Here is a 72,089-nt window from a genome sequence, read left to right as displayed (position 1 = left end):
AAGCTTTCCCCTGGCTCTTTGAGGGATGAATCTTTTTTCTTCTTTTTTTAATGTAATTGTTGTGTTTTGTTTTTCCTACCATAATTCCCACTTCAAGGATTCACTAAGGCCACCCAACCAAGCATAACCTCCATGCCCAGGAATTTCTTTCATCTGTATTTCCCATTGCAGAAGCATGCTCTAATAAAGTGGAGCCAGCTCTTCAGGAAGCTGAGACCAATGTTTACTGCGCATGACTAAGTGAGAGGAAATCCTGTTGCGTTTTGGATGACCAGCTTGAATGTGTTCACCTTAGTTACTGAAAGATACTAAACAACATAAAACCATATCAACTCTTTCAGGTATGATTCTATGGCACACAAAAGCACAGGTCCAGAGAGATACAGGACAGGATTTGTCTGTATCTCAAACACATTTGAAATGTCAAACACATTCCAGTCTCAAGAAAAGTTCAAGTTAGTGTACCAGGGCTGAAGTGGCAATTTTTACTTTTCCTCTCTGTTAGCAAACCAGGCTCTTTTTGCTTGCTTAAGTCTCTGGCATATATATATATATATTTTTTTTTCCAAATATATTCCAAATATATTTGTTGAATGAAGGAACTCTAATCTTGATTAAACTGGCTGAGAGCTCCATATTTTTAAAAATGGTCCATGAATTTTGCCTTATTAATTATGATCATTGCTTGATACTCCAAACAATGATTAGAAGAGAGTAGTAGCAGAATGAAAAATCTTTGTATGTGTCTCTCTTCTTGGTTTTAGGATTATTTTTTTCTCTTTTATTTTAAGACTTGGAATTAATCATAAGATAGATGAGCAAAGCCTAAACAATAAATGGGCATATTAACTTTTTAAATGTTCATTAATTTATTTTTGAGAGAGAGTGTGAGTGGGGGAGGGGCAGAGAGAGAGAGAGAGAGAGAGAGAGAGAGAGAGAGGGAAAGATAATCCAAAACAGGCTCCGCACTGTCAGGGCAGAGCCTGACATGGGGCTTGAAGTCACGAACTATGAGATCATGACCTAAGCCGAAGTCGGACACTTAACTGAGCCACCCAGGCAACCCAAACGAACATATTAATTTTAAAAGAGTTTAAGCAAGCCAATTTTCATTGAAATTTGCCTGACACGAGTCAATCATAACTGCTTATAAGTGAAGAAATAATATACATCATATATGTGCCCTTCATGGTTGATATACATAAATGAATTCTCAAATGAATTAAGGCTATCCACAGTATTTCAGAATATCTGGAAAAATGTTCCGCTTTGGGATCTGATCATTTCCTCCATCTCTTCAGATGGTATTCATTTTTCATTCCTCATTCCATACAGTCTTCTGATGAGACTTCCCAACTGGACAAGTCCATAGAATTTTTTTTCCATTTTTTATACATTAATAGCCCTTACAGACTAGATATTAGTCTCTAATAGTTTTGTGGTTATCAATCTTCTTTTGCCAATATAATTCAAATTTCTCAAGACCACAGTAAAATCAGCATACTTATACCCTACACAGGATGGAACATAAAATAAGCCCTTGATGAAAACTAATTGACTGAAAAAAATCACCAAAAGTCCATCTCCTTTCCTTCATTTCCAAACTAAATGTGACATTTACAATGAATATGGTAAAAATCGTTGTGGCTTAAAATTATTTGTTCCACCTTAAAACCACCTCCATATATTTCTAGCATGACTCTTCTCATTGTTGATTCAATGATGCACAGATGGTGAATCCTCTCTCCATGTCTTGTGCCTTGCTATGATTATCCTGCTTCCTCCAGTGCCCAATCTACCAGCAAATGACAACAATAATACCTTAACACTTCTAACAACTGTATTCTTTTTTCCAATGCTATCTTTTTTTTAATTTTCTTTTTTTTAACGTTTATTTATTTTTGAGACAGAGAGAGACAGAGCATGAACAGGGGAGGGGCAGAGAGAGAGGGAGACACAGAATCTGAAACAGGCTCCAGGCTCTGAGCTGTCAGCACAAGCCCGATGCTGGGCTCGAACTCACGGACCGTGAGATCATGACCTGAGCCGAAGTCGGACGCTTAACGGACCAAGCCACCCAGGCGCCCCACCAATGCTATCTTTGTACAAACACCTCTAATATTTGCCTAGCAAAGAGTGAACCTATTAAGAATAAGTTCAATAAAGTATATTTTAAAATATAAAAATACAGGAGCACCTGGGTGGCTCAGTTGGTTAAGCATCTAACTCTTGATTTTGACTTAGATCATGATCTCAAGATTGGTGGGATCTAGCCCTGCTTCAGTCTCTGCACTGACAAAGCGGAGCCTGCTTGGGATTCTATTACTCCCTCTCTCTCTGCCCCTTCCTAACTCACGTGCACACTCTCTCTCTCACAAAATAAAGAAGCATTTTTTTTAAACTTAAAAAAATATTTATATAAATACAAATAGAACCCTATTATAACATATCTCATGACTAGATTCAGATCATATTGCAAACGACATCCCTGGAAACAGCAAAATCACAGAGAATAAAATTATTAAAGACAGGAATTTGCACTGTAAATTGCCTATTTCATAAAAGATAGTAAAGTTTTCAGAATAATGTAACACTGGGGTTACCAAAGCCTTGATCTTGAAGACATTAGTAAGAGTGTCTTGAAAATGTGATATTCACATAAGACTGGGACATGTTGAACTTAAATCCCTCTCCCGTGAATTTATTTGGGGTTGAAGGCTCTAAAGTACATGGGAAAAGGAAACTCCTTTGAATATGTTGCAACTATAGAATAAAGTTTCAAATCTATTCAAGCACAAAGGAATATTTATATGGAAAACCGATTAACTAGTAGAGGTGTTTTGAGGGACATTGGGGAAATGCTGAGGTAGTTAAAATGGATTTGTACTGGAAATCAAGAAGGCTAATTTCTAGTCTTAGACAGGTAGCTCCAGGGCTTAGGGAATCACACAATTACTGCAAAGCAGACACGTGCATTCTGTTCCAATTAAAATAGATCTTTAAATGCATTTCATCCATGAATTAAAAAATATAGTACTGATATTTCTCTTTGGATTCTCTGAGTTTCAATAAGAGCAACCCCAATTCAAATACATGTCCTAAGGCTTAAGGTTACACAATAGTGTAACCGGTCCAGGCCACACTTTTTTTTTTTTTTTCCCTTGTCTCTACTGGGTGTCCTACTTTTACTTCAATGGGTAGAATTCCCCTCATTGTCTCAAAATGCTTTCTCCAGCTACTTGGCTGCATTCATCTGTATTCTGCAAATGTGGGAGAGTATTTTTTCCCCAAATTTTCAGCAAATTCTGAGCTTTACTCCAATTAGACTCAGCGTTATATACTCCATGAACTAATCACATTGGCCAGACTTTGAAATGCACCAATAGGGTTTATCCTAGGTCATGTGCTCCTACCCCTGCAAGCAGGAAGGGGCTTAGTTTCCCTCAAGCTATAAGGATCTCTAGTGGCAAATGGGGATCTCGAAAAATACAAAATAAGACACGGGGATGCATTCAGCAACAAAAATTATCCTGTTCATTAGAGAAGAATGCAGAAAGGATCAAAATTATAAATTTATAAAATGATAAAAGCTTAAAAAGAGAAGAGTAGTAAATGAAAATAAGTGATCTGAACTGAATCTTTAAAAATACACATGTTATGTGAATAAGAGACATTGTTATTTGAGCATATCTTTTTAAAATGTAATCCTCACTTTGTTAGTGAATCAAACCATTCTTTTATAGCAAACTAATCTGTGTTTTCGGTAAGACATCCAAATGCCTACAGAAACTGGACAGTTGCTGATTTTCATCGAAAATTTAATTAGGAACACAATTTCAGAGAGTGAATGACACAAAAACCAAATGAGATGACAAGTTTTCCGCAACTTTTTTTCACATGCTTAAGAAAATACACTTTTGATTTTACCAATGAAATTTTAGTGCATTTACTCAGATTTTGAAAACCCATTGTTTATATTATATTATATTAATTATATATATTATATTATATTATATTATATTATATTATATTATATTATATTATATCATATTAATTGTATTATATTAGATGTACAAACTTCTGAAATGAGAAATGTTAGCTCTTAACAGTGACGGACTAAATTTTAATAAGTAGAAAATTTTTAGCTTTGAATTCAAAGAGCCCAAAACATTTATGTATTCATTGGTACTATATCGAAAACAACAAAGAATGTTTAAGTCATACATTATGTGTTCTTTAAGACAAAACAAAAATGATAAAGAATGCTTACTGACATAATTTGTTATACTTGCATGAAGAGTTCAACATGAGATTCAGCACATTATGAACTGCTCTGGTAATACATATCTCTAAAACCCAGAAAAGACCATGTCCTACCCCTTGGCTTATGAGCAAGGTACAAGCCTAGAGATAGTCCCATGTTGGGTTTGGTAGGTCTGGTTTAAACCCTGTATGTTTTTGTTTTTGTTTTTGTTTCTTGTTTTAAAGCACCCTAGGAAACTTCTACAAGCGCCTGCAGCTTGTAGCTATCCCTGATGGAGGTACTGGCATGGTGATGCTGGCAGTGGGTGAGACCCACCACCTCCCTCCCTGTGTGCGAGGCTCCCAGCACCCTGGTTCTCTAAGGATACGCAGTCCTTCTTCACCCCTGGGCAGTGAGCTCCTCTTTATGGAAGAAGGTGCAGCACCTACAGGTTATCTCAGCACTGCTTTCTTTGAGCACTCCTCATTCTGGGCTCCAGAGAAAGGGTCACCAGCCCAGCCCTGACAATTTTTGACAAGTAAGCCACAGTGACTCAGGAGGAAGAGTCTGACAGGGTCACTCATGAATGTCCTTCAGGAGAGGGAGTGTTCTGGCAGCTGGCTCTGCTGCTTCCTTGCTAGTTCCCTGGGGGGCCAGGTGTTCCCCTCAGCCTCAGCCCCGAGGTCACCATCTGAACACAAGGGACTGAAGTGCGACCACAAACCACCTCACTTCTCCCCCTGGGTTAGATCTCACAGATGTGGCAAAAAGAAGGCCTTCAGCTGGGCCTGGACCACAGGCCTGATAAGCTGTGCAGGTCTGGTCACTGGAGAGCCCTTCGCTCTCCCTCACCTGCGGCCACTTTTGTTTTCATCCTCTCCCCACCCTCCCTATCCTTGCAGAATCAGGCTTTACAAAATAGCTAAGATTCTGGGGCACCTGGGTGCCTCAGTCCATTAAGCATCCGACTCTTGATTTCAGATCAGGTCATGATCTCAGGATTGGTGACATCAAGCCCCACATTAGGCTCTGTGCTGGCAGTGCAGAGCCTGCTTGGGATTCTCTCTGTGCTTCTCTCCCTGCCCCTCCCTGACTTGCGCGCTCTCTCTCTCTCTCTCTCTCTCTCTCTCTTTCTCCCTCAAAATAAAAAAACTGTAAAAAGCACTAAAAAAAAAAAAAAAAAAAAAAAACAGCTAACTCCTTCACTTCAAAGGTAAACACTCCATCTTTGACAAAGACGATGAGTGTTAGTGTCGATCTTAAGTAAAGTGCTGTGCACATTTGGCATTGAGCTCCCAACTTGCAATCAGAACAGGTTTGTGGCCCTCTTATTTGGAAATTATCAAGTTACCACTGCATCACATCTTATACCAACACAATGTATTTTTTTAAAACTGTTGCTTGAGATTTCCTTTTGTCAATCTAGATCCAAAGAATACTGAGAAATTCTTTGTTCTAAATGATCCAGTCCTATTTCTTCTTTGATCTCTGTTCTATTCTAGTGTAAGACTCAGTCATATGCTGGTAAAGGCTTCTTCTGGACTAAAGCATCTTGGTAACACCTGTCAAACAGAGGACCTTTATATTCTGTTAACTGCAAAGGGTATGGGCTTGTTTTCGGCTTACTATATTTACAGTGACGGGGGTGAGTGTGACATTTAACCAACAACAGTGCTGAGCACTGTGCTAAGTTTAAGTGTAACGAGCTTAGAGAAGAAATGAGAATGTGATTTTTAAGGTGTGTGCACCATGAGGTGACCATGCTGCAAAGTGAAATTATGGCAAACAATATAAACAGTACAAATGTTAAACTGTGCAGTATGGGGGAGCTACAGGCTATAACAGTCATGGAAAGCTCTATACGATTTAAAAAAAAGGCCGGCTTTATTTATATCATTACACACACCTGCAACCTGATGATTTCCTTGCTATTGTCTTTTCTTGGCCCCTCTACCTCTTATTCCTATTTTGTATTGTTACATAATTTACAAAGTGACAGACACACAGAAGACCCTCAACTAATGATTATAGCATGAGTATTGAAGATGAGTATCAGGTATGTCCCTTAGAGGGTTAGATGTTTTCTTACCAACAAAATGGTTGTGTGTTTCCTCACCTCTCCAAAAACCAATGAGCCAGAGTGACAATTCTCACATCTCATTCTGCACTCCAGGATTGTTTGTAACATATTCCATCCATCCTTCCCCAAACTTGAGTGCAATATCAGTAATAAACATTATAAGCACCAATGATTAATTATGCAGGTGGAAGAAACATTATATGCTTAGAAAAAATTCAGTTCAACTTAAGATAGAAATTCTTTCTTAATAAAATAACCTTTGGAAATATTTCACTATTTGGAAGATTCTGGTCAACATTACATGCAGATCCTGCTCTACTTTGGCATGACAAAAACAATACAAAGATATTTGTTCAACAGGAAAAAAAAAAGATATACATGTTTTCCTAGTTGCTACTGTGATGGAAATGTGTCTGGAATTCTTCTCTGTGTACTAACATGAACATATTTCAATGTTACCCAGATCGTGTGATCCTTCGTCATTGTGATAAGCCCATCCTATTTGCACATATGAACAATGGTTTTAAAAAATGACTAATATAAAGCGATGGAAAATGAAGTAGACAATAACACAACAGGTGAAGTAGTCATTTAAATTTCCCAGAATAGTTCTCAGTGATTTGTCCATCATTCACTGTTCTTTATGGTTTAAGTAAAATAATACAGTAAATGTCTTCCTCACCCCCAAAATCAATTTTCCTTTACAAACACATTTTACTGTAAAAAGAGCAATAGTTCATGGTGTGTGAATAATAAAAAAAAATTGCTATCATCTCCATGCTTCCTTCTGTTTTTCTTGTACATATGGATATGAGAAGAGTCTGTAAGCAAATCAGAGTAGGCTAAAATTATCACGTATCATAATTTTGTGGGAGCACTATTTGGCTCTTAGATTTAGATTTCACAACAATAAGCAGATATTGTAGGTGACACAGGCATTATCTACACCTCTTTAGCACAGTTATGCTCTTATTGAACTTGGTTCTTCGTGTTATCAGGCTTTCAAAATCTTATTTCATGTTTTAATGAATACTTCAAACTCTGGGTTTATAAACATTTGCTTTATAGGAAGAAAATGGCTTTTAGTTTCTCCTTCTAAACCCAGTTGTCAAAATTGTACACATATCAAAATTATTCAGTTTGAGAATGAAATATCCAATTGAGAGCTATACTCCTGTTTTGTTCTTACATCACCTTTTGTGGTATTTCTAGGAATTGGGTTGCATTGCTTAACAGTATTAAACAAAAGTGACTATAAAAATAGGAAACAATTGTACGTTTTCTTACATACAGAGATCGACTTCTTCCTCTTGTTACTTGTGAGGTTTTTCCTGAATAATCTTCATAGCTCCAACCAGTTGAACTTTCAACATTTGCTGATATCTTAGAAGCTGCTTTGTGTAGAGATTTTCCCCTAAACTACAATATATATATATATATATATATATATAATTTTATATATAGTATATATATATGTATATATATATATATATATATAGTATTAGAAAAAACACTTTTTTAAAGTTTATTTATGAGAGGGAAATAAAGTTTATTTTGAGAGGGGGGAAATGGGTAGGGAGAGGGAGCGAGGCAGAATCCCAAGCAGGCTCCATGCTATCAGTGCAGAGCCTGATGCAGGGGTCCATCATCGAGATAGATCATGCATGACCTGAGCCAAAATCAAGAGCTGAATGTTTAACCAACTGAGCCACCCAGGTGCCCCAAAAGAACACTTTGTTTTACAGATTTGGCTGAGGTGTTCCATTGGGTGGTTAAAAGTTTAGACAAAAGTTAGTCATCAGTGACCAAGTTTCTTGCAGATTTTGATTCTACTATGTCTACCTTTATGCAGAAAGTTTTGTAAATTTTAACCCCAGCTATTAAAATAGAAATCTAGAAACTTCCTAGGACAAACATAAAGTCTGCAAGTAATTTCAAATTCTATATTTTATATGGAAACTCAATTACCACCAGAAATATGGTGGCAAAGATGTTGTTACTATCCCCATTTCACATGTAAGAACACTGAAACTCAGAGAAAAACCAGACCAATCCACAACACTATTAACTTGGAGGTCTGGGAAACAATCTGAAGGTTTTTTTTTGTTTTTTTTTTTTTAATTTCAAGTTTTCAACCATTTTCCCTCCAACAATAGGCCTTTGCAGAAGCCAATTTACTTGTGTAAGATACTTTTCTTACAACACGTTAAATCTCAATTTAATATTGAACTCAATTGGTTCATCACTTTATTTAACACAATGTTAGTGTCTATGAATATGTGCTACATTATATCCACATTCTACAAAACACATGCACAGGGAATAATTAATTAATGAGGGAAACTTTTAAATATAAGTATAAGTACAACTGCAAAAACACTTTTAAGTGTTGGAGTCTTGCTTACAGGCCATGAGGGTCTTTAGTCATTAAGATATTGAGTGTCATACTAATGCTTTTATATGAAAACATCCTTAGACATAACCCAATAAAAATCAGGCAGGCTTTCTCTGATCTCTTCAGTCTTTAATGATGCATTTCTGCTCTGAGTTTGAGGTTAAGGCATAATTCAACAGCTAATTAGATGTGGTCTTTGATCTCTCACTTGTGTTTCATAACTGTCTCATCTCCCTGACTAGATTTTAAGTTCTTTGGGAGAAGATATCCCCACAATCTCTTCTTTTGAATCCTGGAGATTACTTAACATCCAACCTTGTACACATCAGGAGATGAGTACAAATATTTATTTTTTATCAGATCATAATAAAAACGTTTCTTTAGTGATCTTTTTAAGTTACCAGAAACAGATGATAAAGTATGAGCTTTTAAAATCATGTTCCTTGGTTTCTACTCTTCTGTCATTCAATCTGCAGCTTACTATATGATGTAAACATACATGGTCTGTCTATGATAAAACATTTTATACAAAAAGTCTTATCAGCCTGGGCCTATAACTTAATATAAATTAGTTTTTCCTACTTGCATGAGAAATCGGGCTTATAATGAGAATGCATATCCAGTGTACCTGCAAAGAAAATTCTTTGATATGCTGTAGAGCAAATAGGAACTGCAATTTCATTTAGAAGTTTGCAAGTGGCTTATGTTCAAAGAGAATAAGCCAGAAAAGGTGAGCCTGATTTTCCTTCACTGCTGACTGCTAAACTGAATCAAGTAAGATCCTTTCCATTTCAAGTTATGGAACACACAACTCAAACTGCTTTAATACACTGGTTTATCCACATTGCTGAAAAGTCCAGAAGTAGAGTCAGTTTCAAGTATTTGATTAGGACTCCTCCTCTTCCTTTCCCCTGCAATTCTCTCGGCTCTGTCCTATTCTAATACAGAATTTATTCTCAAGCAGGCTTCTATCACTATAGCAAAATTACCGTGGACTTTTAGGCATGATATATGCATCACCACAATGTTTTCTCCATCAAATATAATAAAGTTAAACTGATTACATTATGTTTCAGTTAATACCTGGGCATGAGAAAATACCACGGGAGTATTTCATCGGTGATGGAATTATCTGTGATTAATTTTTACATATTAAAAATCAATCCTAAACTGATGCCCACTTCAATTCCTACCACGAGTCATAAGAACAATGCTGGGGAGAAAAATCACAATGAATTCTGTAAGAAACAGAATTGATTGTTTCCTTATAAAGGTCCTACTTTTAGTTTCATATAGGTTATTATTAACCTCACCCATAATTATATTTTGAATACCAAAGAATAACTCAGAGGCATGAGCACACTGGACGTCAGGCTTCAATTGTGAAGTGTTCATGATAACGTTGGCACGATCTCCCTAAAAACTGGGACCTCATCAATAATAGGAACATTTTGAGAATTCAATTAGTGTAGTGGTGCTTGGGTGGTGCAGCCAATTGAGCCTCTGACTCTTGATCTGGGCTCAGGTCATGATCTCACAGTTTGTGAGTTCAAGCCCCACATCGGGCTCTGTGCTGATGGTGTGGAGCCTGCTTGGGATTCTCTCTCTCCTCTCAGTCTCTCCCCTACTTGTGTTCTCTCTCTCTCTCTCTCTCTCTCTCTCTCTCTCTCTTCTCAAAATAAATAAATAAACTCAAAACAATAAAACAAAAAAAGAATTCAATTACATGTAAATATACCTAGAAAAAAATCCTTAAGTGAATATTTATTTTTGAATTAACTAATACATCTTTGCATTAATGTTATGAATCAAGAAATGTTATCCCCACTGTACACGTGAAGAATCAGTGGTCGAGTGTTGACTGAGTGATTTGTTGAAGTTTGTACAGCTAAACGTGAGAACAGAAGAGCACAAAAAGACATTCTAAACCTAAGTCTCTTGCTAATCTATTATATTGGACATAGGAGCCTGCATAAAAAAGCAGGATCTAAACTACACACTCTAAAATATTTAAGGTTATGAAGATAGAGCAAGAATATAAAAATAATAAATACATAATGAATCACTTGTATAGCACTGTTCTTAGATCATATATTAAACTTCATTATGCAGTTTTCCACTTAGGAGCAAGGAAATAAAGAAAGATAAATATCAGCCCCTCGATTTAATAGAAGCCTGAGGAGTGAGGAAGGGGGGAAAAAGGCAAAAGAAGATCCCTGTCTCTATTTGCGATCAGGATTTTTCATGGTGGAGATCTCTTCAGTTGCTCTGTCTGGCTACAGATGTATGTACAAAAGGAAATAGATATAAATCAAAGCAAGGAAAGTAGCCTTCTGACAAACTTCTTTCACGTTTAGGAAACCCACATATCTCAGTTCGTGGAAAATGTTGCAGTTTCTCTATACTTCCTGAAGCACAGATTCCTGCTTCCACAGCCTCCATTCTACCCAACTCTCACTGTCTCCTTCAATTTCTCCCTCTTCAATGAATTAATTCCAGAAGCAAACATGCTTTTCTTCTTCACATTGAAAACTAAATTATGGTTCTCTCCTCATTACCCTCCAGCTACTGACTCCTTTCTTTGTTCCATCCAATGCTTGTCTGTGGTCACTGATTTTTAATTTTATTGCACCTGTTTGAACCCTTGCATACAAAACCACTGTCCTCCAGTGTTCCACTGACACTATAAAAACCAAGGTCAGCAATTTTTCTAAGTTGCTGATTCCAATGTTCCATTTTCAGTTATCCTAGTTAACCTAGAAGCAGCATTTGACAAATTTCATTATTCATCCTTGAAACGCATCCTTGGCTTCTTGGACATTGTTCCCTTTTGATTTTTCCTTTCTCATGCTCTTCCTTCACTTCTCAGAAAATTAGGTATTTTCTAATTGCCCCAACCCCTGTATGTTGATGTGAACTTGGGCCCACTTCACAAATACTTCCATTTTTTTTCCTATACTTATTCTCTAGGTGATCTCATCTAGCCCCTTAACTTTAAATATCATCTATATGCTAATGACTTCAACATTTATATCTAGAGCCAGAGACTTATTCCTGAATTTCAAGCACATAAATTCAGCTGCTAACATCAATCCTTAGATGTCTAAATTTCTGATCTCCTCACCTCCCTACACCTGCCCTTCCCATATTCCATCCCTAAGTCAATAAATGGGAACTTCATTCTTTGGCAGTCCCATCCAGCAGCAAACCCTGGCAGTCCCATAGTCTAAATTGAGCCAGTAACGGTTTTGAATGTCATTACAAATATAGATATAGATATAGATATAGATATAGATATAGATATAGATATATAGATACATATATAGAGAGATACATATATATATACACATATATATAGATATATATATGTATCTCTCTATATATGTATATATATAAATAATGTGGTCCTTTAGCTCCATAAAGTTTGTGCTTAAATGTCACGTTTGAGTGAAGCTTTCTTTCCTTTACATAAGACAATTATTACATCTGAAAACTGAAAGATTTTTTTTTTCCATTTAGTATAGATTTCTCTTGACTAGAATGTAAATTCAATGAGGAAATTTTTTTCCCTATTTTATCCCTTCTCTATCCTAGTGCCACAATAATGTCTGGCATATGGTAGTTTGTCAACAAGTATTTTTGAATCAATATATGATTATTTATCTTCAATGTCATTTGATACTTAATCAAATACTCCTTTAGAAGCTTTTTAATTTTTTTTTTGGAAATTTGTTGTGAGAAGTTCCTTGTAAATTGCTGACTCTGTAATTCTGCAGCTCAGAATACAAAACAACGAACAGAATAGATGCTCTATTAATGTATGAAGAAGGTAGGAGAGAAATGGAATTGAGGAGGAAAGTAAGGATAGGAAGAAATTATTCTGAAATAGGAAATAGGTCATTTCTTATTGCTTAAAGCCACTACAATATTAGTTATTTGTTGTCACAGAATAACCCAAATTATCCTGACTGATACATCACTTTAAAATTTTCATAGCCCTTTTATGTAAATGGTCATTGTGATCATGATTAGTACATTGAGGGTAATATGACTATACTATTTATTATCTAAACTGGGATACTTTGGGGTCCTCAGAGTACTAAAATAATTACAGTTACATATTTTTTTGAAATATTTATTTTTTGACTGAAAATGTGTTATGTTGGTAGGCTTATGTAATAGTTCTGCTTAAAAATTATCTTCAGAAATAGTTATTTCCAAAAAATAAAATATCAGCAAATATAAAGACAAAAACATCAAAATAAATGGTATATTAACATCTCATCATATAACATTAAAATTTAAAAACAACAGAATAATTACACTTGGCACATAATCATGAAGTTTAATTATTTTCTTAGCTTTGTCTCTTTAATACTATATTTTTTAAATGAATTTTTTTCAATATGGTCTTAATATATTTTCATTTTCATAAAATTATCTTAAATCTACTTCAAAATTGAAACTTAGGTTTAAAGATTTTGAAATTGTCATCAAATTTCAGTTGGCTTCTGTGTTAGTTCAGTTCCTTCTAGAAGATCCCAATATGGATTTATATTATACCTTAAAAATTATGGAGGATAAAGGAAAGAAAGACCAAGACTTGGTAGGAAAAGTCTCAAGACCCCAAGCTGGTCTGACATCTGTGATATCAGGAAGATACTATAGAAAGAGCTGAGGGCTGGGAAAATGTAGCCTAAGCTGCTATGGCGTCTATAAGCAAAAATTAGTCTTTGTATAGAAAGGACCCAGCTCCAGCGCCTCCATCATGCTCGGTTATTGGCTGATGTCTTAGTCTCCTCAGACTTCTTTATTTTTTAATGTTTTTATTTATTTTTTGATTGAGAGAGAGAGAGAAAGAGAGAGAGAGAGAGAGAGAGACAGTGAGCTAACAGGGGAGGGGCAAAGAGAGCAGGACAGAGAGAATCCCAAGTAGGTTCCACACAGTTCTCAACACAGAGACCAGTTTGGGGCTGGAACCCACAAACCATCGGATCATGACCTGAGCTGAAATGGAGTTGGACACTTAACTGACTGAGCCACCCAGGCACCCCATTCTGCTCAGACTTCTATAACCGAGTACCACATACTGGTCAGCTTAAACAATACAAATTTATTTCTCATAGTTCTGGAGGCTGAGAAGTCCAAGATCAATATGCTGGCCAATTGGATTCCTGGTAAGAGCTCTCTTTTCCGCTTGCACATGGCCACCATCTTGCTGTGTTCTCAAATGGCAGAAGGAGAGAGAGAAAGCAAGTTCCCTGGTGTCTCTTCTAAGGACACTACTTCTTTTTTTTATTATTTTTAATGTTTATTTTTGAGATGGAGAGAGAGACACACAAACAGAGTGCAAGTCGTTGGGGGTGGGGTGCAGAGAAAGAAGGAGACACAGAATCCGAAGCAGGCTCCAGGCTGTCAGCACAGAGCCTGATGTGGGGCTCAAACTCACAAACCACTAGATCATGACCCAAGCCAAAGTCAGACGCTCAACCAACTGAGCCACCCAGGCGTCCTTAAGGACACTACTTCTAAGGACACCATCCTTTTGACCTCATTTAACTCCTCCTTAGAGCTCCTATCTTGAAATACAGTCACATTGGAGATTAGTGCTTCAATATATGAATTTGGGGATACAATTCAGTCCGTTACAGCTGGGCTGATCTCAGAAGAAATATACTTCATCATGAATGCCACAGCAGATCTTCAGGTGGCAGCTGGAGGATATAAGACAACTACTCTCCTTGCAGCAATTTCTCTGAAAAAAAAAAAAAAAATATGAGCAGCCACAACTCCTCTTTTGGTAAATCTTTCCATGGAAAGCCAATATACTCAATGGAAAATACTCTAAATTCAATTTTTATATTAAAACGTATAAATATTTTACACCTAAAATACCCACAGTTAATATTATTTGTCTCCATTAAAAATAACTTTCTTTGGAGCATTTGAGTGGCTCAGTTGGTTAAGAGTCTGTCTCTTGATTCCATCTCAAGTTATGATCTCATGGTTCATGGGTCCGAGTCCTGTGTTGGGCTCTACACTGACAGCGCAGAGCCTGCTTGAGATTTTCTCTCCCTCTCTCTCTCAAAATAAATAAGTAAGTAAACTTAAAAAATAAAAGTACCTTTCTTTGACTAATATATTATAAAAGATAAAAAATAATTTATTTGATGAGTTTATCAAAATTAGATATGCAAAATCATAGGCATTTCCAATTTTATTCCATAATGATGAAGAAAGAAATGTACACAATTAAAAATAAGACTTCCATCAAAGATATTTTCCATAGGTTAAGATATCCAAAGTACATTTATGGAATTACAAAAATAAATCTCATACATAATTTCAGTTACCAATTAATTTTTGGTTTTTACCTTGATATTTTAACAATATTCTTCAATGTCTTTTTATTTGCAAGTTTTGTTTTAACAATTGCACAGTGCCTGACTCATTGAATGATTAAAGACCTTCAACTGATTTTAACCAAAATGCAAAACAAATTTAAAAGACATATTAAAATGTTCAGTATCATTGCAGGACACTGAAGGTATAAAATCTTGTAAGTTCCACTTAAAAGTTCCTCTAATAGTCAAACATCTTTAAAATCTAATTGGTGGGGCGCCTGGGTGGCGCAGTCGGTTAAGCGTCTGACTTCAGCCAGGTCACGATCTCGTGGTCCGGGAGTTCAAGCCCCGCGTCGGGCTCTGGGCTGATGGCTCGGAGCCTGGAGCCTGTTTCTGATTCTGTGTCTCCCTCTCTCTCTGCCCCTCCCCCGTTCATGCTCTGTCTCTCTCTGTCCCAAAAATAAATAAACGTTGAAAAAAAAATTAAAATTTAAAAATCTAATTGGTGATAAGCAGCAAAGAAAGCACATGCTTTCATGCAGATATATTATTTTGTTTCAACATCATCCATGTTTCAAAAAATGTGCATTTCTGTTACTCTGTATGTGTAGTACTCTAATATTTGTGAGTTTTGACAACCACACCATCTATTTTGATTGGTAGTATATCACAGCTTGTTTGGAGACAATTATGAATTATATGTACAGATCAATCAATTCAAAGTACACTTATGCTCCATAGAATTCTTAATTCATTAAAGACACTGATCTTTGCCATAACTTCTTCAAGCAAAAAAAAAAAAAAAAAAAAAAAGGATTTTTACTATCACTGTTAAAGCAAAAAAAAAAAAAAAAAGTAACAGAACTTACAATAGTATTTGAAATAGTAATGGAGGCTTCACCTTCAATAGAATGAAATCTGAATATCTTTTCTTTGATTGGATAGAAAATTAAATCATTGTGTTTAATTAACTGATATTTTGTTCCAAGCATGTAATGACACTGATATAAAATGGATAGTATTTAGTTTTTTGAGAAACTAAATTCTTCTAGTAATGTAGCAAATATATTCATACATATCAACCCAACTTGTTATATGTGTATAAGAAACTTGTGAATTACCAAATTTAACTTAGAAGAACAGTTTCTGATCAAAATAAAAGGCCATGTTTTCCATACTGATGTAAAAATAATTTATGGGATTAAATCTTCTTTGGGCACTGTCTTCTTTAACTTTTGAACTCAGAACTATTGCTTCCTCATTATATTTGTTTCTTTTGAATTGCACGTGGTCAGCAACATCCCTATGATCCCCATGGTATAGATGGTAAAGAGCAACATATTTTATGCAAGTTCCATGTTTAACATTCCTTGTGTTGTGTAAGTTGAGCGTTGCTATATTCACTGCCTTTATATTTCATCAAAAATATTTTTATTTCTATTTAACTCATTACTGCTGAAAAGATCATTGCAAAATTTGAAAAGAAATTGTTACCAAGAATACAATAAATAGTTGTTGATCTACACCACACAATATGTGGCAAAAATAGCTTTAGCAAGAGAGTTCGGACTATTCTCCATGGCAAAACAGCTTGGTCCCTATTTCTTGCACATATGTCATGAGTACTGAAGCTATGATTTTCCACGTTTACCACTGTGCCCATTAATTGGCAGCATTCCGGCATCAGTCAAGCCAAGCATGGACCACAGCACAATTGGCTGGTGCAGTGGCAAAAAGGCAGGAACACCAGATCAAATACCTCCCCTACTACCACCCAGACAAGGAGTTAGCTGACTATCTGCTTGTGTCTGAATTCATTTCACTCGGGAGTATATTACATGCAGTCCTGAACAGGAGGTATTGGTTATATTACATCTGGAAAGAAGTCAGGAAAAGAGAGGGAGGTATCTCAGTTTTGTTTTCTTTGGTTTTTCACATGTAACCACACATTGAAATGAGTTCTCTCTTCAAAACACATGCATTCCACACAAGCACTGGATGACACCACAGCAGAAGCTGGAAGGACAAACTGGAAGGTGCCCAAATTTGTCCTGTTTAATACTTTACAGCAAATAGTAATAATCCTTCTTTAAAATAGGAAGGAGTTAGAATAAGGGCCAGGTATGAGGCCTAAACCAAACGACGTAGGCCTTTTACCTTAGATTACTGTGGTAGTAATTGTTTTAGGCTACCCTTTATTTTCACCTTTTTTTATTCATCCTCTGATAACAAATCCAACCCATCTCTTGAATCACATGTGTAAGCGTGGGACCCAGGCCTACCCAATCACAATACCCAGGAATGATGATGTGATCCAGGCTGAGGCAACCAGTCAAGTGTGAAACTTCCAACTATTGTTATTGCCAAAAACTGTCCCTCTCCCCAGTGTCATGAGGCTGATGACCCTCTTCCTAACCACATGAAAGGAACAAAGCTGAGTGGTGAAGGTAGAGACAGAGACAAAAAAGGGATTGAGCAAATTGACAATACTGAGCCCTGGGTTCACTCTTGACTGACCCCAGCTCTATGGCAATTCTCAGGGAAGAGAAAGAGTCATACACAATTTGCTTTTTTTTTTTAATTTTTTTTTTTTTACTTAAAAGTAACACATAAATACAAATGTATATCTATCATTCCTGATTCTCAAGTAAAGATACTAAAAAATGGACACATGCCCATCTGGTTAAGGGGAGAAAAAAAAGATTCTAGCATACATCCTTTGTAACCTGAATTGATGCAAAGGGATCACTGCTTTCTACTTCATACAATTTATAAAACTACATGCATAAAACTAAAAGAAATAGGTCAGTTCTTATAATAAAAATATAAATTCTGGGGTGCCTGGGTGGCTCAGTCGGTTGAGGGTCTGACTTTGGCTCAGGTCATGATCTCATGGTCCATGAGTTTGAGCCCCACGTCAGGCTCCGGGCTGACAGCTCAGAGCCTGGAACCTGTTGCAGATTCTGTGTCTCCTCTGCCCCTCCCCCCTCATGCTCTGTCTCTTTCTCTCTGTCAAAAATAAACATTAAAATTTTTTTAAATAAATAAATAAATAAATTCGCCAAATTAAAATTACTTTAAAATAAGATAATAGCTTTATGATAAAACACTAATATTTTAAATCTTATTAATCCTTGAATGTCTTTCTACAACCTTCTTAAAATAAATGTGCTTCGAATATATTACCTATTACATTACACCTCTTCCAGTCTAGCACATTGTTGCTATTAGAGAAGTAACAAAGTCAAATCTTTAGCAAAATGACTTGCTTATGACTAGTCATACTACTTTGAAATTCTAGCCTATCCTAGGTCTTTCTGTTACACTAGTTGATCTTTTCTCATCTCCCAGATTCAGTGCTATAACAAAGAGTAGTGAGCCCCAGTAGTTATGAATTATGAGTGAATAAGTAAAACTCTCTCATTAACAATTGTTCAATGGATCCTATCATTTTAACTAGGCTGCATTAGATTATAATTAATGTCAAGGGATTTTTTTTTGTTTAAGTTTATTTATTTTGAGAGAGAGAGAAAGTGAGCAGAGAAGGGGCAGAGAGAGAGGGAGAGAGAATCCCAAGCAGGCTCCGTGCTGTCAGCGCAGAGCTCAACGTGGGGCTCCATCTCATGAAGCATGAGATCATGACCTGAGCCGATATTAGGAGTCAGATGCTTAAACAACTGAGGCACCCAGGTGCCCCAGGAATTCTTGACAGAGAAAACAAATCACTGAGGCCATCTGGAAGAGACTGCTCACATATGAATAAGGTCTGTTCCTTTACTGTGACAATGGTGGGAATCTCTGGGGGTTCATTATATGGCTAAAACTTTGGAAACTTTTAACACATTTTTAAACCAGTATTTCCCCATTTTCCATCCTCCCAATCAGTATTATAGTCTTTGAGTTACCGCGCACCACCAGTAATGGGAAAACTTCCCAAAAAAAGTGAAACATGGTTAAGGATGCATCCCTGGTTCATCATACATAGATCATGTGCTGCCTGATTGTTTCATCTCACAGAGCAGCTTAGCTCACTCAATGGTGATGGCACCAGTATGCCATCGTGACAAGGATCATGAGGCCATATCTAATCTCAAAAGGAAGTGTGCCATGAGTGAATGGAAATGTTACTCTGGAAAAAGGATGAAGGGAATAATAAGATGACTGCTATGTACTCTCCCTGTGGGACTCACTTTTTCTGCCATGTTTCCACATGTGTAATTCTGATCTAGGGTGTTTCAGCATACTGAGATAGGGGGAGACACTCATAAAGCCAAGGCTTAATTAACCTATTGATTCCTCAGAATTGAAAGCCTAACACTTGCTGGAAATGTGTACTTGTCAAATGTTGGATTAGTACCAGACATCATTCCATTGGGTGTTTTCCGAAAATGAGATGTAGGAATGGATTTCGGACTGGCTGAATCCTGGATTGGTTAAGGGATATTTTTAGTACTTTTTGTAGATATTTCAAAGTACCTAAATCACTTCATTTAATTCGCATACTTTTATGTCATTGGTAAATGGCAAATTGGATTTGAACCCAATTCTATCAGGCTCCAAATCTGCTTGACTCTTTTCTCTATACTGGGTTCAAATTCAATGATGTAAGAGTCCCAAAACCATATAATGTTAGAGGAAGGAAGATAATGTAAATATGCAATGTTGGCTTCATAGACGATAGAGACAGGACTACAAAAAATATTTAATTTTCCTTCTCACTCAACAATAAGGAAAACAATAGCACTAGTGCTCTGCTAAATAGCAAATGACATTTAGCCTCAGTATGAGGACGCAATAGGAAATGGTGGATACTGTGGTAAACTGCAGCCAATAATCAGGATGTTTAAAAAAGATTCACTGTAATAAAATTTTATTTTTTTTCAAGAAAAGTCAATTATTCAAATATGAAATAAAATCTCCCAGTTCTAATTAAGAATAAAATATAAATACTGTGTAGGCCAACACTGTCTGAGTCAAACAAAATACATCTGCGGACCATCTGGGACCCTCCAACTGCCAGTTTGCAACCTCTGAAAGGAAAACACACTCAGTACAGCACTTAGATTTGTGAAGTGCTATACACATAACGAGAAGCCAAGAGAGGCTGGGATGGGAGAAGCCAGTGAAATGTTTCCAAAAAAATTTATTTCTCTTCTTCCTCTTCCAGTTATTCAACAGACAGATATAAAGCATTTATGTCAACGTCTTTTATTTATTTTTATTTATTTATTTATTTATTTATTTATTTATTTATTTATTATTTATTTATTAAGAATGTGAGGGGGGCGCCTGGGTGGCGCAGTCGGTTAAGCGTCCGACTTCAGCCAGGTCACGATCTCGCGGTCGTGAGTTCGAGCCCCGCATCGGGCTCTGGGCTGATGGCTCAGAGCCTGGAGCCTGTTTCTGATTCTGTGTCTCCCTCTCTCTCTGCCCCTCCCCCCGTTCATGCTCTGTCTCTCTCTGTCCCCCAAAAAATAAACGTTGAAAAAAAAAATTAAAAAAAAAAAAGAATGTGAGGGAGGGAGGGGCAGAGAGAGAGGGAGAGAGAGAATCTCAAGCAGGCTCTGTGCAGTCAGCAAACAGCCCAAATGGGGGGAGGGGGCATCTCGATCTCATGAATCGGGAGCTCATCACCTGAGCTGAAATCAGGAATCAGACACTTAGCTGACTGAGCCCCTCAGATGCCTCTGACACTAATATCTTTTAAAGGGGAGTCCTGGAGTCCTGTTCAAGATATTTTGTTGAATAAATTAGGAATATATGTGCTCCATTTATACATATTTTTTAAATGTGTACTCCATGCTAAAAAGTAAAGCTAAAGACACAGTGTAGGAGCAAGATTATTCAATGCTATAAAATTTTTAGCAGTGTTATGTTAATTTTTTTTAAATTTTTATTTATTTTTGTGAGAGAGAGAGGCAGACTGCAAGTGGTGGAGGGAAACAGAATCTGAAGCAGGCTCCAGGCTCTGAGCTGTTAGCACAGAGCCCGATCCAGGGCTCAAATCCACGAACTGTGAGATGATGACCTGAGCCGAACTCAGATGGCTTAATCGACTGAGCCACCCAGGCACTTCAGCAGTGTTATTTTAAATACAGCAAATTTGTAGAAATGATCTATACAACTTAATATTTCCAAGTGGACTTTAAAAGACCTGAGTGTCTTTCTTAGACTGATTGTACTAGATAGATTTATGTACATAGAGGTAAAGTAACTAAATTTAAACACATGCACACACATGTGCACAGAGATATACACATACACTTACACACACACATGGTAAGGTTTCCCTCCAGTGAATTCTAAAGCATTCATTTATTCTCACTTTCATATGGCACCACAAATATGCTACTTTTGACATTATTACATTCTGTTGATGCCTGACTATTGCCACAACTCACTTGAGTCTCTATGATAACAATAATTCAATCCAAGTCTGACTGATTCCAATAGTTATTTAACTACATGACATTGCCTCATTTACTTTTGCATCTCTTGATATAAATCTATGCATGACACATAGTAGACACTCAGTAACTATCAAAAGACTGAATAAACACATAATTACATAAATGTATGCCTCAGTGTGGAGCAAACAGGAAGATTCTATCAGTGTGAGAGGCACTATAATACAGTTGAGTGAATATAGACTTGGGGATAGATTTCTAAAATTTTAAAGTTATGAATACCAGTCTGCTTACCTATGAACTAAATGAACTCAGACAATTTACCTATCTTTTGTGAATATCTTCATAAGACTATGGTGAGGAGACCATGGAAAATGCCACATTTCAGGATGTTCTTTCTCTTTGCCTCTCCTTCTCTGTTAGTCTTTTTCTTCTAGACAATGTTATTTGTTATTAGCCAATGCCTGTAATTTTATTCATGAGCTGACATTGTGAATTACTGCCAAGCCTGGTAAAGTAGTCATCTCTGTTGACTGTAAACTAGAAACATGTGGTATTAACTGGGCTAAAATGGAATGTGCAAAACCTAATCACCAAACCCCTTCATTCCCACAATCTTGCCCCTTATAATGTTCTCCCTTTAATCAAATTTATAATGTAATCTGAAAGTCTTTAGATTCAAAATTCCAAGCAGCATCTATAGAATTCAGGTCGTATATACAGCCCTAAGTCCAGAGAATAGAAAAGGCTAAGAGACATTTACCTCTCTAGAAGGGAATTGTTCATATATATCCATCATGGAAATGGGTAGGGAACAAAAATGAGATTTCTAAACTTTGAAAAATTTATATAGTCCCAGGTCTCTGATCTCTGAATCCCTAGGGCCTCTGGAATGGGTCAAGGATCATCCTGCAAGCATTATTATAGATCAATGGACTTGTGTTCCATGGAGCTGGAACATGATGTGGTTCATTGTGGTTCACGATAAATGTGTTAGATGAAAAGAAAGAGGGAAGCGAAGAGGGAGTCAAGGAAGGATAAAGAGAGTAACTGAAGGAAGAAGGAGGGGGTAAAATAAGAAAGAAAGAAAATGTACTTATATTAATTGGTTGGATTAACCAGTACATAATATACCTTTTATAAATATTGTGTTATAATGTGTCTGAGAAGAAACTTTATTTAATATACAAGATATGATACTATCTTCTAAAGCACTTAATATCAAGATACAAATGTAAATAGGATCATGGCACAACAAAAATAAAATCACAAAAATGATTTTCCCTATTGTCCACAGTCTGTGTTTTAAGCACGAGGTAGTAGCCCCTGTGCTACGAGTCTTTGAATTTATATGCTGCCAATAATATTCATTGTAATTCTGGGCTCCAAATAATAGGTAAATGTGGGTCACAGAGTTTCATTTTTTTGAGAAAACATTTACTTTATGGTTGAAAAGTCTCCTAGGTTTAGTAAGAAATGAAGCAAACCCATATCTTGGCTCTGAATTATTTGAAAAAAAAATGTGCTTACAATCTCAAAATGGCAGAACTCTGTGACAGTGTGGAAATAAGTCAAAGAGTGCATTTCTTTTTCCTGTGAAGACAGCAAATATGTAAGGTTCACTGGTTTCAAGTTCGCTTTTATGAAAATAATATCTCAGTGCTGCTTCAGGGTTATAGTATTTAAAAGATATACTGTATGTGCAAACTGAGAGCCTGTGAGGCTTTTCAAAACATGTGTCTAAAACAGAGCTGTTTAGTTTGACGGAGCTTCAAATGCCAAGAGACTGTGTTGAATGCAAAATCAAGTTCTGAAAGTGAAGAGCAGAAAGGTAATTGGACGAGCTTGAATCCTGACAAAGTTCAGTACTGCCTTGTCTCAAGATGGCAATCAACTCATCTCAGACTCCTCTCAAGATTTTTTAAGTGGTGTTCTGGGACTTTCCCCAAAGAACCCTTTGGTGCAATACTTAAATCTGAATGGTAGATCCTTGTGTACTTTTTTTTTAATTATATGTCATCGTGTAACATATGACATCAATGAAATAATTGAATTCTCAAATTCTAGGAGACAGAAAACATGTTGACTTCCATTAAATACATTGATTTGTGTATTTTGATAATACTCATCTATATGCTTATTGGTTAAAGCCAAATAGAAAACGTAAAAATACACTAATCATACTCTAACCACATTTTGAATGGAGTTCAGAAAACAGAGACCCTTACTGTATTCTTCTCTCCTCTAATTCCAGCGCCTACCCCTGAGTTGGGAAAAGGTTCTATTTTAATTTATATTTAGTTTATGGAAAATGAATCAACATTTTAAAGAATCATAATTAAGTAATATCACAAACATATAAAAATCCAGGAAAACTGGATTAACATTCACAGGCATATAGGTAGTATGTAAAAAATGTGTTAAGTCTCGGGTGCCTGGGTTGTAGAGTCAGCTATGCTTCTGACTTTTGATTTAAGCTCAGGTCAGAGCCTGCTTGGAATTCTCTCTCCCTCTCTCTCTCTGCCCCTCCTTCTGCTTGTGCTTGCTCTCTCTCAAAATAAATAAATAAACTTTTTCTTTTTAACGTGTTAAAACTGACTCTGAAATGTGACACAAAGGACCGCCCAGCAACCACATTTCCACATTCAATCTCTGCATTTCCAGTCTGACTTCTAAACACAGAACTACCTGACCAAGAAGTATAAAGATGTTAATGTCACTTTATATTTAAGCCTTAAATTTGCTCTGTTAGCCAAAATCAGGGTAATAAAATTTCCATATGAAAAAAAGGACAGGCCATGTTGCTCTATTTAGAGGTGCCTATACTGGGAGCCATTCTCAAACTTTTCTTTTCTCCCATCAGGTTCACACTCTCTCACTGGGCTGTAAGGATACGATTCCCTAGCTCACTTACCATATAGTCCCAGGTCTCTGCTCTCTAATGCCTGTTATCTCCTGAGTCACCCCTAAGAAATATAGATCATGAACCCACACCCCGTTAAACTGAAACATGATCTGGTTCATTGTAGTACATAATAAGTGTATTGGAAGGAAAATAGAAGGAAGGGAAAGGAGAAAGAGAGAAGGAATGAAATATACTTATGTAAATTGGTTCATGCAATTACTAGAAAGCACGCTTCCTGTAATGTTGTGTTTTAAAATAGCTGGTAAGGAATTTAACTTTATACATAAGTAATGTACTATCCTATAAGAGTTTAAGATTAAAACTAAGAGAGATAGATAAATAGATAAATTGATGATATAGCTATAGATACAGATGATATATACATAGATAGATAGATAGATAGATATAAATACAGGTATAGATAGAGATGATATATAGATAGATATAGATATAAATATAGATATAGATATAGATAGATACAGATATATAGATGATATATATAGATATAGATGATATAAATAGATATAGATATAGATGATACAGATATAGATAGATAAAATAGGTATATACACTTTCCCATCTCTTCTGTTTACTACCCATGAAACCTTGGACAGCTTAATGTCTCTGAATGTTAGCATCCTCATAAAGCTAATAAATGTAAGCATACACATCACAAATAATTGTTGAGGGAATTAAGGAAATTCAAATATGTGAAAGAGATTCGCTGGCACATCATGGACACTCATCTTCCTGAATCTCCATAATACCGAGAATCCAACACTTTGTTTTATTCTACATCCCTAAATTTTCCCTTTATGACTTTATATAGAGACCAATTTTAATCTCAAGTCTCTGAAGCCCAATTACAAGGGGATAAAAGAAGAGGATTTTGGCTTGAAATGCAATCAAAGCTTTTAAATTACATTATAAATGGTAAAACAGTAGCAAAACCCACTCTGGCCATAGGTATCTAATCATCCTTAGAGATAACTAGATTTACCCGAGAAGTTTATCTGGTTCAATAAGGCAATTTTTCTCTGACTAAATGTAAGGAATTACATCCATTAGTAAATAATATGGGAAAAGAAAAACAATTTAGGTTGAACTGCCTGATTGCTGGAGCTATGCTCATCTTTCAATTCTCCAATTTGGTCCACTTTACAGTGCACCCCCCTTTTCTGTGGCTTATTTCCCAGCAAATGAAAGGGAAGCAGATTCTTCCCAATGTTTTCTTTTTTGGAGGCACTGCCAAAGATCAAATATTCTAATTACTTTTTTTTTTAAGTTTATTTATTTACTTTAAGAGAGTGAGAGAAAGAGCAAGCTGGAGAGGGGCAGAGAGAGAGAGAGAGAGAGAGAGAATCCCAAGCAGGCTCCACACTGCCAGCACTGAGACTGATGCAGGGCTTGAACTCACTAACAGTAAGATCATGACCTGAGCCAAAATCTAGAGCCAGATGCTTAATCCACTGACCCACTCAGGGGCCCCTCAAACTTGCTAATTCCTTTTGCAAGCTGCAATTACTATCAGCTTCTCTTCAGTTTCCCATTCCTATGTAGTCTGCTTCTATAGAAGTTTAGAATTTCTTACTTGGTCAGCTGTGAGTGGTTTTGAAGAATATTTTCTTCATATTCATCGTATAAAATGTTTTTTAAAGAAACACATTAAAATTATATTTAGGGTGTATAGGAGTATTTCTTCACCTAAATCTGTTTCAGAGTAACTCTCCTGTATATTAGGTCTTGTAAAAATTTAAAGAAAATGAGCAGAGACACAGGCACTGGTGAAGTTCAGACTTAAATATTGGAAACAGGAGTTGACAGCACAAGACATCAGTCCTAGGACAGCCCAACACTTAATGAACTATTGGCACTGATGTGCAAATAAGATTTCCAGTTTCACAATTCGAACAACAAACAAAACATTGGAAAGCCAAGATGACCCAACACCATTAGCTATCACTTTCTCTTGCTGTGGTCAAATAAAAGTATAGCAGTTTGGGAGGCTCACTATGGAGTTTGAGGTCTTAGGTATTCATTACAGCTTCACCAATCTGGCTTAGTGAAGCTGAGAAACTTTGGTCAAGTGACTTGATTCAAAACCTTAAGTACTTATCTGAAAAATTATGTTTATAATAGTAACTTATAAAATTGTTGTAAATATCATATTCAATAAAGGTGTAAAGTTTTTGAACAGTGCCTTTAAAACATTCAATAAATGTTTAAATTTTAAATGGGTCAGTAAATTAGAATGTCTCTTGATGAATAAGGTTAAAGTTATATCACCATTTCTAAGATGATGGTATATCTACTACTCCAACTGGAGAGTTTATGTGGAGAGTTTATATCCCTGATCCAGAGTACCATCAATCATAGCAAATGTTTGACAAGTATTCTGAAATCCTTTTTTTCTGCTCCATGGCAGAACTAGCCTATACTGGTTTCTTTGTGCAAGGTGATATGGATCAAACTGTGTTCTTCTGAAATTCATTATGTTGAAAACTTAACCCCCCAGTGCGTCAGAATGTGATCTTACTTTAAAATAGGGCCATGCAGATGTAATTAATTTAGGTGAGGTCATATTGGAGCATGCTGGGTCTTTAATTCAATATGACTGTCTTCTTAATGAAGGTACAAATTTGGACACAGGCACATAACACCAGGAGAATGCCATGGAAGATGCAGGCAGAGGTCAGGATGATGTCATCCACAAGCAAAGGAACACCACAGATTGCCAGCGAAATCACCAGAAGTGAGGCAAGGCATGGAAAAGATTCTCCCACACAGTTCCTAGAAGGAATGAACCCTGCTGATACCTCCATCTTGGACTTTTAGCCTCCACATCTGTGAGACAACAAATTAATGGTGTTTAAGCCACCCAGTGTGTGGTGTTCTGTCAGCAGTCCTACCAAATAAATACACAGGGTAAGACTTCCACCCTGATTATAAACAACTTATGTTGGTCTAGAATTATTCTGCTTTTAAAAATAAATGTCATACAGAGAAAGACAGATACCATATGTTTTCACTCTTATGTGGATCCTGAAAAACTTAACAGAAGACCAGGGGGAGGGGAAGGGGAAAAAAAAGAGGGAGAGAGCCAAACCATAAGAGACTCTTAAAAACTGAGAACAAACTGAGGGTTGATGGGGAGTGGGAGGGTCGGGTGGGTGGTTGATGGGCATTGAGGAGGGCACCTGTTGGAAGGAGCACTGGGTGTTGTATGGAAATCAATTTGACAATAAATTTCATGTTAAAAAAAAAGAAAAGAAATGAAAATAAAAATAAATGTCATATATATGTTCAGTTTCGTTTTTAAAAGACTTTAGAAAGCATATGTATCATCCAGCGTCCCAACTGGAAAGAGTTAACAGTCTCAGCTGAGAATTTTTAATAAAGAAGCTATCTATTGAGGTATGGGTGAGGCTAAAGAAACCCATGAGATGTTGAGACCCACAGGAGGAAGCAATAGCAAGAAGCTGATATCATCCCCTTCTGCCTGAAAGAGAAAGAGAAGAAAATAGAGTCAGTAAGCCTTGTTGAGCGCTGTAGCCATAAAATAAAGGCTACTACTAGACAGAAGCGACCATCTTAAGGAGCACAGCATGGTCAAAATTACACTGAACAGAAACCCAGAGATAGGGAAAAACACTCTGATCTATAGGAGTCTTCTGTTAGCTGATGCCAGCTAGAAACCACAGGGCAAAGAGGTTCAGGTGATGTAGTCCACAGGAGTCAGCCTTCCAGGGCACACAGCAAGACAGATAAGGGCAGAGACTGGACCCGAGGGCAAATGGAGACTAATGGGAACCAGGGTCCATTATGGCAGCTTTTAACTATAAGTAACACATTGCCTGCCTAAAGGTGGCTTATGCAAACGTAATTATTTTTCTCATTAAAAAAATGTCATTAGACATAGAAATTTCAGAACCCATTCAGCAGCTCAATAATATTAGGGCACTAGTTAAACTTCTTCAAGAGTCTCCTGATTTTCTCTCATGATCAAAGAAGACTATTGTATTTCCAAACATTACACGTGTAAGTTTAAAGCCAAGATGAAAAGGGTCAGATAGCTTTATCTTTATATTTCTCTTTTACTACATATGGTAATTTTTCCCAGAAAATTTGCCCTTATATCTTGTTGGCTAGAAGTGGGTCACACAGCCACCACTAATCCAATCACTAGCAGAGAGAAATGGAATCATCATCATTGTCTTTAATTATGCATGTCTTGGGTCAGGTGCCTCTTTTTTTTTTTTTTTTAAGGGCTAGGACACCTATATAATAACAGCAAAACTGAGTTGAGCAAAACAGAAGGTGGCTCCTCAGAAAAGGCAACCATCATGCTCCCTAATTTGAAAATCCTTGGGGCCAAAGCCTCACTGAACCCACTCAGGAATGACATACTTCCCAATTCTACAATTTCTTTCCCATAGTGCTGACACTGTTTGGGCTCAGTTTTAACTGAGCCTTTACCATGGTGGCAAGGTCAACAAAACCCACTCTAGTTCTGTCTTTGTGACCAATGACCTTAGGGATCATGGAGCTTTTCCCTGCCTCTCTTTACCTGAGCTTGCTCATTACTGAGTTGAGACATAGTAGGACTTCAAGATATCATTGGCACTTTTGACATTATCATTGTTATACATAGACAAGTTGGAAAGTATGGAGTTGAGACAGCTTTTCATAATAAGAGTAGAGACTTAGCTCAAGAATTAATGTTTTTTTTAAATCAGTATTAGTGATAATAAGAAAATAGTTCTGAAATAAGTCAGAAAGCCTGTGGAGTATTACTCCGCAATCAAAAATAATGAAATTTTGCCATTCATTACTACATGGATGGAACTGGAGGGTATTATGCTAAGTGAAATTAGTCAGTCAGAGAAAGACAAATATCATATAACTTCACTCATATGAGGACTTTAAGATACAAAACAGATGAACATAAGGGAAGGGAAGCAAAAATAATATAAAAATAGGGAGGGAGACCAAAACATAAGACACTCTTAAATATGGAGAACAAACAGAGGGTTACTTGAGGGGTTGTGGAAGAGGGGATGGGCTAAATGGGTAAGGGGCATTAAGGAATCTACTCCTGAAATCACTGTTGCACTATATGCTAACTAACTTAGATGTAAATTTAAAAAATAAATTAAATAAACCTTAAAAAAAAAAAAGAAAAGAAAAGAAATCCTGGTTCTAATCTCTTGTTCCACTGACTGGCAATATGAACTTCATTCAGGTAAATTCCTAACCTCTCTGGGCTCGTTTTCTCATCTACTAGAGATATTAAGTTATTGCTAACCTTACAACTACCCCACAGAATATGTATGAGCAGTTTATGATATTGGCAACATTCTAGAAATTAAGATCTATGAATAACAGTAACTAATGTTCATTAACTTCTTGTCAATTGGCTAAATACTTTTCAAAAGGAAGGGAAGGGCAGAATTACTGATTGTATTTGCTAATGCCTTCAGTGTCTGAACCTAACCCATTGCTTTGAGGTAGTCCCCTATTCTGCTTGATGAATACCACTATGCTAATATTCCATGTCCCAGTTTCATAAAGTTCTAGTTTCATATAACAAGCCAATCCCCTGATACCAGTAGTGGCCAGCTTGTGCAGACAGAGATGATGGTGCATACTGAAAGAGAAAGAGAAACTGCTTACTATCTTTAGAAGACCATAGAGTCATAATTACTATCATGCAGTCACATTTCCCCCAAACCTGACAAATTCACAGTGGTCAATTTAAATCTTTAGTTTAACTGACAATGCCACCTTAACATTCTCCTATTGGATGAGAGCTAGCCATAGAACATTTTAAATAATTGACTTATATAGGTACATTTTGAATTCTAAAAAGCTTAAACAAGTTCAAAATGTTCTCCATTAAATGTCCCTAAGGTCTCCAGGGTAAATATACCTCCATTTCTGAAAAGCATGTAATACTTTTAAGCTGTTAAGTTACCAGAATCCCAAAATGGTTTAAGAAGAGATATATCCTTAAAATGATCAAACAACACTAATCTCCCTGCTGAAATGACAATTGATCCCTTATTTTTACATGAAACATGCTAAGTTTAAAGAAACAGGTGGGTCATTATAATATTTTCTCATGAGAAGTCTACCTTAAAAGTAAGGATAAAGATAACTCTAAACATAATTTGGTATTTACTGTAGACACCTGAGGCTCCATCATTTTCCACAATAAGCCCAGGAATATATATACTGCATTAATGGAACATGCATTAAATATAGTTGTACAAAGACAGGGTATCAATTTATTACATGTGCTTGTGAAACTTTGGAAATATACATTAAGCGGTGTAAACAGTATAACTCATGTAATCTTCAACTGACAAAAAATTTTATTCTATTTTTTTTAATGTTTTTTTTTTTTTTTTTGAGAGAGAAAGAGAGAGCACGAGCTGGGGAGGGGCAGGGAGTTAGGGAGACACAGAATCTGAAGCAGGCTCCAGGATCTGAGCTATCAGTACAGAGCCCAACGCGGGCTCGAACTCACAGACCACGAGATCATGACCTTAGCTGAAGTCAGATGCTTAACTGACTTGAGCCACCCAGAAGCCACAATTTTAAAATAATAAAACGTGGGGCGCCTGGGTGGCGCAGTCGGTTAAGCGTCTGACTTCAGCCAGGTCACGATCTCGTGGTCCGGGAGTTCGAGCCCCGCGTCAGGCTCTGGGCTGATGGCTCAGAGCCTGGAGCCTGTTTCCGATTCTGTGTCTCCCTCTCTCTCTGCCCCTCCCCCGTTCATGCTCTGTCTCTCTCTGTCCCAAAAATAAATAAACGTTGAAAAAAAAATTTTTTTTTAAAAAAATAAATAAAATAAAATAATAAAACGTGTAATATATTATAACTGAATTTGGACACATTTAAAAGGCTCTATGTATTCAACCTCTGCCGTAACAAATTTACTTGTACATCCATGATTAGAGTGTGTGCTTCAGAAATATTTCTCAAATCCAACCTACATAAAATCTCTTCTCATCATTAAAGTTATTTAGGACAAGGACTATATACATGTAATTATTTGGACTCAATTTACTCACTGTAATTGTTCTTTTCAGCAATTTTTTAGAACGAAATACAGTAGAGAGATGGTTATATGAAAAATGTCTAGGTTCCCTGGAAAAGCAATCAGACAGGCTTGTGTCATGGCCTGAGCCTGGGGGTCAAGCTATGGAATTTTCTGTAGTTTCAATCATCTCCCTGGTCACTGGCGCCATTGTTGGATGATATCAACAAGAAAGATTAGAATTCAGTCTCTCGACTCTCACTTCAGAACCCTTTTCACATTATTATTAACATAGAGCTATTTTGCCCTCATCTGGAATCTCTTGACTCCTCTCCTCCTTTATCTGCAAAATGAGTGAGTATACCAGTTCAAGAAGGCAATAGCTTCTTGTCAATTATAGTAGAATCAGAACTCTCACAGTTTGTGAGATCCAGCCCTGCATCGGGCTCTGTCCTCTGCTAGCCCAGAGTCTGCTTGGGATTCTCTCTCTCTTTCTCTCTTGGCCCCTCTCCCATTCATACTGCTCGTTCTCTCGCTCTCGCTCTCTCTGTCTCTCTCTCTCTCAAAATAAGTAAATAAATAAACTTAAAAAATAAATAGATAAAAGCTTGCCTAAATTGAAACATGACAAAAGCAACCATAATGAATGTTGTAACCCAATTCTTTCTTGGCCCACACAATGTGTCACTTCGTATTCAAAAGTTATAGAGAGAGTAGGATTTGAATAACTTCTCATATTATTTCTTATATAGAATGTCTCATGGGTCACCTGGATAGCTCAGTCAGTTAAGTGTCCAGCTCTTAATTTCGGCCCAGGTCATGATCTCACGGTTTGTGAGACTGAGCCCCAGGTTGGTCTCTGAGCCAACTTAAGGTTCTTTCTCTCCCTTTCTCTCTCTGCCCCTCCCCTACTCTCTCTCTCTCTCTCTCTCTCTCTCTCTCCTTCCCAAAATAAATAAACATTAAAAAGAATGTTCCACAAAAAAAAAAGATGTTTCATGACATGCAATCCATAAAAACGATGTTACCAGAACCTGCTTGTGCCCAAGAGGAAGAGACTATCACTTTTCCACTTATCTCAATTATTTCCAGAAAATGCTTTGAGGAGGATTTAATCAACTCTATTCAAGTATAGAGGGACAGGCGGTGTTGCGGGGGAGAATCAGAGTATGCACCCCTGGTCTGCGAGCCACACTTCAAAAAGCCTCCTTGCTTGGGCAACTGGAATAGAGAAGAAGGGTAGGGGATGGTCCCCATGCCCTCAGAGAATGTTTTACTTGAACCTCCCAAATTCTTTATCTCTATCATTCCTCCCCTTACTATCCATCATCTTTAAACTCTTTAAACATCTCTGCTGTGGGCATTCCCAAAGAAAATGCAAATGTCAGTGTTTGTTCTTTAGAATGACTCACAAATTTTACAGACCCATTGCTTACTCTTGGTGATTTTCCTCTAGCCAGCATTGTTTGGAACTGCCTAAAATTGTAAAGTCTGTTCTCGTGATGATTGGCTCATCCTGAATCAGCTAAAGTGATCTTGTTCTCTAGCTTTCTGGGAAAAATGGGTGTGAATAAAACAATAAAGCGATGATGAGGGGTTTTGCTGTTGGCTGTACTTTGTTCTCCCATAAGTTCTTGATGTTAAAGTCATCTCTCCATCAATAGGATTGTTTTTTTGTTTTTTTGTTTTTGTTTTTTTTTTTGGTTTGTTTTCAAGATTCGTATGGGCCAACACAATTTTTAAACTCCACTTATCTGAAAAGATTTTATTCCTTGCAAACTGTAAACTCCTTTAATGATCCTAAGATAACATGTGTATACTCCCTGACCTAGTCAACCTCAAATCTTATTCTTCTTCAGCACCCTCACTAATTTCCATGGATTTTATTTAACAAATAGCTCTTAAACCCATCTATTTCCTTCCAGTTATTTGAAAACTACATGTTTCCCAAGACTATAGGAATCTAGGTTTCCTCATGTCACCCAGAGTTAGCCAAGCCACAAGGTTAAGTCATCCAGACTGTCAAGTCTGCCCAAAACTTCTGATGCCTCCTGCAAGATGTTAGGGTCCAACTACAAAATTAGGGGGTAGAGTCCACACAAATTATGCTCACTTCTGATGCCAACTGCAAGTTTAGAAAGTATATGAGTGAGAATTTTCTAGAGAAACAGGACCAATAGGATGTGTGTGTATGTGTGTGTGTGTGTGTGTGTGTGTGTGTGTGGAGAGAGGAGAGAGAGAGAGAGAGAGAGAAATGAGAGAAAGATATTTGTTTTAAGGAATTGATTCATGCAACTGTGGAGGCATGGTAAGTCCTAAATCTTAGGATAGGCCAGTAGGCTGGGTAGCTAGGGGAGAGTTGCAGTTGGAGTCCCAGGGAAATCTGTTGAGAGAACTCCTTATAACTCAGGGGAGGTCAGTCTTGGTTCTATTAAGACCTTCGAGTGATTGGATGAAGCTCACCCACATAATGGAGGGTATCGTCTTTACTCAAAATCCTCTGGTTTCAATGTTAATCTCCTCCAAGAAACATCTTCACAGAAACATCTAGGATAATGTTTGACTAAATATCTGTGCGCCCTGACCCAACCACATTAACACATACAACCAACCATCAGAATTTCTCAAAATCATCCTCAGGTTTGATAATTCACTAGGAAAATTCACAGAACTCAAGGCAACCTATTGTACTCATAGTTACGTTTCTGTCAAGGAAAAGGATATGGAAAATCAGCCAAAGGAAGAGACACACAGGGGACAGACATTCATTGACCACAGAATGTGTTACCCTCTCAGTATCAATGTGTGACAATCTGCAGAGTATTAACAATCCAGGAAGCTTCTTATCAGGCATGATTGATTGATTGTCCATGCAGTTGACACTCCTCACTCCTCTCTGGAGGTCAGGCTGATATTATGTGGCCCAAGGAGCCCATCATAGGGTCCTTACATCATTAGCATAAGCTATCAGATATCATCCATGGAGCTCACTATGAATAACAAGACAGTTCTATTGCACAGCAAATTGTAAGGGATTAGAGGTTACCTGCCAGGAGCCAGGGACAAAGGCCCAGACCTCTCTTTGGGTAAGGCCAATTTACTTACTACACACTTGTTCATCTTTATCTACACTGACTCCTTTGAATCAGTTCTGTTGTTTACACCCTCCAGCCACAGAGCTGTTTCCTTCATGGTTTCCCATTTCTGTCATGACAAAATATTGTATGTAGTTGGGTTCCTAATTCTTCCGCCAGACTCATTTAGAGCTAGATTCCTCCTTCAAGCTGTGCACTGTAGTCGTGCAATCTCTCTCCAGTTCCCCCACATAAACTGCTCTTCCCTCTCCTCTGCTGTTAGCTAGTACAACTACCTCTCATTTCTTACACAAAGGTGTAGTTTTTTATTATATAGTTAACATTTTCTTCCCCACAAGATCCCCAGCTGCACCAGGCACATATCTTGTTGATGTTTGCTCCTCATTATATCCCAGCACTTAGCACAGTTTATCACGTAATAAATGTGAACAAATAAATGTTTACTTTAATTCACCATGAAGGGAATTATGTTCACATTGATTCAACCCCATCCCAGGAGTGTGATTCAGTGAATACATGTATTCTCCCCATCACACAATAAGCACTTATAGGTGGAGCACCTAAGTCCAGAGCTTTGTGTGACTCAAGACTGTGGTATGCAAAACAGAGCCAATGGGGGAAGAATATCTGGAGACGTTATGCCGCGCAGCTAGAATGAACAAAGAAGTGGGTTCTGCTATGAATGGGATTGATATCAATCTTCACTATTTCAAGAAACTGGAACTAGAAATACCCTGAGACGTTTCCGTCGGGTACCTAGAAATAAACTAATATTATCTCTAACTCTGATTGAAGTTTGTTTTCTGTTCAAGACCACAGAGCTAGTGAGGCACAAATTGACAATGAAACTACCACCAGGAACCCCCATGAGACTTGGGTAATGACTCGTGCTGATCGCAACGTCCTCTCATTATTTGTTCGCACACACCCTGCTGTGTCATCTTGGAACACACGTGCAGAGATGGAGAGGCCTGGGCCTGCTTGCGCATTTGCTTTTTTCTCTCCAACACAGATGTTTGGCAGCGCTCAGGGGACAGGGCATCGCGCTAATACTGTGCCACGTTTATGTCTATGTTTATCTTCAAACATATCTAACTGGTTTGAAGGCATGAATTTTTTAGCCATAATTACGATTGCAGCTCTGGGTGACATTGTGGATGACTCGCTGTGTTCCTAAAAAGGTAGGAAAATTCGCTTCTGAGAATTAGTGAGTGAACATAATGGTTCTAGAAGTAACAATATGCATCATAAAGAATCCAAATCAATATTTTTATGGCAGAAGTTGATGTGTTTGTTGCTGCTCTCTTCCAAGTAAACAGGAAAAGATCAGAATTGAAATAAACAGCTAATGTTTGCATGAGAGCCAGAAATTTTAGATGCACAGGTTCTTCCTAAAGATAACAAAAAATAGAGAATTTGAGAAACTATACAGTGAATTCATCAGCTGGTAGAAAATAGATTGGATTGTTAAGATGTCAAGACACCCTGAAACACAACTGCTACCTGAATTTCCTATTATCTTGGAGTTTCAGAATGCCTAATGTTTGAAACTCTTCTCAAGGAGGAAAGGGCACAGAAATAAACTGGGGATAGGCAAAAAATAATAAAAATAAAAATTAGGTATACAAGATCTTTGGGGTTAGACTGGGTCTAAGTAGGTACATTTCGGAATGGCTGAAATTTTTATCTTTGATAGTAAATGACACTAATCTATGCCACATGCCTATTACGTGCCAAGCACTGACTAGGTGTGTAAGAATTTCCTCTTGTTTCCTTATTTTGTGAAAGAAAAATCTAAGCATGAAAATACTGAGTAACCTATCCAAATATTCAAAACTTGTAATAAATAAAAATGTAAAATAGCAAAAATATTTATTCTAATCTTTCAAAATATAAGTCTACCTAAATTATAACCTGTGAATTGCCCTGCCCCTATATAACAAAATATTTGTAACCTCAGTACTCAGAGTTATGCCTGGTATATTTATTATACGCACACAATATTTGCTGAATCAATGAATACATAAAATTAAGAACAGGAAAGAATAATAGAAAACAATATGTGAAGGAAGGGCTTAAGCTTTTGTTGGTAACATAGAATCATCATTAAAATATCCTTGAAATCAGAATCCCTGTTATGCTTTTCCCTTCAAATTTCTATATATAATTGGTATCAGCTTGGAAAATTTTAACCAAACTTCATAGGCCTATCTAGAGTTGAGTGAAAAATAAGAGAGTGTTTGTGGATGAATGCATATCAGTCAGCATGAATCTCTGTATCATTGTTTAGACATCTCATTGCCTTATTTTTCTTCTTCTTCTTCTTTTTTTTTTTTTAACTTCCTGACTTTGAATTATATTAGAGGAACTGCTAGATGTCTGTTTCTGGGTTTTTCCAGTTTTTGTTTTTATAGGTTTTCTTACATTAAACAATGTCTGTCCTTTATTTCCCTTCTAAAAAGTAAGTCATCCAAAGGAGGACAAGTATATATCGGTAGGTGAATGCAAACACAATTTTATTTTTTATTATTTATATATTTTTTTCTTATAGCTAGAATCGTGTTCAGCTGTAGAAATGGATCTTTAGGGGCGCCTGGGTGGCGCAGTCGGTTAAGCGTCCGACTTCAGCCAGGTCACGATCTCGCGGTCCGTGAGTTCGAGCCCCGCGTCAGGCTCTGGGCTGATGGCTCAGAGCCTGGAGCCTGTTTCCGATTCTGTGTCTCCCTCTCTCTCTTCCCCTCCCCCGTTCATGCTCCGTCTCTCTCTGTCCCAAAAATAAATAAACGTTGAAAAAAAAAAAATTTAAAAAAAAAAAAAAAAAAAAAAAAAAAAAAAAAAAAGAAATGGATCTTTATGCTTCTCATTCTATTCCCCTCTCTCTCTTCCTCTCTCTCCCTTCCCATTTCCCCACACACACAGTGTCAGCTCTGTAATCTAAAATTAGAGATAGCACAATATCTGAACAGAAAAAAGATGGCAATCTCTGGACCTCTGTGTCATAGTTCACCATCCTACTCTTTCTCCCAATAAAATTTCCTTACCAGTGCCCTGTTCAGAAGGGTTTTCCCCACTGACTCATGTGTCAACTCGCACTAAGTTATAAATTAATGATATCATTTGTAATTTAAATTAGTTCATGGATGTCTTAACCTTTGCCACTTAATTTAGTTCATAGCTATCTTAACCCGAAGAAGTGGCTAATGTGACATTCCCAAGAAGATTAAAGTCTAAAGGAAAAGTCAGAGGATTAAACAATGGATCAGAAAGAAGATGAGTTAGATGAACCCAACTCTATCCGAAGAAATACCTTTCCAAGTAAGCAAAGATGTCTCAGAAAATGGCATCTGTCAAAACATCTGAGGCTGGCACTTGTGTTTTCTGATAACCCTAGTTCTTTTGCTTTTCCTCTAAAGTTTTAAAATGTTTTTTTTTTTCTTTCCATTTCTGGAGTCCATTATGAATCATTTTGTAGATCAAAGAAGAAAGGGAAAAGCTGTCAGCAATTTGTCAAATATATTAGAAAGTATAGAAATTCTCAAGATATGCATCAGTCTAAGGAGTCTAGAAAATTACCTCTCAAAAGTAACTGCTTTTAAGTGAATATTTGCCTTCCTAAATCACCAAGAACCAACTTTATTGAATCATTTGAAGCAGCTCTTCATTTTATTTCCTGTTGATCAGAATTTCATTAAGCTCTTCTTTTAATGCTCCATGACTTTGTTTGCTCCGGATTTATATTACTCAACCATATCCCTTAAGCTTAATTAAGTTTGTTTGTTCATGCTTTGAGCATTTTTCTCTGTTCTGCAGCAAAAGTAGGTAAAAATCAAGGGACACTCATTCATCTGTGAAGCTGTCAGTCCATCATAACTTGAATATTGATTTGGGGTGAGGTTGTGACATTCCCTAGGTAAGCATGTCAAGTCTGTTGCCAGAGAGCTCTCTGGTTAATTGAATATGATGTCTGTATGGGAAGTGATGAAGTATGTCAGTGATGTGTAAGTGTTCTCTCCCACTGTGAATCCAGTAGAGGGTAAGGATATTCCATCGTGTACTGACCAAACTCCATGCTCCTTGTCTTATTACTTTAGTATTTTTTCTGTTAAGGACCTGAGAGCAATGCAGTTATTCATCCAAGAGATGATTATGCATTAAAAAACTTGAAGCATGAAATATCAGATGGGGATAGTCATAAATGATTTGCCACATGAGTAATAATTTTAATTTGGTATAAATTTGCAGTGTAGTTTTACTCATCTGTAATATGGGAGTAATGATCACCCTTCCTGTCATTAATGACTTCTCAGCAGTGTTGTAAAGATTAATTTATGTTCTTCAATGGCTTTTCAAATGAAAAGTGCTGTGTAAATGTTAGTTTCTAAAGCATAGCCCTTCCTGGCCAGAGCTAGCTTAGTCTCTGATTAATGTCTAAAATGTTGCATGAGAAATAAAATTTTGCTTGGACAATCACAAAGAAATATTTTTTTAGTTAGTTTAAGAAGAGAAAGAACAACTTACAATTAAGCAATGTTACATGCTAATTGTATCTCAACTAAAAAAAAGAGAGGTACAGTTTTCAATACTCTAACAAAAATAAAACACAAAGGTTAGTTACATCGTTTTAAAAAATGTATTATCTAGATTCACCACTCTGTCATTTATAGGTTTCTGATAGAGAAAAAAAAAACACTCGCTTTCTACCTAATAAATTGCATTGTATTACACTGGTAAGTCATACAAATTAGCCTAAAACCATTTCTTTCCATAATACATGCAAAAATATTCTAAGGTAACATTTTGTAGAGTCTGGATTTCTCAAGGTTTCATTTGGCCCAAATATACATTTAAATGATTGGTCACTAAGGCCTCTGGCTATTTCATATCTGGCAAAATTATAAGGTACAGATTCTCATAAATATGAATAAAAACAGGAGAAGCAATTTCTCCATGTGTTAGAACCTCTGATTAAGCATTAATGCTGGTATGCAGCTAAGTAACAGACTGGGTATTAAGAGGCTGCAACATCCACAGTCTACTCTCCAGCTCCTTCCATGAAGGAAAGAATGTCGGCTAAGTTTTCTGCGCCCTTGTCAGTTTTGCTTCTGTGAAAATATCTTCTTCTGATTTTCATCCTATTTCTCTAGCTACACATTGCTTTTCAGGGGTTTGTTTTTGTTTTTGTTTTTTCCTAGATCTTGCTCCAAATGAATGAATTTTAAAAACTTTTTCTTGGCATGTAATGTTCAACCTCCATAATACCCACAAACTGCCTCAACATCTCCATTGGCATGACCCATACACATTGTAAACTCAACACCAAAAATAGTGAACCCAAGTGCTTTCTTCCAGCTGTCTGTGCCCTACCCCAGTGAGTGACAACATTATCCAAGTAGGGGGTACACTAAGTTCTTACCAGGAACACACCAAGATGTCCTGGAGTAATATTTTGACTAAATTTTTACTGAACATGCTCTGTCTACCAAGCAGTGTGTGAGATAATGAGCAGAATGAAACCGGCCTCTCTTCTCAGGTAGCTTACAGTCTAATGGGAGAGATAGATTTTAATGAAATAAGGATAATGGCTAGTCAAGACAAGGACATCAATGGGATTCTGTGACAGCATGTAAGACTATGCCATCTGGGAATGACTTCATAAGGAAGTAATGACTGAGCTTATATCTGAAGACAAAAAATAGCATGAAGGAGAACAGTGGGAAAGGTTGGATGAGGAGGGCATTTTGGAAAGAGGAAGGAGGGTATTCCCTCGTCCCCATCAAATCAGACCCAAATCATGGCCAACTCTCTCTCTTAAATATCACTCTCTGCCTGCCATTCTCAATTTCCACTGCTACATTTTTCACTTTCTACTATCATTACATCACTATTTTTTATTGTCTTCATTTGTTGATTTTTTTTTGAGAGAGAGAGAGAGAGCATGTGCCCATGAGCGGGAAGGGGTAGAAGGAGACAGAAAGAGGCAATCTTAAGCAGATTCCATGCCCAGCATGAAGCCCAGCATGGGATTCAATCTCACAACAGCAAGATCATGACCTATGCCAAAATCAAGAGTCTGATGCTTAAGTGACTGAGCCACCCAGGCACCCCATATCACTACTTCAGTATGCAGGCACTATGGACGGAATGTGTCCTCCTCAAATTCATCTGTTGAAAGCCTGTCCCCGGTATAATATTATAAGGAGGTGGGGCTTTGGGGAGGTAATTAGGATTAGATAAGGTTGTGAAGGTGGAGCCCTCATGAATGGGATTAGTATCTTTATAAGAATCACAAGAGAGCTTGCATCCCATCTCTGCCCATTTGGGGGGAACAATGAGAAGTAGGCAGTCTGAAACTCAAAGGCTCTCAGCAGAATTCAACCATGTGACATCCTGATCTCACACTTCCAGCTTCAGAACAGTGATAAATAAATTTCTATATTAGCCACCTGGTCTATAGTACTTTGTTATATTAGTCCAGACCAAGAAAGCCAGCCACCAACATTTATATATTCTCAAAATCTCTCACATCTTTTAAAACTCCTCAAAAGTCTCCTTTCAAAACCCAGTCAAGTCCTCATAAACTCTCAAATGTCTTTCTCCCTTCATTTCTCTTCTGAAATTTTTGTTATCTTGTGCCATAAATTCTCTCTTCTGTAGTGAAAGTCCTGATAGCCTCTCATTCTTTCAAACTTCTCCAGGTGTCTTTGTTTTTCGGTTTTGCTTTTTTTTTTTTTTTTTTTTTTTTTTTTTAATTATCAGAGTGTACAAAATTCCTCATGGAGCTAATGGAGAATAAGGAAAGTGAAAGGGAAATTTCAAATATTTTTCATTTATTTTCTTTCTTCTTCTCGGTGGAGAAGACACAATTACATTATTGGTAGTTTTATCTCTTATTGTGGCCCTGATTTAGATTTGTATCTTCTCCACTATATATCATGACTTGGAAAACATTCATTTTCATTTACAACAAGCTTACCAGTCTTATTTTATGACAAATAGGAAAAGACATTTTATTATAACACATATTTTAACCTTCATTCGAATATATCGTTGGTATGGTAGACCTGAGGAGAAAATACAGAATTCAAGAATGAATTACTCTTTCTAAGAAAGTGGGACATAGGGGCTCCTGGGTGGCTCAGTCGGTTGAGCGTCCGACTTCGGCTCAGGTCATGATCTCGCGGTGTGTGAGTTCAAGCCCCACATCGGGCTCTGTGCTGACAGCTCGGAGCCTGGAGCCTGCATTGGATTCTGTGTCTCCCTCTCTCTCTGCCCCTCCCCTGCTCATGCTCTATCTCTCTCTGTCTCAAAAATAAATAAAAACATTTAAAAAATTTAAAAAAAGTGGGATATAATTCTTCACTGTAACATTATACAACAGCATAATTTTATCTTACCCCAACCTATACTCCCCATTTGCTATGTTAATATTCTGACATATTTTTTGAAAAGCAATTTTGTGTTCTTTCAGGAAGGATAAAAGGATAAGTCAGAAGCAACTCTGATTATACCCTCCTGCTTCTAAGTATTCCAAATTCATGGGAGTCAGCAGTATTCTGAAATTCAGCTAGAAAGAGAGCACAAATTTGATAATTCTTATCATCTATACTCTCTCACTTAATTTTCTAATAACCCAGTAGGATGTTTTAGTATTTTTATTTTATAAGACAAAATTAAAATACATAGAAAATAAGAAATTTGTTCTAGAATACATTTTCAGTGGAAGAATTCAATATCTGAATTAGATATTAGAGTTTATTTCTGTTCCGATGTTGAGTTATTCTAAGTTTGCTCAACACCCACTTTGAGAGTCATCCAAATTGGTAGCCAGCTGGTCAATTTTCTTTACCCTTTCAAGTATCCTACTTATGGACCACCCCCTTCTATCTTTCTGGGTCAATATCTCTACTAAGTAGTTCAAATTCAACAATTCTTCCACCAGCATCAGGTCCTCCAATCCATGTAGTGTTGTTCAATAACCTTTCACATTCCACTTCTATCCATGTCTGGTTAAATTCCATACCCATCATTATACCCAATATGGCAGAGACAACTAGAGGTCAACCAAAAGTTAATTCTACTCTTCTAGATAAATAGATAGCTAAAAAGACAGTATCCAGCCAGTAATTACCATACCCAGGCATGCTGGAAGCAGGTATAGTCATAAGATTAATTTTTCCCAATAGAATGTGAGTGGATGTGATGTGTGCTACTGCCAGTATGCTTTCTAAAACTCGGACTTCTTTTCTAGGCCTTCTAGAAAAGCTTTTAAGTTAAAGCTTTAGGGCATAATGGGGCACCTGAGTGGCTCAATTGGTCAAGTATCAGACTACGGCTCAGATCATGATCTTCTGGTTTGTGAGATTGAGCCCCACACTGGGATCTGTGCTAACAGTTCAGAGCTTGGAGCTTGCTTCCGTTTCTGTGTCTCTCCCTCTCTCTGCCCCTCCCATGCTCATGCTGTGTCTCTCTCTGGCTCTCAATAATAAATAAACGTTAAAAAAATTAAAAATCTATAGGGCATAGCAAAGCCACAAAAAGGCAATGTGAGTTCCTAAATCACCTAAGGAAAAGATACCCACCAACCTGATATGTGTGTAAGAAATACATCTATTTTATGTTGAACCATTACAATTTGAATCCATTTTTACAATAATTGAGACTGTCCCAAATAATAATACATATGAATTCCTGGCCTAACACCCTCAGACATACTGGTTTGGCTGGTTCGGTCTACCTCTCTGCTTACTCACTGCTGGAACTGAGCAACGAACCACAGCTCAAAGGAAAACTAAACTTAAAAAATTTGTAAACATGGAGGAGCCAAGATGGCAGAATAACATGGAAGTTTTTTGTGTGTCTTGCATCCATGAAATACAGCCAGACCAGCACTAAACCATCCTGCACACCTAGAAACTGATCTGAGGATTAACACAACAATCTGCACAACCTGAACCACAGAATTCAGCAGGTACGCTGCATGGAGAGGTGAACTGGGGGAGAGAGAATCCCGCGGATGGCAGGGAGCTATTTTTGCGTGCAGAGAGAAGATGGATATGGGAATTAGGAAGAGAGAATATGGCAAAAGCACCCCTCCCCCAAAGCAGCTAGAGAAAAAGTGGAAAAGTGGAAACAGCCGCAAGGACTGAACTAAAAAGGGAGAAAGGAGAAAGGAGGGGGTTTAAATTCCATTAAGAGTATAAATAGGGGAAGCTGAAACTCTGCAGCTCGATACCTGGCGGTGCTCTGGTGGGAAGGGCAAATCCCCAGGAGCAGAGTGGAGTCTGGGTTCTTCAGGCAGGGAGAGGCGGTTCCCCTGCTGGAAGAACACCTGGAAGGGGCTGTGTGGGTCCCCCAAAGGCAAGGCCTCAGTGGACCCAGGAGAACAACCACATTTGCTGGTGCTGGAACAAGGTCGCTGGGGGTGAAGCCTGGTGCCAGATGTGTGTTGTGATTTGCCATAATCCCTGAAAAACTGCTGCTACACAATCGCGTGAACTTTTTGGGGATGAGGGAGTGGGCTGGCACCCAGCTGCAGTCTCTGGGTATCAGCAGCAGCACGGTCCCATGAATATTCCTGGGTGGTCTGGCACCCGACCAGTGCTCTGCAAGACCCTCCTGCAGAGGGGCAGAACAGGTCAAAGCTGCATCCCTCAGAAATAAGGGGTCAGGAAAAACAGCCGATTCGGAGATAAAACTCAGAGGGATGTTATGCCCGGGGCCTGGTCACAGACAGCTAAAAGCAGGGAGTGGACAGAAGCAGAAGACAAAGGACGGGTGCGCAATTGCTGATTGGGGAGAACAGAGTTCTGATACGAGAGAATGGGTAGCTGAGTGACACCATTTTCACTGCTCCCGCGCATGCATATGAGCACCTACAAGCACCACAACATTCCACCCCAGTAAGCTAAGCAGCACCATCAAGTGGAGAATGGAGCCATTACACCAGGCTGTGCCCAGCAAAGCCAACCTCGCTCTTCAGGAACACCAGTCTCTTTGCCTTCTTAGTTTATGGACTATAAAGTGCTTCATAGTTTGACTTCTAGGGGAAAACGAATTAATTTCAGCCTGTTCACCTGTCCATCTATTCAATTTTCTTTTTTTTTTCTTTTTTCCTTTTTTCTATTTTTCATTTCTTTCATTTTTCTTTAATACAAAAATAGAAAAAACTCATTTTTATTTTCAATTTTTATTTAAAATATTTTTCTTTAATTTTTTTCTATTATATTCTTTACTTTTGTGTAAATTTTTTCAAATTCTATTTTACTTCCATCATTTCATTACAGTCTACTTCAGTGTGTTCATTTCTTCAAATTTTTCAAATGATTTCCTTTTTTTTTTCCTTTCCCCTTTTTTCTCTAATCTATCAAGCCCCTTTCAACACCCATAACAAAACACAACTAGGATATAGCATCATTTATTAGATTTTGTGTGTGTGTGTATATTTAATTTTTTATTTTTAATATTTTTTTAATTTTAATTTTTTACCTAATTAATTCCTTTTCTCCCTTCAAAATGACAAAATGAAGGAATTCACCACAAAAGAAAGAGCAGGAAGAAACAATAGCCAGGGACTTAACCAAAACTGATACAAGCAAGATGTCTGGACCAGAATTTAGAATCACGATAATAAGAATACGAGCTGGAGTCAAAAATAGATTAGAATCCATTTCTGCGGAGATAAAAGAAGTAAAAGCTAGTCAGGATGAAATAAAAAATGCTATAAATTAGCTGCAATCTCGAATGGAAGCCACAGAGGCAATGATGGACGAGGCAGAAAAGAGAATCAGCAATATAGAGGACAAACTTATGGAGAATGATGAAGCAGAAAAAGAGGGAGATTAAGGCAAAAGAGCACGATTTAAGAATTAGAGAAAACAGTGACTCATTAAAAAGGAACAACATCAGAATCATAGGGGTCCCAGAAGAGGAATAAAGATAAATAGGGATAAAAAGGTTATGTGAGCAAATGATAGCAGAAAAATACCTAAATTTGGGAAAGACACAGACATCAAAATCCAGGAAGCACACAGGACTCCCATTAGAGGAAACAAAAACCAACCATCAACAAGGCATATCATAGTCAAATTCAAAAAATACTCAGGAAAGGAGAGAATCTGAAAGCAGCAAGGGAAAAAAATCCTTAACCTACAAAGGAAGACAGATCAGGTTTGCAACAGACCTATCCACAGAAATTTGGCAGGCCATAAAGGAGTGGCTGGATATATTCAATGTGCTGAATCAGAAAAATATGCAGCCAAGAATTCTTTATCCAGCAAAGCTGTCATTCAAAAGAGAAGGAGAGATAAAAAGTTTCCCAGACAAGCAAAAATTAAAGAAATTTGTGACCACTAAACCAGACTGCAAGAAATTTTAAGGATGCTCTCAACTGGGAGAAAAGATGAAAAAAAAACAAAAAACAAAAACAAATAAAGACCAAAAAAACAAAAACAAAGACTAGAAAGGACCAGAGAACATCACCAGAAACTCCAACTCTACAAGCATCATAATGGCAATAAATTCATATCTTTCAGTATTCACTCTAAACGTCAATGGACTCAATGCTCCAATCAAAAGACATAGAGTAACAGAATGGATAAGAAAACATGATCCATCTATATGCTATTTACAAGGGACCCACTTTAAACCTAAAGACACCTTCAGTTTGAAAGTAAGGGGATGGAGAACCATCTATCATGCTAATGGTAAACAAAAGAAAGCTGGAATAGCCATACTTATATCAGACAATCTAGATTTCAAAATAAAGACTGTAACAAGAGATGAAGAAGGCCATTATATCATAATTAAGGGGTCTATCCACCAAGAAGACCTAACAATTGTAAACATTTATGTGCCAAATGTGGAGGCACTCAAATATATAAATCAGTTAATCACAAACATAAAGAAACTCATGGATAGTAATACCATAATAGTAGGAGACTTCAACACCCCACTCACAGCAACAGACTGATCATCTAAGCAAAATATCAGCAAGGAAACAGTGGCTTTGAATGACAGACTGGACCAGATGGACTTAACAGATATATTCAGAACATTTCAACCTAAAGCAGTGAAATATACATTCTTCTCCAGTACACATGGAACATTCTCCAGAATAGACCACATGCTGGGACACAAATCAGCCCTCAACAAGTACGAAAGGATCGAGATCATACCATGCATATTTTCAGACCACAAGGCTATGAAACTCGAAATCAACTACAAGAAAAAATTTGTAAAGGTAACAAATACTTGGAGACTAAAGAACATCCTCCTAAAGACTGAATGGGCTAACCAAGAAGATAAAGAGGAAATTAACAAGTTCATGAAGCCAATGAAAATGATAACACCACAATCCAAAACCTCTGGGACGCAGCAAAGGCAGTTATAAGAGGAAAGTATATAGCAATCCAGGCCTTCCTAAAGAAGGCAGAAAGATCTCAGATACACAACCTATCTTTATACCTTAAAGAGCTGGAAACAGAAGAGTAAATAAAACCCAAAACCAGCATAAGACAGGAAACAATAAAGATTAGAGCAGAAATTAATGCTATCAAAACTAAAAAAACAAAACAAAACAAAACAAAACAAAACAAAACAAAAAAAACAGTAGAACACATCAATGAAACCAGAAACTGGTTCTTTGAAAGAATTCACAAAATTGATAAATCACTAGCCAGTTTGATCAAAAATAAAAAGGAAAGGACCAAATAAATAAAATCAAGAATGAAAGAGGAGAGATCACAACCAACATAACAGAAATAAAAACAATAATAAGAGAATATTATGAGCAATTATATACCAATAAAATGGGCAATCTGGAAGAATGGACAAATTCCTAGAAACATATACACTACCAAAACTAAAGCAGGAAGAAATAGAAAATTTGAACAGACCCATAAACAGTAAGGAAATCAAATTAGTAATAAAAAATCTCCCAAACAACCAGATTCCAGGGCCAGATGGCTTTCCAGGGGAAATCTACCAAACTTTAAGGAAGAGTTAACACCTCTTCGCTTGAAACTGTTCTAAAAATAAGAAATGGAAGGAAAACTTCCAAACTCTTTCTACAAAGTCAGCATTACCTTGATTCCAAAACCAGACAGAGACCCCACTAAAAAGGAGAACTATAGACCAATTTCCCTGATGAACATGGATGCAAAAATCCTCAACAAGATATGAGCCAACCGGATCCAACACTACATTAAAAAAATTATTCACCACGACCAAGTGGGAATTATACCTGGGATGCAGGGCTGGTTGAATATCCCCAAAACAATCAATGTGATTCATCACATCAATAAAAGAAAGGACAAGAACCACATGATCTTCTCAAAAGATGCAGAGAAAGCATTTGACAAAATACAGCATTCTTTCTTGATAAAAACCCTCAAGAAAGTAGGAATAGAAGGATCATATCTGAAGATCATGAAAGCCATATATGAAAGACCCAACATTAGTATCATCCTTAATGGGGAAAAACTGAGAACTTTCCCCCTAAGGTCAGGAACAAGACAGGGATGTCCACTCTCGACACTGTTATTCAACATAGTATTGGAAGTCTTAGCCTCTGCGATCAGACAACACAAAGAAATAAAAGGCATCCAAATAGGCAAGGAGGAGATCAAACTTTTACTCTTCACAGATGACATGATTCTCTATATGGAAAACCCTGAAGATTCCACCAAAAAACTTTTAGAACTGATTCCTGAATTCAGCAAAGTTGCAGGATATAAAATCAATGCACAGAAATCAGTTGCATTCTTATACACCAGCAATGAAGCAACAGAAAGAGAAATCAAGGAATCAATCCCATTTACAATTACACCTAAAACCATAAAATACCTAAGAGTAAATCTAACCAAAGAGGTGAAAAATCTATATGCTGAAAACTGTAGAAAGCTTATGAAAGAAATTGAAGAAGACACAAAAAATGGAAAAAGATTCCATGCTCCTGGATAGGAAGACTAAATATTAAAATGTAGATACTACCCAAAGCAATCTACATATTCAATGCAATCCCTATCAAAATAACACCAGCATTCTTCACAGAGCTACAACAAATAATCCTAAAATTTGTATGGAACCAGAAAAGGCCCCAAATAGCCAAAGCAACCTTGAAAAAGAAAAAGCAGGAGGCATCACAATCCCAACTTCAAGCTTTACTACAAAGCTGTAATCATCAAGACAGTATGGTCCTGGCACAAAAACAGACACTCAGATCAATGGAACAGAATAGAAAACCCAGAAATGGACCTACAAACATATGGCCAACTAATCTTTGATAAAGCAGGAAAGAATATCCAATGGAATAAAGAGTCTCTTCAGCAAGTGGTGCTGGGAAAACTGGACAGCGACATGCAGAAGAATGAACCTGTAATAAAGTGGACCACTTTCTTACACCATACACAAAAATAAACTCAAAGTGTGTGAAAGACCTGAATGCAAGACAGGAAGCCATCAAAATCCTCGAGGAGAAAACAGGCAAAAACCTCTTTGATTTTAGCCACAGCAACTTCTTACTCAACACATCTCCTAAGGCATGGGAAACAAAAGCAAAAATGAACTACTGGGGCGTCATCAAAATAAAAAGCTTCTGCACAGTGAAGGAAACCATCAGCAAAACTAAAAGGCAACTGAAGGAATGGGAGAAGATATTTGCAAATGACTTATCAGATAAAGGGTTAGTATCCAAAATCTGTAATGAACTTATCAAACTCAACACCCAAAAAAACAAATAATCCAGTGAAGAAATGGGCAAGAGAAATGAATTGACATTTCTCCAAAGAAGACATCCAGATGGCCAACCGACACATGAAAAAATGCCCAACATCACTCATCATCAGGGAAATACAAATCAAAACCACAATGAGATACCACCTTACACCTGTCAGAATGGCTAACATTAACAACTCAGGCAACAGCAGATGTTGGTGAGGATGCAAATAGGATCTCTTTTGCATTTTTGGTGGCAATGAAAGCTAGTGCAGCCAGTCTGGAAAACAGTATGGAGGTTCCTCAAAAACTTAAAAATAGAACTAACCTACGACCCAGCAATTGCACTACTAGGTATTTATCCAAGGGATACAGGTATGCTGTTTCGAAGGGACACATGCACCCCCATGTTTATAGCAGCACTATCAATGATAGCCAAAGTATGGCAAGAGCCCAAATGTCCATCGATGGATGAATGGATCAAGAAGATGTGGCATATAAATACAATGGAGTATTACTCGGCAATAAAAAATAATGAATCATGTCATTTGCAACTACGTGGATGGAACTGGAGGGTATTAAGCTAAGCGAAATTAGTCAGTCAGAAAAAGACAAATATCATATGGCTTCACTCATATGAGGTCTTTAAGACACAGAACAGATGAACATAAGGCAAGGGAAGCAAAAATGATATAAAAACAGGGAGGGGACCAAACATAAGAGACTCTTAAACTTAGAGAACAAACTGAGGGTTGCTGGAGGGGTTGTGGGAGGTGGGATGGGCTAAATGGGTAAGGGGCATTGAGGAATCTACTCCTGAAATCATTGTTGCACTATATGCTAACTAATTTGGATGTAAATTTAAAAAATAAAATTAAAAAAGATAAAAAAATTTAAAAAGTTTTTTAAACATCATGTTACATTATATTTTCTTATATTTGTGAAATCAAATTTTACATTGTGAAATAGCAAATGAATTCTTTTTTTTTTTTTTTAATTTTTTTTTTTCAACGTTTATTTATTTTTGGGACAGAGAGAGACAGAGCATGAACGGGGGAGGGGCAGAGAGAGAGGGAGACACAGAATCGGAAACAGGCTCCAGGCTCTGAGCCATCAACCCAGAGCCCGACGCGGGGCTCGAACTCACGGACCGCGAGATCGTGACCTGGCTGAAGTCCGACGCTTAACCGACTGCGCCACCCAGGCGCCCCTAGCAAATGAATTCTAAGTCTCAGTGCTAGCCCAAATACTATGCATTTCTCTGGTCATTACATTCTCCTACCTATTGTGGTGACTCTCTGATACTCTCTCTATTCTCTACATCCAAAGCCATTTCCTTCTTTCTAAATTTCACCTGATGATCTTTTTCTTATTTTACGAACAAATGAAACTATTGATCGGGAGTTGCCACATCTTCCCACCACCAAACCCACCAGCCTGCTTACATCTGTGCCCAGACTTACTCTTCCTTCCCTCTTTGTTGGAACTTTCATTCTCCTACCTAACCAACTCACCAAATCATCCATATTCCTGCCCTATTCAATGTCACTCATGGATCATGAATCATACTTTTCCCCTTCCACCTGAGGAACTCATTAAAAATGTATATGTATATATACACACATATATATATATGTATATATACATATATATACACACACACACACACACCTATTATAAATTATACACATATTATAAATACACATACCATTAAATGGAAATATATATAAATAAGTATAAAATGCATATATTATAAATTATATTTAGTATATATCATAATATGTTAATTAAATATGCATATACAAATTACTTCACACCTAAAAAATTAATTTCCTTTATCCTTCATTCTCCTTCACCTACTTCAATCTTCTGTTCCCTTTCATAGTACAACTCATCCAGTTCCATTCTTCTCATTTTTTTCTTGAAACTACACCAATTAAGATATTTACCTCCACCTCCTAGAATTCCTGTTATCAAGGTCACCCATGACATCTCTGTTGGTTAAATTCAGTGTTCGGTTTTGAATCCACTTCTCCCTTAATTTAGCATCTATATTTAATCACCCCAATATTTTACATTGCCTTTTTCTCTATTGATTTCTGGGATACCATTCTCCTTCAAAATTTTTTTATTCATTTCACTGGCTGCTGCTTCTTATTTTCCTTCCTTTTGCCCTCATCCTTGTTCTGATTTCTATGTATTAGATCAGGAATTAGACATTAGACATTTTCTTTATCTACACTAGATTCTCAGGTTATCTTAGTTTATTTAGTCCCTTGCATTTAACTACCAATTCAATGCTTTGAAATATTCAAATTTGTATCTTCAGTGAAGGTCTGTCTCCTGAAGTCTGCTCCCTTCTTTTCTTCTCCTTAACATAGAATATGCATAATTGTTAATTTTTAAATTTATTTTCTGCACAAAACAATTCAACCTTTGCTACAATCTGCTCAGTCTTCGCTATCCCAGTAAATGGCAACTTCATGTATCTACTTGTCTAGGTAAAATTCTTCTCTCTTTACCACATCTAATCTCCATTATATCGGTAAATTCTGTTCACTTTACTTTAAATAGTTGCTGAGGAGTGCCTGGGTGGCTCAATCCATTGACTTCTGACTTTGGCTCAGGTCATGATCTCACGGTTTGTGGGTTCAAGACCCGTGTGGGGTCCTGTGCTGACAACTCAGAGCCTGGAGCCTGCTTTGGATTCTATGTCTTCCTCACTCTCTGTCTCTGTCTCTCAGAAATAAATAAACGTTAAAAAAAAAAGTTAAAATAGTTGCTGTTAAGGACACCTCTCACCACTTTCAGTGCTACCACCCTGGCCCAGGAGAACATCAACCCTTCCCTACTTTGTTACATGTACCTTCCTAACTAGTCTCCTTGATTCCATCCTTGCCTCCTTTAGGCCACAAATACTGTCAAAATTTAAATCAGATCATATTCTTCCCTTGCTTGAAACTTTCCAGGGCTTACAATCTCAGTCATGAAAAAACCAAAAAATTTTAAAAGTCCTACATGGACTAGTACCCTTTATTACCATGAATTCATTGTCTATGTCTCTCCTTCCCCACAATTTAACTCCAGTGTCTCTGGTTCAGGTTATTCCCATGCCGTCAGTATACTTGGACATGTTGCAATGTCTGGGATTTTACACTTACTATTTTTTCCTCCCAGAATGCCTTCCCAGGATATTTATGTGGCTTGGGACCCAATTTCCTACAAATATCAATAAAATATAAACTCTCAGATACTTTTCCTGACCACCCTATAAAGAGAACACTCTACCATTTGCTTTTACTTTGTCCTTCTCCATATATATGTATATATATATATATATATATATATATATGTATACATATACATATATATGACTCTATATGTATATAAAACACTATAACAGTGTTATATATAAGATAGCATGACACTATATATGTATATAAAACACTATAACAGTGTTGAATACAATATATCATAACATAGTATATAACACTAAACACCATTGTTCCTTAACAGTTCTTTTCTCCACACTGTTTTCTCCACACTACTTTATAAGACTTATGGTAGCAAGGACTTTGTATACTCTCATCATTCTTATATTTTCAACCCTTAGAATAGTGTCTTACATGGAGGAGATTCAAAATAAATATTTATGGAATGAATTAGCAATCTTCCCAAATGCATTATGGATACATTAGAAATAGTATTAATAGGGGCACCTGGGTGGCTCAGTCGGCTGGGTGTCCGACTTCAGCTCAGGTCATGATCTCACAGCTCATGAGTTCAAGCCCTGCATCAGGCTCTGTGCTGACAGCTCAGAGCCTGGAACCTGCTTCAGATTCTTTGTCTCCCTCTCTCTCTACCCCACCCCTGCTCACACTCTGTCTCTCTCTCTCTCTCTCAAAAATAAACATTAAGAAATAGTACTAATAACCATGGACCGTGAACTAAGTAAAGGGAGTTTGCAAGACTTTTACAAACTGCTGTCTCTCTCCAACTACACTTAAATATTACCTCAGATCCTTTGGCTGGGGGAAAATTCTGACAAAGGTCTCCTGATTCTGATTTAAAAATCTCTCCCCCAGATTTTTGAAATTCTTTGGTTTCTAGCAGCTCCAAATGACATAATTGCTTTCACAGAGCTTCGCAGCCACCCAAGACCTATTTTTGACAATTAGTAACACAAGATGAGTTACAAGACTGCGGTTAGTGTGACAGTTCAGAGTGAATGCTTGATGCAGTAAAACTCTCCTGGGAAGATGTAGGTGGATGATGGATAGACTCCAATTGCGAAGAAACTACTCTACAGTAAACTACTGAAAACAGAACGATCAGAACTGACCCTAAGCATCCCTGAAGCTCCAGTATAAACCAAGAAGTAAAGTTTGAGAAGGTGGATCTATGTAAGTGTACTTACAATAACACTTACAATTCTCTGTATAAAACACAGGTGGACAATAAGTATAATTTTGTACTTATCTCTGAATTTAACTCCTAACACAAAGCCCCACTTTACCATTTGGATGAAATTAATCTCATTATTTTTGGGGATCTTCACCTTCCTTAAAGCTTTTTCCAAAATCTGGAGACTTTCTGTAATGGCAAGGTATGGGATGGAGATGATTGAATTGATCAATCAAATTTATTATATTTATTCAATGCAATCTGCCAATAAGTTAAATCTTCCTCTGTGGCGACCTGTCCATTTTCTCACAATTGTACCTTTTTAGGTTGTATAGCTTTTTAATCAATATGATAAATAGGTAACTTTTTTCTGTTTTGGTAAAAAATTTAAAGTGTTGGATATAGTCCTTTCCATTTCCTGCTTCCCTGATGTTCTTAAACAAATGGAGTTTATTTGCTGTATACAAAATATCTTACTCAGTTGTCTACCCATATACACTATGTTCTACAACATTCTTGTCATTCTTGTGTGCTTGAGACTCATTTTGCTGCTTCTGTACTTTTCTGGGAATTCTTTGAAGGTGTCTAAAATCCTGTCTTCCTAAGTGTATCAAAAAATCATAGACTCTCAGGGATTCTACTCTGTTCTTCCATCCAAAAATCCTATAGGATTTGCCAAGTTCTTGTTTCACCTCCAACTCTTTTGCAACTCCCAAACCAGAAACCTTTACAAATCTCAGGGACAGGAAGTTCTGCTCTAAAGTCATCTTTAGATGTATTTTTCCCAAAATGCATTATCTTTGCCTAGAATTCTTTGTTTCCCACTCTTTCCACTCCCACCCTTAAAAAAAAAATCCATGCTTTCATTCCTTGAGACAGTAAGTATTATCCTAAAGTGGTCAAAGGATGGATGGTGGAAAGTGGCAAAGGGTAAAAGAAAATATGAGGAACAAAAACAAGGAATAGAAATAATATTTTAAAACTTAGGTTAGTCAAAATTATAAATACAGCAAGTAGAATGGTGGTTGCCTGAAGCTGAGCAGGGAAGGGAGGATGGGGTTTTCTTTAATGGGGACAGAGTTTCAGTTTTACAAGATGAAGATTCCTGGAGATGAGTGGTGGTGACGGCTGCACCATATTCTGAATGTATTTAAGATCACTGAACTGTGTACTTAAAAATGGTTAATGTTTGGGCCCCTGAGTGGCTCAGTCGGTTAAGTGACTGACTTCGGCTCAGGTCATGATCTCACAGTTTGTGGGTTCAAGCCCCGCGACAGGCTCTGTGATGACAGCTCAGAACCTGAAGCCTGCTTCGGATTCTGTGTCTCCCTCTCTCTCTCTGCCCTTACCCCACTCATATTCTCTCTCTCAAAAATAAACTTTAAAATAAACTAATTAATTAAAAAATCGTTAATGTTTGAGTATTTACTTTTGAAAAAACATATTGGCCAAAGGTAGATCTGACAAAGACAGGGATGTTGAAAGCTCATTTGCAAGAGCAAATTGACCTTAAAACAGTATAATACAAAATGCTTTACTGTGATCCCCACATTAACACTTTTTGTCTCTTCTACTGTAATCTTGGAGCATTATCATCATACCCCCCCAAGTGCCCCCCATTCCATAAAGCACTGCCTCTGAATGTTGTCACACTTAGGGTGTCATTGATATGGAAACTTAAGAAGTTATTCTTCCCTGAAGGTTGGCATAGCTAAAGACAGGGTCCTAAAGTAAAGGCAGGAACTTGAAACCATGGGCATGTCGGTGGACAAAACAAGCTTAAGGACTAGAGGATGCCCTCTTTCCCTATGTATCAATTATACTGCACTGTTTAAGCCTGCTTGCTTTATTAGCCATGGGGAGACACTAAGATAGAAGGGCAAAATGGAAAAAAAAAATTAAAATGGTATGTTTGATGTTAGGTGTATCTTACCATAACAAAAAAAAAATGGGAAAAAGCATCATGTTGTTACATAGAGGAATAGAGAACATATACCAGTGATAACTGACTTCTTAATAACCTAATATCTCCTTAAATGTTGCCTTCACATACAGTCACTTTTCTTGCAACTCCATCCCTGGCACATGCACACACACGCACACACTCATTTAACAATCTCTACAGTAAATCAATGAATTCTTTTAAAAATGCTATATTAATGTGGAAATGGATATCAATAGTCTACATATCCTCAGAAGGGATATAAATCATTGATATAATAAGAGGGTCATATGGGAAGGATTTAAAGATGAGATATTACAGAAGAGTAGTGGGTAGGCCAGTTGAGATACTTTGATATGGACAGGCTGTACAGATTATAGTATGCAGGCTTAAAACATCAAACAGAATCTAAGTGTGAAAGGAATTAGCTAAAAATTAAAAATTCTGAAAATTCTGAAAAATTCTAGTTTTCAATTCTAAAACTTCTAAACCCCAAACAAACTTGACAGGAAGGCTGTATCTTCAATTACTGGTTCAATGCATTTTCATTTGAGAGGGTTTCCCCTGGTTTATGAACTCTCCCTGCATGCCCTACCAACACCCTCACCACGCCCACGACCCTGCCACATACACTTGGGCACCAAAAGACAATGGAAGACATAAGCTGAGTTTGGTGGGAAGTTGAAAAGGCAGGTGGAATTTTGGAAAGGAAGCAGAGAGGAAATGGGAGATCTGGGTGATCTCTAGTATTAGTGGGCATCAAGAAAATGTTTAAGCAAATAAAAAGAAAAAAACAAATCAGGGAGCAAGGAATTTTTCAAGAAACTTTTTGAAACTGAAAGAAAAATAGCAAGGAGTTAAAAGAAAAAAAAAAAAAAAACAAGTGGTGATTGTTCTGATTTTCATGCTAGGATTTAAATTTAGCTTTTAAAATTTTCCCACTCTAACAGTTTCTACATTTAAAAAAACTAAAGAACTTTTACAAAGTTAGATATTTGCCATTGCATTTAAGGCACTCTGTGTGTTCAGTAAATGGCATAATGCCATTAAGTTCCCTTCACAGACATGCAATTTTATCCTTTTACTGCAGGATCTTAATACAGTGAGTGCTTCAGGGAGGACAAGTCAGAGCTGAGAGCCCAGTAAAGAGTTCTCAAATCCTTACAGTTGAGCCTGAATTTTAATATTGTGTCATTAAGAAAATGATGCTCAATTAGGATGACATTTACCCTCTCTTATTTTGTTTTTACAAGACCCATCTCTCAAAAGTTTCCACCCATAAAATATATTCTTTTAGTTAGAAAAGTGTTTAAAAATTAATACCTGAAAACTGGCATTTTATCACATTACTTTCATTATATGACATAGCCAGCGCTGTTGCTAGGCAACTAACTATGGCTTTTGGAAAACTGCATACTTTATAACAGATTACTTTAGAGGCCCGTTTTCAAAACAAATAGAATAGTGTTATCTAAAAGCATCTTGTGAAATTCTTGTGAAATGGCTTTTTTAAAAAGTCAGCATCTCCAAAAGCAAGGAGGAGATGCCCTTATCTTATAGGTACTATAGTTTTCACTTAACAAGACGGGAAATTGAGAGAGGGAGAAAAAGAGAAAGAGAAAGAGACCTCAGATTCATTTACAAGTACCCAAACTGCTAATGAAAATGTTAAATATTTAATTTTCACTCAAGTATTTCTATGGTGAGGCAAAACTATAATTATTTATAAAAAATGAGCTGTGTATATATATATATATATATATATATATATATATATATATATACACACATACAGAGAGAGAGAGAGAGAGAGAGAGAAACTTGAAATACTTAAAAATAAAGTGAATTGCTAGAGCCCTGGTTATGTCTACTGGTTTCCTAATAGCTCTCTCTCTTATATACAGAAATGATTATCAAACTTGAAAGAAACCATTTTTGGTGACTAGCATTAGTCAGCAATGATTTAATTTAGTATGGAAACGATTATTGCATTGAGTAGAAGTTCAGAATACAGAACATCTAAAGTCTTTTTAAACTATTTTCTATGACTCCATAAAATGTTATATTTTATTCTTGAACAGAATTTTTTAAAGAATAAGATGATATATGTTAGCTCTAGAGATTCTGGGTAATATAGAAATGCATAAAAGAAAAGATTATTTGCTCATATTAAAAACAAATAATAAATAAATACTGGTATTAATATTTTAGCATATCTTATTAGGCATTTTTTCCAATGTGTATTGTTTTAATTCAGATTAATTTTTGTTTTTACTTTTCTATGGACCAAACTGATAGTCTGTATATGTGTGTGTATATATACAGTGTTATATATATATATATATATATATATATATATATATATACACACACACATATACAGACTATCAGTTTGGTCCATAGAAAAGTAAAAAGTGTGTGTATATATACAGTGTTATATGTGTGTGTGTATATATATATATATATATACACACACACATATATATGTATATATACGTGTGTGTATATATATAGTTTTATAGTTTACCTTTTCCAGCTAATGTTATACTGTGAGCATTTTTCCATATTTAACTTCTTTGAAATATATTTTTAAATAAGTGAGTGACAGCCTACCATATGGCTGTAACATGATTCATTTAAGTTCTTTCTACTATAGTGGAATATTCCACCAAGATTTCATTATTATAAATAATGTTGCAATGAATGTCCTTATTCATAAATCATGATCCACAACTCTCTTGATTTCCTTAGGGTAGGAGGCTAGAAGTGAATTTACTGAGTCAAAGGGTACATATGATTTTATGACTGCAAATACACATTTTTCATTATTTCTAAGCAAAAAAAAAAAAAAGGCTACTTTCTTTTAAAAAAATCTGCCAACAATGAATAAGAATGGATAATACAACTTAATTGACATTGGATAATACCAACTTGAACATTATATCATTTGTGAAAGAAAATTCAATTGTATTTTGTGCTTTTGGTGAAATTGAATAATTGTTTATTTCCATTTTTATTTCTTCTTTTGTCTATTTGGGTTCTTTATTTTTCAGTTAAAGAATTCATTCTTTTATTTTTCTTATCAATTTCATAAATTTTTAGTCTACATCTATTGGGGTGACTAATTTCAGAGAACTAGGATCAACTTGGACTATTTTTGGTGTAGTAAAATAGAAGTTACAGGATATTGAAAAATGGACAGTCTAAGCTTTTTATCCTATGTCAGAGACAGCTATCTATTGGAGGCTATCTAGCCAAGAATTATATTTCAGTAAATATGTTTTAAGAAATTCTGCATGCTTAGTTCTAACCTCTTCCTTAGTTCTTCTAATGGAGACATCCCCATTCTTCCATCCTGCCAGTTGCATGTTCTAGATGAAGCCCTACGGGATGGCAGAGCCAGCCATAAGATAGAAAGAATTCTGGTGTTTGTATCACCAAATGGAGTTGCCCACCAAAAAAGAGCAACCTTCTTGGGTTGTCATTTGTGTGAGAAATAAGCTTCTAGAGCTTTGAGCCTTTCGGGACTTTTTGGTTCTATTTGTTACAGCAACTCCATATATTTCAATAACGCACTGACGATTTGTTCCCGGAAAAACATTTATTTCCTGTCGTCAACTCTTTGCAAAGGTAAACCCCAGTGTTCACTTGATCATGGGCCAAACCTAGAATTCTTTTTACCCATAACTCATAACCAATCCCTGAGATTACAACCAGAGGACAATCTCCAAAGGAGAAGATGCCCTGATCCCTTGTATTATTTCTCCTGGGGCAGAAAAGATTGACCACTGTGACCACAAATCACAAATTTCTTACTGCATTTTATTCACCATCACGAGATCAATGGTGATGTCCATTCCAAGGTTGTTTGCTGACCTAATTTAAGGCCTTAAAAGGCTGTCTCTCCTCTCAGTAAGATTTTAAAAGGAAACAGAAAGCAATTAGACAATTTTCATAGAATTTTTGAAGACACTGTACTTGCCCACGTTTTGTTATCTTCTGTTTTTTGGGGGTTTTTGGTTTTTGGTTTTTGGTTTTTTCCTTGAGAGTGAGAAAGAGCACAAATGGGGGAGGGGAAGGGCAGAGAAAGAGAGAGAGAGAGGGAGAGAGGGAGAGAGAGAGAGAGAGAGAGAGAGAGAGAGAATGAGAATGAAGAGAATCTTAAACAGACTTCATGCTCATTAGGGAGCCCCAGGTAGGGCTCCATCCCAGGACCCTGGGATCATGACCTGAGCCCATATCAAGAGTCTGACTCTCAACCAACTGAGCCACCTAGCTGCCCCTCTTCTGGAAACTTTTAAATGCAATAGACAATCACAGGTTTGGGTTTTTTGTTTGTTTTGTTTTTGTTTTTTTCCCCTACCCTTATCAATTGCTCAAAGAAAAGGTAAGGATAAAAATTGGTTCCGGAGTAGAGTACAGATCCTTAGTTCCTTAAGGGATATTTGATTGGCTATCTCCCAGAACAACTGGGAGCTGTGCTAAACTAATATATATATATATTAGTATATATATATATATATGTATATATATATATACACACACACACACACACACACACACACACTTTTACATGCCAGTTGAACAAAAATTATTGTGGCAAACTTTCTAAATAGTTTGATTCCCAGGCCCCACACCTAAATTCTGTTTCTGAAGGTCTGAGATGAGTTTTGGAGATATATATGCTTAACAACTTGCACAGATGAGGCTAATTGCATTTAGTCTTGGAAACACATGCTTCATTATTTTGAAAAATCAGTATCAATTAATTATAAATTACTAACTTCTATTATAAATTGAAAATTTCCACACTCTTACTGCTTCTTTTGTATTTTTATTGAAATTACTTATTTTGTTACAAATAAATAGTGTTTTTTCTTCAAATTTCCTCTTTTAGAGATCTCTTTATAAAATTCTCATTGTTTTATTATATTAACAATCATTATTTCTATGTTACTACTTTCTGGTTTCAGATCACAATTTTTTATACTTGCACTTCCCTTCTTGAAAAATTTATTTTGATGCATGTTTCCACTAGCTGGATATATCTTCAAGTAATTTTTTCAGGAAGACTACTAGGTGGTATAATTTTTATGCCCTTGCATGTCAGAGAGTATCTTTCTCCTGCCCTTGCAAATAAATGATGGCTTCACTGGGTATAGAATTCTTAGGCCTTAATCTTTTGTACCTTCAAAGCTGCTGATGTTGCTCTATTGATTTCTGCCCCTTAGTGATCAGAAGAAAAAAATCTAACATGAACCTCATTATATCCTTTGAAAGCAACTCATCTTTTCTGCTGGTTATGCAGGGTGTCTATTTTCACTAAATTAGCCTGGTACTCTCTGACCTCTTTTGATTTGAGGCTTCAAGTCTCTCCTCAGATTAGGAAACTTTTTAAAGTGTTTATTTGATGATTATCTCTCCATCACCTTTTTCTGTTCTCTTTTATTCAAATTCCAGATAGCAGTATATTGGTTCTTCTGAATCCTTATCCAATATCTTACAAATATTATTCTCCAAATAAATAGGGTTTTTTTCTACAAAATCTAATTAAAAGATAATTACCTGTTTTAAAGTTTTTTTTCATAATACTTTTTACATGAATATATTATTTTCTTATCTTAGATTTTCCCTTTTCAAATTTCGATATACTATATATCATTGTGATTACAAATTAGATGTTTTATTTGGCTCCACCTTTTTTTTTTTTTTAAGTGAGTCCTATATCATTGTGATTACAAATTAGATGTTTTATTTGGCTCCACCTTTTTTTTTTTTTTAAGTGAGTCCTCTCCAAATCTCCTTAGGTTCAAAATATTTGAATCCAGTTTTTGTGCTATTCAATTTTTCTAAGTTCATATTATATATATATATTTTTTCAAGTCTAATCTCTATCCCTTGTTTGTTTTGGAGCTATGCACTTAACAAATGTGCTGCCTCTTTTATAATTTATAAAATTTTCCTTAATAAAAGCCAGATAGATACATGCCCTGGTTATTGTGCGTGCCAAACTTAAGAAAAGAAATTCTGGAAACTATCACTCTATTTTCATTTAAAAAAAGCACGTAAGTGCCCTGTTATATGCTTATATTCATTATTTTGGTAAACTTCCCAATAAATATATAACATTTAATAATAATACTTAATTAATGTCTTTGATTTTTTTATAGTAAAAGGCCAAGGCACTTTGGGTGAAATCTGATAGACTGAGACAAACATCTAACCACTATAGAATGCTTTAATGGTCAGTTACCTAGTACCTAATTCAAATCATTTTTAAAAATCTAGTATACTGTAATTCCTATCTCTTTAAAATAATGATTTTAATTTTTTTTTAGCGTTTATTTTTTATTTTTGAGACAGAGCAAGACAGAGCATGAACAGGGGAGGGGCAGAGAGAGAGGGAGACACAGAATCGGAAACAGGCTCCAGGCTCTGAGCTGTCAGCACAGAGCCCGACGCGGGGCTCGAACTCACGGACCGTGAGATCATGACCTGAACCGAAGTCGGACGCTTAACCGACCAAGCCACCCAGGCGCCCCAAATAATGATTTTTTAAATATCATGAAGGATGTTTCTGGTATAATATAATTCATTTATATTTATAACTGCATAATAATTATTTTGCATGTAATATTTTCCTCTAAATGTCTATTATTACTTATTTCCTTTTTTAACCAAAGATCCAAATCAATTCCTGATGAAAGTCCCCAGATGGAGTCAGTAGTGTGTGGAATATGACTTGCTGCCTATTATTACCAAGGACATTAATTATGCATGTCAAGAATTGTGTGTGTATTAGTCAGGACTCCCCAGAGAAACAGAAACATAGGATGTGTATTTACATAGAAAGATTTATTATAATGAATTGGCTAACATAATTCTCGAGACCAACAAATTTCAAATCTGCAGTGTGGACCAGCAGCCTGGACACCCACAGAAGCCAATGGTGCAGATAGAGCTCGAAGGCCTGAAGGTAATCTATTGAAAATTTTCCCCTTGTTTGAGGAGGTCAGTCTTTACATTCTAGTTAGGCTGTCCTTCAGCTGATTAGATGAGGCCCACCCTTATTGTGGAGAGCAATCTACTTTACTCAAAGTTCGTCGATGTCAATGTTAATTGATCTCATCCAAAAACACACTCCAACTTAATACAAAAAACTAACCATCACAGTGTCATCAAGGAAAATCATCATAAAGAGCCCAAACATCTTAGTCAATTTATTTAACCAATTTGAGTCTCCATATAGTTCTTTGTAAAAGGAAAATAAGAGCACACACTAAATGGTTATAAGAATGAAATAACATAACACTTTGAAGCACAGAGTGCAAGTCAGAACTGGAAAATAACCAGAGTCAGGAATTTGTCCTGAAATACAAAAAGGAAGAGAAGATATAACAGGTGGGTCTCCGGAGGATATGGAGGAAGAATTAGGAAGGGAAATATAATATCAGCTAATGCTCCATAGGTTTCCAATATAATCTCTCACCTAATTAACTTTACATTATGAGCTAGGCATTTTTTTCCCTAAATGTATTTATTTTTATTTTTAAGAGAGCGAGAGAGAGAAAGAGAGAGAGACAGCACATGCACACACAAATTGGGTAGGGGCCAAAGAAGAGGGAGGGAGAGAATCTTAAGCAGGCTCCATGTTTGGTACAGAGCCTAAGTGAGATCATGAACTGAGCCAAAGTCAAGTCCATTGCTTAACTGACTGAGCCACTCAGGTGCCCCTGGAGCTAGGCAGTTTCTAAAAGAGGCAGTTAGCATACTGGTTAAGAGCAGCGGCATTTATGCAGAAGACCTGGGTTAGCATTCACACCCCAGTACTTACTGGTGCCCAGCCTTATGTAAGCCACCTAACCTTTCTAAGTCTCAATTTCCTCATCTATAAAAGTAGAAATAATAAGGGCTTACCTTTTATGGGGTTATTGTGAAGGTTTATAAGATAATGCATGTAAGCTCTTGACAAGTGCCCAATTTTAATTATTATAATAAATATTAATAGTAGACTCCCCTTGTTACATTAGCTTAAGAAATAATATAAACAATTAATAGAAATATATTGAGGATACAAGTATCTATAAAAATACTAAACATTGAAAAATTCTAATAGAGTTCCTCTGATATTTTTACTTTCCAAAAACTTACTTTCCAATAGGGTTATTTTGTATCAACTCTAAAATTTGATAAAAAACAAATATGGAATGATCAGTTATCAAGTTTCAGTGCCTCATGGAAAATTTCATTTAAATTTGCACAACCTCTTGACGATTAACCTCTATTGAATTTAAAGAAAACTTTCCACCTTTGTTTCTGAGGTTTATAAATAACAGAGAAATAGAACCTAAATAAAAAATATGATATTCTCAGGGGCAAGATTCCAAAAAGTCATAAAATCAAGTTAAACTGTATTTTGTTTCAGTTCCCATTGACAGTGAAATTTTGTATTTAACTTATTTTAAATTGCCAATATGTGGTGTTAATATACATATGTGTTTGTAGGAGAGGAAGATTAATTTTACATTAGGTTAATGAGTTATTGGATGTCAAATCTGATCACATTAAATTACCAAAGTAACAAAACAGGAACTGAAATTTCAGCATGTAAAATTGAGTCTAAATCCACAATTAAAAGGGGGAAATGATTAACAAATATATCATAAGTAATGTTCATAAACCTTTTCAAAAAGTTTGGCTATGCAGAGAACAAACATCATGGAAATAGACCTCTTATCTCTAGGAAACACATTTGTTAGGCTTAGAAACAAGATATAAATTATGTATACCATTGCTGCAATGAAAAAATACAATTGTTGCTTGAAAAATTCATTAAATTGTAAATAAATTATAGTTAACCCATGAGTTGATTATTTATCTCAGGAATTTGTTTTAGGGGGATTTGAATGCCTGTAAGGTGAATAGAATGAAGGTAGACAGTGTTTTGACATTTTATCCAATTTGAAGGTGGAAATCACACACACAAAGAGGGAGCGAAAGGTGAGAGAGAGAGAAGGAAAGGGAGAGAAAGGGAGAGGGAAAGAGAGGGGAAGAAGACAGAGCTAGTTAAAAGTAGACCCTAAGCCAGAAGTACACAAAAAGAATCAAGTAGAAATTGGAGTACTGATTTCCATGCATTTAACCTAACAAACCAAGCCACAAAGTGCCAAATAATCTGGTGTGGGAGCTTTAGAGAGTAAACCTAAAAATCTATCAATTTGAAAATTGACTTCAAAAGACCCGAAATTGCATCAAAAATGAAAAGAAGAGGTAGCAATTGTCTGAAATCTTGGGTGTTGATTCCAGTTCATGGCAAGCTTCACATTGTGTGAAATTGAAAGAGATTATATGTTTTGTTTTGTTTTTCTTACTTTTCTTCTTCTTTGTTATATAACAACTTTTTTAAAAACGAAAATCAATATACTGATTTCAATAACTAAGATCAGTACACTGATGATCTCCTCATAGTCTGAAAAAATAACCTTATGACACTATTAATATCCTTCTACCTCTTAAACGGAAAGAAATCCAATTGCTTAAAAGTGCCAGAATTTTTGTGATGAAAATGCTGTAAAGAATCTTATATCTGTATCAGAGAGGCTAGACACTGTAAGGACAAGTACAAATTAAAAATAAAAGTTTAATTCTCCCTTCTGAAACTAAGGGAAAAGATCTCATCCCCTTTCCATTTCTTAAAGTATTTGCCTTACAAAACTGGTATGTAATTACTCCTCTCCTTAAAATGTACATAAATCTTTCTGAAGACAACTAGATCGGCATTTGTGAGCTTTTTTCTTTTAAGTTTATTCATTTTTGAGAGAGAGAGGGAAAGAGAGGATTCACACAAGTAGGGGAGGGACAGAAAGAGAGGAAGACAGAATCCAAAGCAGGCTCCAGGCTCTGAGCTGTCAGCACAGAGCCCCAAGTGGCTGGAACCCACAAACCCTGTGAGATCATGACCTGAGCCTTAGTTGGAACTTTTAACCACCTAAGCCACCCAGGCACCCTCATTCTGTGAGCTTTCTGAAGGACCTTTTGTGAGTCTTTCTCAAGGACCTTGGAATTATCTTTTTGAAATGTAAAAATTAAATGAGATATATACCCATGTCCCAGTGTCCTTGGAGGGTAGGAATGTAACTTCTGTGGGTCCTTGCTCCAAGTTATAAAATTACCTCCTGCCATAAAGATACAAGAGTGTATTTTTTTCTCCAGATAAAGACAATTAGTGAATAGAGATGATTATCTCACTTACCAGGTAAACTTCAGATGCATTATGTGTGACAAATGGTGACGTAAAATTCTCTTATGTGAGAACCAGTTACTGTTTATCTTGAAAACATGTATGTAATGGACTCTATCTGCTTGACTCTGTAAAGAATGAGATTTCTTTTTGTCTTTGCAATCACTTAGTGGATTACTTCTGATGTGCATTACATTTTGGTTGAATGCTTTTCAATAAAATGGTTTTCTTTCTCTACTATGTGCAAAAGTTTTCTGAGTTGGGAGAATATTTTTGTTTTTAATTACACTTCTTCAACAAGAAGTGTAACAAGATCAATAGATCAAGGGTGCCTGGGTGGCTCATTCAGTTGAGCATCTGACTTCGGCTCTGGTCATGATCTCACAGTTTGTGAGTTTGAGCCCCAAGTCGGGCTCTGTGCTGACAGCTCAGAGCCTGGAGCCTGCTTCAGAATCTGTGTCTCCCTCTCCCTCTGACCCTCCCATGCTCACACTCTGTCTCTGTCTTAAAAGTAAATAAAACATTAAAAAAAAAAATGATCATGTCATGATTTTTATTAGAGGATGAGGCAAGTGTCTAACTGGCCTACATAGATCTTTTTGAGAAAAATGAATAATGTTTTATTAATATACACTTTCAGACTTCTTTTTTTTTAAATTTTTTGTTTATTTATTTTTGAGAGAAAGAGAGAGAGAGACAGAGGGTGAGTGGGGGAAGGGCATAGAGAGAGAGAGACATAGAATCTGAAGCAGGCTCCAAGCTCTGAGCTGTCAGCATGGAGCACGACATGGGCTCAAACCCATTGACCACAAGATCATGACCTGAGCTGAAGTGGGACGCTTAACTAACTGAGCTACCCAGGTGCCCCACACACTTGCGGATTTCTTAAGATACTTTCACTGACATGAATATCTAATTAACCCAGAACAGAGAATTGTCTATTTTCTATTGTCTATTGTCTATTTTCTTCATCAAGATAAAATATCTACCATTTCTTTTGTTATTTCATTGAAATATTTTTTTCAGGGGCGCCTGGGTGGCTCGGTGGGTTAAGCGTCCGACTTCGGCTCAGGTCACGATCTCACGGTCCGTGGGTTCGAGCCCCGCGTCGGGCTCTGTGCTGACAGCTCAGAGCCTGGAGCCTGTTTCAGATTCTGTGTCTCCCTCTCTCTCTGCCCCTCCCCTGTTCATGCTCTGTCTCTCTCTGTCTCAAAAATAAATAAAAGTTTAAAAAAAATTAAAAAAAAAAAAGAAATATTTTTTTCAATTATTCATTTGAAATATTGCCTTTTTCAGGACACCTAGGTGGCTCCATCGGTTAAATGTCTGACTCTTGATTTTGACTCAGATCATGATCTCACAGTTTGTGAGTTCAAGCCCTGTGTCCAGCTCCGCACTGACAGGACCGAGCCTGCTTGGGACTCTCTCTCTTCCTCTCTTTCTGGCCCTCCCTTGCTAGTGTTCTCTATCTCAAAATAAACATTAAAAAGAGAGAGAGAGAGAGAGAGATAACAATCAATCTCACTTATTCTTAAGAAAATTGAATTCCTGACATTTTATATTCTTTAAAAAACACTTATTTCTATAAATATAAGCATAAGTTGTTGACCAGCTTCATGATGGAATCCATGATTGTTAACAATAAATATTACCATAACCGTCTAGTCACAAATCAGCAATTTGTTATTAAACTGGAGTACGGTACTGATTCCTGGGGAGGAATCATCACACCAGAGTAAGGTAAGATACCAGAAAACAAGGCTCCTAAAACAGGGGAGAGATAAGAAGCAAAAGATAAAACTTAAAAAAAAAAAACAAACAATAGTTATCTTCCCATAGTACTGAATTTTGAAACTTGGAAAATAATATTACTCCCTTATTAATTTTTCATTGGCTAAAGTCTGGAATTGGGACTGTTACTCAGTATGTGACTGTAGAGATCCATGAACTTTAGAGTAAAGAACAGAAGCAAAGTAGAAAGAATTATATTAATGTTCCATTAGAAAATACTGTCTTTGCGACATTATTTCTGTGGGGAAATATCCACTTAATTTTATATTTAAACTTGTGTCATTTAGAAACTGACATTCAGATTTTCTTGATAAAGGTGAATTGTGTTTCATTTTGACAGTTGTAGCATTAATTTTTCAACAAATGTTTTTCAACTATTGATCAGGTCTCAGTGCAAGTGAAGGTTGGTTTCCTCTCTCTCTCTCTCTCTAGATATATATATATATATATATATATATATATATATGTGTGTGTGTGTGTGTGTGTGTGTGTGTATACACACACATATATATGTATATACTTTTATAGACATTATACTTTCTATTTTGTATTTTCAGTTGTTTGTAGCAATTTATTTTGAAATCTTTGAAGACCTAACAGATTTTTTCCTTTTAAAGTTTTTCTACTTCTTGTCACATCAGACATGCTAGAAAACTTTAATAAAAGATGAGTATTTTATTTTCAGTCTTCTGTTTCACTGTAAAGAGATAATGCATACTTTAGAGCAAAGTATCAACTAGCACAGTTTTTTTGGGTGTCCTGAAAAAAAATCAAGATTGAGGATTTCACTGTGGGGCAAAGAAAAACAAGTAGTCCAACATCAGGAAACCATGGTTCCCCACCTGACGTATGATATTGGGCAAGATCTTTAACTATTTTGCATTTATCCCCTCTTTGATGGAAAAAAAAAATACCAATCCTGGTTGGCCTAATCACAGAGTTGTGATAAAATGCATAATGAGATAATATTAGCAAATGTATTTGTTTAAAAACTAACACAAAGTTATTGCTGTTATAAAAAATCCACTCACCCTAATACTGAGTAATCCAAGAGAAGCTTCCTGAAGAGAAGACTAGCTTTTAGCAAAATTTATAATTAGAATTATAGTTCTTGTTGACTCTAAAGGACCCATGGTCATGTTCCAATGTATCATTAAGGCCTCAGTACTGAAGCTGTGGTCAATTCAACCCAAATGTATCACTTGTCTTTGCCTCTTTTCTACATATCTGTGTTTCCCTTGAAGTCTTTCTCACCTATGGAAAAAAAATACCAACAATAGCAAATTCCTCCTTTTGTACTCATGGAAGATATCAATAGCTGACCCTAGAATTCATTCCCTCTGAGTTCAGTGTCAGACTTCAAATCAAAACACAGTGCTCAGCTACTACCAAAACATAGGAATTTACACACAGAATAAAGATGATTTGCCACTTAATGCTTCACTTATTTCTATTCTCCCAGTCATGATGCATGCATCTTAGCTAGCTTTTTTGGAGGCAGTGCCCTTGTTCCAGAGGTCACTCTCTTAATGAAAATGGGGATTTCAACTGGTTGCGTAGATTGTTTATAGCTAGTTGTAGAGAATAAGGAGCAAAGTAAGATTAGGAACAGTTAGCACCTGCACAACGCAGAGACTCTTCTTATTCTGTTCATCTGTAGAGGGACCTTACAGGCTTAACTTTTCAGTAAAAGGGAGCCACAGAGATTGACAATAAAAGTTAGGTTTACAGGTTCTGATGATATCTTTTACTTTGAGAAAAGATGGGAAAGGGAGTAGGGAGGGATGCCCTGGGTACATAGACTGATAAATGGCAAGGGAACCCATTTTATAGAAGTGAGATTTAAAGCTCCAAGTCAATGAATGAGTAAAGAAGGAAGATTACATAATGGCATGAGCATACTTGCAAACATTATGTTCATCTCTTAGGGAAAACTTTTCTCCCTTTTTAGATTTTATGAGCACCTTACGTAGAAATATCTGAAAGAGTCCCATAGCCCAGTAAGAGATCAGGTAAGGGAATGGGGTGTTGCCATTGTCTAGGGCTGCACTACAACCCACTCCAAAATGCAGTGACTGAAACGAGAACCATTTTATTACATTTCATTGTTTTATAAATCAGGAGTTGGTGAGGCTTGTCTGGGTGATTCTACAGTGCCATTTGGCACCCACTGGGTCACTAAATTACCTGGGTGAGTCTGCAAAGTCAGTGCTTCTGGGATGGCTGGAAAGCTGGACTCCTCAGGTCTCTTTCCTTTTCTCTGTTATCTCAAGGCTTCTGCCCATGGTCTTTCCAGCAAGGTGGTTGGGCAACGAACAGGACGGCTTCCAGTTTTTTAAGGCTTGGGCCCAGAAAATGACCCAACATTATTTCCATTATTTCCTAAAGGTCAAGCAATCACAGAGTGCACTCCAATTCCAAAGAAAGGAAAATAGACTTCATCACTCAGTAGGAGAAATCTGAAAGAATTTGTGGCCATGTTCAGCTGTCATGTAGGGTAGATCCTTGATAGCAGCTCATCTTTTCTCATCATTGGGAAATCACAGGCTGCAGAAAAATTACTGTTTTGTTATTGCTTTGATTCTTTTGAAGCCGTCAGTAGGAAGAATTCCTAATTTAAAATCAGCTTTTAAATGGACAATTTGAGCTATCTCTCTTTCCCTGTTTCAGTCAATCTCTATTTCCTTCCATATTATTATCCCATAATCTCCCAAACCAGACTAGTCTGTTTTAAAAACACCAGTGATCCAGGCTGTTATTTTTGATAAAGGTCCATTTTATATAAGAAGTGATTTATGAAAGACTTCCCTGGATGAAGGGCAGTAAGATATAGTTTCTAATTTTAGCGATATTATAAGTTAGAATCAACCTTTTAACCTCTTTGATTTTTGTTTGGATAATAAGTTCTCTCCTATCTAAAACTTAGAATTGTGGCTAATTAACAAGGTAATGTATATTAAAGTCTTTTGGCTTTTATGTATGAAGAAGTATTATGATTAGACTCATTAAAATTCCAATTTCAAACATTGTAAATTAACATATGCAACTTCAAAAGATATGTTAAAATGTCCAAGTGGGAAAATACATGGGAAAAAAATGTTAACTATGATGTACTCTTGATGATTTTGTCTTATTGTTTCCAGTTCAGAAATATTTTTTATTCATGAAGCTCCTTTAGACTGTCTCATCCTTCTGGTTTCCCAGAATCTCACCTTTTCCAAGGTTATGCCAAGAGACTTTATACACACACACCCCCACACACACATACACACACACACCTCATTTTTAGTTTAATAATTAAATCTTAATTATTTTCTCACATTGGAGATCACAATTAGTGATCTTTCATAGTTCTCTTTTTTTTTTTTTTTTTTTTTTTTTTTTTTTTCTGAAATTTATTGACAAATTGGTTTCCATACAACACCCAGTGCTCATCCCAAAAGGTGCCCTCCTCAATACCCATCACCCACCCTCTCCTCCCTCCCACCCCCCATCAACCCTCAGTTTGTTCTCAGTTTTTAACAGTCTCTTATGCTTTGGCTCTCTCCCTTTCTAACCTCTTTTTTTTTTTTTTTTCCTTCCCCTCCCCCATGGGTTCCTGTTAAGTTTCTCAGGATCCACATAAGAGTGAGACCATATGGTATCTGTCTTTCTCTGTATGGCTTATTTCACTTAGCATCACACTCTCCAGTTCCATCCACGTTGCTACAAAAGGCCATATTTCATTTTTTCTCATTGCCATGTAATATTCCATTGTGTATATAAACCACAATTTCTTTATCCATTCATCAGTTGATGGACATTTAGGCTCTTTCCATAATTTGGCTATTGTTGAGAGTGCTGCTATGAACATTGGGGTACAAGTGGCCCTATGCATCAGTGCTCCTGTATCCCTTGGATAAATTCCTAGCAGTGCTATTGCTGGGTCATAGGGTAGGTCTATTTTTAATTTTCTGAGGAACCTCCACACTGCTTTCCAGAGCGGCTGCACCAATTTGCATTCCCACCAACAGTGCAAGAGGGTTCCCGTTTCTCCACATCCTCTCCAGCATCTATAGTCTCCTGATTTGTTCATTTTGGCCACTCTGACTGGCGTGAGGTGATACCTGAGTGTGGTTTTGATTTGTATTTCCCTGATAAGGAGCGACGCTGAACATCTTTTCATGTGTCTGTTGGCCATCCGGATGTCTTCTTTAGAGAAGTGTCTATTCATGTTTTCTGCCCATTTCTTCACTGGGTTATTTGTTTTTCGGGTGTGGAGTTTGGTGAGCTCTTGATAGATTTTGGATACTAGCCCTTTGTCCGATATGTCATTTGCAAATATCTTCTCCCATTCCGTTGGTTGCCTTTGAGTTTTGTTGGTTGTTTCCTTGGCTGTGCAGAAGCTTTTTATCTTCATAAGGTCCCAGTAATTCACTTTTGCTTTTAATTCCCTTGCCTTTGGGGATGTGTCGAGTAAGAGATTGCTACGGCTGAGGTCAGAGAGGTC

The sequence above is a fragment of the Prionailurus viverrinus genome, chromosome B1 (assembly GCF_022837055.1).
Source record: "Prionailurus viverrinus isolate Anna chromosome B1, UM_Priviv_1.0, whole genome shotgun sequence".
In the NCBI taxonomy this organism is placed as follows: domain Eukaryota; kingdom Metazoa; phylum Chordata; class Mammalia; order Carnivora; family Felidae; genus Prionailurus; species Prionailurus viverrinus.
This window is presented reverse-complemented; position numbering follows the sequence as displayed.